A 72,089-nucleotide genomic window follows, 5' to 3' on the forward strand; every position below is an offset into this window, starting at 1 on the left:
TTTGAGACACAACTTTGCCACATGCTGCTCGAACCTATACCACGCAGTTTTTCCTCTAGATCGTATTTCTGCGGAGCTTAGGCGAAGCCCTGCCGGAGCAGATCATCACCACCACTGGCACGCCGTCAAGTTGCCAGAGAACTCTTCTACCTCTCTGCCCAATCTTGCTGGATCAAGAAGGTGGAGATCGTCATCGAGCTGTACGTGTGCTGAACGCGGAGGTGTCGTCCGTTGGCCACGAGATCGGAATGGATTGTGAGACGGATCTCGGGACGGTTCATGGGACGGATCACGGGACGGTTCGTGGGACGGTTCGCGGGGCGAATCGAGGGACGTGAAGACGTTCCACTACATCAACCGCATTTCTTAACGCTTCCTGTTGTGCGATCTACAAGGGTACATAGATCGGAAATCCCCTCTCGTAGATGCACCTCACCATGATAGGTCTTCGTGTGCGTAGGAATTTTTTTGTTTCCCATGCAACATTCGCCAACAGTGGCATCATGAGCCAAGTTCATGCGTAGATGTTATCTCGAGTAGAACACAAAGGGTTTATTGGACGGTGATGTTCGATTTGCTGCCCTCCTTAGTCTTTTCTCGATTCGGCGGTATTGTTGGATTGAAGCGGCCCGGACCGACATTATTCGTACGCTTACGAAAGACTGGTTTCATCGATTGACATGCAACCTCGTTGCATAAAGATGACTGGCGGGTATCGGTTTCTTCAAATTTAGTTGAATTGGTTTTGACCGAGGCGGTCCTTGGAGAGGTTAAATAGCAATTTGCACATCTCCGTTGTGGATTTTGTGTAAGTAAGATGCGATCTACTAGATACCCATAGCAGCCACGTAAAACATGCAACAACAATTAGAGGACGTCTAACTTGTTTTTGCAGGGTATGCTTGTGATATGATATGGCCAATGATGTGATGTGATATATTGAATGTTTGAGATGATCATGTTGTAATAGTTAATATCGACTTGCACGTCGATGGTACGGCAACAGGCGGGAGCCATAGGGTTGTCTTTAAACTAACGTTTGTGCTTGCACATGTGTTTACTATATTGCTAGGATGTAGCTTTAGTAGTAATAGCATGAGTAGCATGACAACCCCGATGGCGACACATTGATGGAGATCATGGTGTGGCGCTGGTGACAAGAAGATCGTGTCGGTGCTTTGGTGATGGAGATCAAGAAGCACATGATGATGGCCATATCATGTCACTTATGAATTGCATGTGATGTTAATCCTTTTATGCACCTTATTTTGCTTAGAACGACGGTAGCATTATGAGGTGATCTCTCACTAAAATTTCAAGACGAAATTGTGTGCTCCCCGACTGTGCATCGTTGCTACAGTTCATCGTTTTGAGACACCACGTGATGATCGGGTGTGATAGACTCAACGTTCACATACTACGGGTGCAAAACAGTTGCACACGCGGAACACTCAGGTTAAACTTGACGAGCCTAGCATGTGCAGACATGGCCTCGAAACACAAGAGACTGAATGGTCGAGCATGAATCGTATAGTTGATATGATTAGCATAGAGATGCTTACCACTGAAACTATTCTCGACTCACGTGATGATCGGACTTGAGATAGTGGATTTGGATCATGTACCACTCAAATGACTAGAGAGATGTACTTTTTGAGTGGGAGTTCTTAAGTAATATGATTAATTGAACTAATTATCATGAAGATAGTCTAATGGTCTTTGCGAAATAAGATGTAGCTTGCACTATAGCTCTACTATTTTTATATGTTCCTAGAGAAAATTTAGTTGAAAGTTAATAGTAGCAACTTTGCGGACTGAGTCCATAAAATTGAGGATTGTCCTCATTGCTGCACGGAAGGCTTATGTCATTAATGCACCACTTGGTGTGCTGCACCTCGGGCGTCGTGTGTGGATGTTGCGAACATCTGACATACACATCTTTGATGACTACATGATAGTTCAGTGCGCAATACTTAATGGCTTAGAAGCAAGGCGCCGAAGACGTTTTGAAAACGTCACAGAACATAAGAGATGTTCAAAGAGATGAAATTGAGATTTCATGCTCGTGCCCTTGTTGAGATATATAAGACCTCTGACAAGATTCTTTGCCTACAAAGTAAAGGAGAAAAGCTCAAACGTTGAGCATGTTCTCAGATTGTCTGAGTACAACAATCGCTTGAATCAAGTGGGAGTTAATCTTCCAGATGAGATAGTGATGGTTCTCCAAAGTCACTGCAACTAAGCTTCTAGAGCTTCGTGATGAACTATAAACAAATCAAGGATATATATGATGATCCTTAAGCGATTCGTGATGTTTGACACTGCGAAAGTAGAAATCAAGAAGGAGCATCAATAGTTGATGGTTAGTAAAACCACTAAGTCTCGAGAAAGGCAAGGGCTAGAAGGGATACTTCGTGAAACGGCAAAACAGTTGCTACACTAATGAAGAGACCCAAGATTAAACCCAAACCCGAGACTAAGTGCTTTCGTTATGAGGGGAACGGTCACTGAGGCGGAGCTACCCTGGATGCTTGGTAGATAAGAAGGCTGGCAAAGTCGAAAGTAGTATATTTGATATACATGATGTTGATGTGTACTTTACTAGTACTCCTGGTAGCACGAGGGTAATGGATACCGGTTCGGTTGCTAAGTGATTAGTAACACGAAATGAAAGCTACGGAATAAATGGAGACTAGCTAAAGGCGAGGTGACGATAAGTGTTGGAAGTGTTTCCAAGGTTGATGTGATCAAACGTCGCACGCTCCCTCTATCATCGGGATTGATGGTAAAACCTAAATAATTGTTATTTGGTGTTTTGCATTGAGCATGAACATGATTGGATCGTGTTTATTGCAATATGATTATGCATTTAAAAAGAATAATAGTTGTTCTATTTGCTTGAATAATTACCCTCAATGGTTTATTGAATCTCGATCGTAGTGTTACACATGTTCATAATAATAGTGCCAAAAGATATAAAGTAATAATGATAGTACCACTTAGTTGTGGCACTACCACTTGAGTCATGTTGGTATAAAATGCATGTAGAAGTTCCATGCTGATGGATCTTTGTACTCACTCATTTTTGAAACGATTGAGACATGCAAACCATACCTGTTGGTATAAATGCATGAAGAAACTCCATGAGAGATGGATCGTTTGGACTCACTTGATTTTGAATCACTTGAGACATGCAAAACATGCCACATGAAACAAAAGAGTAACTTGTTGGGAATAATACATTTTGGATGTGTGCAGTCCAATGAGTGCTAAGGCACGCAGTGGATATCGTTATGTTCTTACTTTAGTGACGATTTGAGTAGATACAGGAGTATTTACTTGATGAATCACAAAGTCTGAAATATGGAAAAGTTCAATTCTGTTTCAGAGTGAAGTTCGTCGTAACAAGAGGATAAATTGTCTAGATATGATCATAGAGATGAATATCTGAGTTGCGAGTTTTGGTACGCAGTTAAAACAATGTGGAAATTGTTTCGCAGTTCATGCCACGTGGAACACCATAGAGTGATGATGTGTCTGAACGTCATAGCCACACCCTATTTGATATGGTGCATACTATGATGTCTCTTATCGAATTACCACTATCGTTTATGGGTTATGCATTAGAGACAACCGCATTCACTTTAAATAGGGCACCGCGTATTTCCGTTGAGATGACACTGTATAGACTAAGGTTTAGAGAAATCTAAGTTGTCGCTTCTTGAAAGTTTGGGGCTGCGATGCTTATGTGAAAAAGGTTTCAGTCTGATAAGCTCGAACCCAAAGCGGATGAAAGCATCTTCATAGGATATCCAAAACATTTGGATACATCTCCTATCTCAGATCCGGAAACAAAGTGTTTGTTTCTAGAAATGGATCCTTTCTCGAGGAAAGGTTTCTCTTGAAATAATTGAGTGGGAGGGTGGTAGAACTTGATGAGGTTATTGAACCATCACTTCAACCAGTGTGTAGCAGGGCGCAGGAAGTTGTTCCTGTGGCGCCTACACTAATTAAAGTGGAAGCTGATGATGGTGATCATTAAGCATTGGATCAAGTTACTACAGACCTCGTAGGTCGACAAGGTCGCATACTACTACAGAGTGGTACAGTAACCCTGTCTTGGAGGACATGTTGTGGAACAACAATGAACCTACAAGTTATGGAGAAGCAATGGTGGGCCCGGATTCCGACAAATGACTGGAGGCCATGAAATCCGAGAGAGAATCCATATGTGAGAACAAAGTATAGACTTTGGAAGAACTTGATGGTCGTAGGACTATTAAGTAAAGATGGATCTTTATAAGAAAGACAGACGATGATGGTGAATCGTCACTATTAAGAAAAGCTCGACTTGTCGCAAAGATGTTTCCGACAAGATCAAATAGTTGACTATGATGAGACTTTCTCACTCGTAGCGATGCTAAACTCTGTTAGAATTATGTTAGTAGTTGCTGCATTATTTATGAAATATTGCACATAGGATGTCAAAACATTGTTTCCTCGACGGTTTCCTTGAGGGAAGATTGTATGTGATACAACCAGAAGGTTTTGTCGATCCTAAAGATACTAACAAGTATGCAAGCTCCAGCGATCCTTCAATGGACTGGTGCAAGCATCTCGGAGTTGGAATATACACTTTGATGAGATCATCAAAGATTTTGGGTTTGTACAAGGTTTATGAGAAACTTGTATTTCCAAATAAGTGAGTGGGAGCACTATAGAATTTCTGATAAGTATATGTGGTTGACATATTGTGGATCAGAAGTAATGTAGAATTTCTGTAAAGCATAAAAGGTTGTTTGAAAGGAGTTTTTCAAAGGAATACCTGGATTGAGCTACTTGAACGTTGAGCATCAAGATCTATGGAGATAGATCGAAACACTTAATAGAAGTTTCAACAAGATGCATGCCTTGACAAGTTTTTGAAGGAGTTCAAAATAGACCAGCAAAGAAGGAGTTCTTGACTGTGTTGTAAGGTATGAATTTGAGTAAGACTCAAACCCCGACCATGGCAGAATAAAGAGAATAGACGAAGGTCGTCTTCTATGCCTTAGCCGTAGACTCTAAAGTATGCCATGCTGAGTACCACACCTGATGTGTGCCTTGCCTCAAGTCTGTTAAGAGGTACAAAGAGTGATCCAGGATTGAATCACTAAACATCGGTCAAAGTTATCCTTAGTAACTAATGGACTAAGGAATTTTTCTTGATTATGGAGGTGGTTAAAAGAGTTCGTCGTAAAGGGTTACGTCGATGCAAGCTTTGACACTAATCCGAATAACTATGAGTAGTGAAACGGATTCGTATAGTAGAGTAGATATTTGGAGTATTTCCGAATAGCACGTAGTAGCAGCATCTATAAGATGACATAAAGATTTGTAAAGAACACACGGATCTGAAAGTTTTCAGAACCGCTGACTAAAACCTCTCTCATGAGCAAGACGTGATCACACGCCAGAACTATATGGGTGTTGGATTCGTTAGAATCACATGGTGATGTGAACTAGATTATTGACTCTAGTGCAAGTGGGAGACTGTTGGAAATATGCCCTAGAGGAAATTCCTCACTGATGACTAACTTATAGCGGAAACAGTAAAGGATCAGACATGCAAACGATCACAACAACAGTATTTCAGAGTGAAGAATGTGAAAACAGATTGCACAGTAAGCACGCACGCAGAATACAGATGATGATTAACTATCGTGAAGAATTTGGGGTTGAAGAAATTCAGAGAAAGTCTTCAGCAAATTCTTCAAACAGTTATAGTGAAAGTCATCAACACACAATACCAGAAAAGTAAAGAGTTGAGGAATTAGAACCCGTTTCTCAGTGAAGACTGTTGTTGATGACCCAGTTCCAACTGGTGTGACAGTTGTACATCTGGTTTGGAGCGGCTTGGTATTGAAACCAAAGGACACCCAGTCCCGGGACACACAGTCCCTACCGTATTCTCCTTGAGCTAAGGACACACATTCCTCGCCCAACACTCGTGGTAAGTCTTCAGGGCAGACTTCCAAACCCTCACAAACTTGGTCACCCGGCGACCCACAATTGACTGCTGGATTGCTCTAGACCATGACGCCTAACCGTCTGGAGGATGCACAATCCTCAAAGGTAAAAGGCTTCAGTCCCACACAGGAACAACTTCTTCAGTGATGCTCAATCACTAGGTTTGGTTTGTGGTTTCGGTGGGTGGTGTATTTCCTCACTGATGAATTACTCTCGAAAGCTCTGAGGAATTTGGGTTGCTCTTATGACAAGTGTCAGTTTCTAACGGAGCAGCCAACCAGCTAGTGGTTGTGGGGGTGGCTATTTATAGCCTGGGAGCATCCCGACATGATTTGACACTAATGCCCTTAAATAATATGACCGTTGGAGTGGATAAGACCAATGACTTGGCGTGGTTATCGAAACGGTCGGAACCCTCAACTATGAGAGTCTTCATGTCACTCATGTTCCTCACTTGAGGCTTTTGATAGGATTAGGCTTGGGTTGAGCATCATGAGGAAATTCATTCCATAGTGTAACTTCGATCCCTTTTAACAGTACGGTGTTCCTATTACTCAAATGCGAAGAAAGTAAAACAGAAAGTATAAATCTTCACGCTTCAAATTCTTCAGAATGATTTTCTTCAGGAACCACCGGACTTCTCAATATCAGAATCTTCATGAGGATTATCGATTTCATCGCAGATTCCTCACGATTCATTTCTTCAGCTTCAGACCAATTTCTTCAACTGAAGACATATATTTTTAGGGGTCGATATTCTTCAAATATCTCAAACTCCTCAATGACTTATAGATCATGTGTACACTCACAAACACATTAGATACTTAACCTATAAGTCTTCAAACCACCAAAATCACTAAGGGGCACTAGATCCACTTACAATCTCCCCCTTTTTGGTGGTTGATGACAATTAGGTTAAGTCTTCAACAAAGATTAAAAATATGAAGTAAGAATACTCATTTGAGGAATTTGAAAACAAGATTCAGAGAGACTCCCCCTGAAGATGTGTATATCTTGAGGATTTTGCTTTTCACAGCAAATGCACATTGATGATTTATATCATAGAGATATCCCCCTGAGTCTTGTAAATCATGCATACATATAACATATCATATGAGGAAAATGAAGATGCATGATGGCAAATGGTATCTGACGAATTCCAGCATGCGTGCATTAAAACTTGAGGAATAAGCATGTGAAGAAAAAACGTTCAAAAGCGTCAGAGTACCATCGGGCTTAAGTTACAACTCATTACATAAAAAACTTCAGAAGAGCCAAGAGTTTGTAACTTAAATATAGTTTATAAGCCCCAAAAATATCCCGCTTGAAGACTAACTCTCGAGTTTCTCCCCCTTTGTCATCAAGTGACAAAAAGGGACAAACTGAGGACTAACGCCCGTGAAGATTTCATTTCTTGGCGGTCGAGGAAGAGTCGTGATGCTTCTTGGGAGTAGTCTTCTTCCTAGGGCCGGTTGTAGTGTCGAGCTGTTCTTCGTCAGATTCAGCAGTGCGGAATGAAGAAAAGGAGCTGTCTTCAAGGTCTGGCACTAGAATGGGCGTGAACTTCTTCTTGGGAGGTCACGACCAGTCAAAGTCTCGCTCAAAGTCCATTTCTTCAAGCTCGGTCCGAGTCTTCAGATGTGCAAGTGTAGCCCAGGTGCGATGGAAAACCTCATGCAGATAGTGATGGTTAATCTTCACAGAGTTCTGTGTTTCAGTGAGGGTTTTCACAATGGCACCAAACTGGTGTTTGACCCATTTGTGGTTGTGATCCACCTTCTGGTGAAGACTGAGGAGGAGCTCTTTGGTATTCAGCACGCGAGGAGGAACTGGGCTTGCTGGACGAGTCTCGGTATCGTCCCATGAAGAATATGCTTCTCGCTCTCTGAACTGGCCATCAAGGGGCCTGCTGCCTTCTTCAATCACAGATTTTCCTTTTCCTTCAATGGGCTCGAAAGTCTTCTTGTTTACCCGAATAGGAGGCATATAACCAACATGGTTTTGACAATCAGCGTGAAAGTTGATGCCTGTCCTTGTCCTGATGAATCTCATGATCCACGGGGCATATATCTTGTGATCAAAGGGACACATGGCATTGTCGGCCAAAGGCCTCAAGAAGAAATCATGGATATTGATAGGAATACCGTGAATGATGTTGAATAGGATATTCTTCATGAGGCCTACAACATCTTCTTCATCGTCATGGCCTTTGATCGGTGCTAGTACACTGCAGAGGATTCTGTAAACAGACCGGGGTGTGTACTTGAGCTCGTGGACGAGGAAGGTTGTTCTTGAAGATTTGCCTGCAGCCAAAGGCTTCATGAGGACTTCCATCATTCCATTTGGCAGCTCACGCTCACCATAAAGCTTCACTGCCGCATCTGAGGGAATTGGTACGGGCAGTTCTCTGAGGAGTTCAGAAGCAGGAGCCTTGTAGTGAGTGTTTTGGGTCATCCAATCAAACACCCATGTGTTAATGTCTTCAGGGTTGCCAGATATGTGAAGAGTGGCATAGAACTGAAGAATAAGCTCGTTGTTCCAGTCTGATATGTCTGAGCACATTGGGAGCAAACCTGCATCGTGGAGTACACTGAGGACTGGCTCTAGGCAAGGTATTGCTTCAAGCTCAACATGAGGAATATGCCTGTGCTGGAAAATCTTGTTGCGTCCATAGAGCACAGAGGCATAGTAGTTCATCTGGGTCCTTGTCCAAAACTTCAGATGCCTCATTTGAGGCTTGTCATAAGGGTTCTCTCCGATGAAGTACATGCGTTCCTCAAAGAAATTTTCTTTCTGAAACTTTGGACGCTTGGAGAATGGCTGACGCTGAACTGGCTGAAGATTTTGCTGATGAATAGGGGGGAAACAACAATAGCAGTCTCTGGGTTGAGCACAACGAGTGCATTGTCTTGGGCGGGTGCATTTTCTTCAGCATTTTCCTCCAGGTGAGGAATTTCATCAGCTGGTACTTCATGCTGAGGAGATGGTGCTTTCTCTGACTGAGCTTCAGGTTGAGGAATTTCTGCTTCTTTCTCAGTTGGAGGAGTCTGATCAGCCTGTTCCTCATCTTGAGGATTTTGCTCAGAGTTTTGGATTTCTTCAGCTTGAGGATTTTCAACTTGTTTTTCCTCAGCTGGTTCTGTGGCAGAAGCAGTTTCATCAGCTGGTGCAGCTGATGCTTGAGCAGTTTCTGTCTGAGGAATATGAGGTTGAGGATTGTCGTCAATCTGAATTTCCTCATCAGTGTGTTCTTCAGGAGCGACATCCTTCATTTCGTCATCTGCCTTCGTAGATGGGTCATCAATGACGACAATCTCATAGGAAGGGGCGACATTGAGAGGCACTGGGTCTAGAGGAGCAGTTTCTTCAATTTCTTTGAGGCGCTTTGCCTCTGTTTCATCTACTGCTGAGGAGGCTTTTCTCTTCTTGGCTTCCTTTTCAGCAGCCCTTGTTTTCTTCACGTCTGATGCAGACGGAATTATCTTCTTCACCTTTGAAGCTTTTGGTGAAGGTGTTCTCTCTTCAGTTTCTTCAGCTGGTACTAAGGAACCAGCTGGAACAGAGTCATCAGCCTGCTTTGATGAAGCAGCTGGATCAGGAGCAGTCTCATCAGTGGCAGCAAGTTCATCAGTTGGAGTTTCCATGATGAGTTCTTCAATGGCCGGTTCATCAACACGGCACTTTTGGTGTACTTCCTCAGCTTGAGGAGTTTCCTCCTCCTGAGGAGATTCATCTGCTGGCTCCTCAACCAAGGGCTGAGGGGTTGGTGCTGGGGGTGCAGTTCTCTTGTTGTAGTCATCAACAACACTAGTGGCCAGTTTGATGAAATTGCTCTTGAGGCTTTTGCGATCTGACAGCTTGGTGTACTTGTCAGTCAATTTCTGTAGCTCTGCCTGTGTAGTCACCAGTGCATCAGGAGTCAGTTTGAGGAGATTCTGTCTGAGGAATTTCTCCTTTTTGATCTTTGCAACCTTTGCCTGCCTGGCCTGCTGTTCTTTCCACTTGGCTTCGTTTATGAAGGTGGCCACCATGTGGCTGATGCCAGGAGGAAGCTTCAAATCATCAATAGGAGTGTTTGGGTCCTCATACCAGATATTGATGTAGTCAAGGAGGACCTTGGGGTCCATGGCCAGAGGAATAGCACTGCCTGATGCTTGAGCTACTCTTTCTTGCTTGTTTCTGATGATGGCTTGCAGGGTTTCATCATCATATTCATCACTTCCCTCTGATGCAGAAGGGACTGCGATGATTTTGCTCGGGCTGGGCAGAGGTGCACGTTCAGCAGTTGCCAAAGTCTTCACGGGAGGTGTTGAAGATTTTGCCTCCGAGCTAGTTGCAGCTGGGAGTGAGGAGCTGGAGCTGGCGGTCGTAGGCTTCACGACATGCTTCGGTACTGGTTTCTCTTGAGGCTTTGGGGTTGGAGCTGAGGATTTTGATACTGAGGAGATTGGTGCTCAGGGCTTTGGCGCTGATGGTTTTGGTGTTGAAGGTTTTGGTAATGAGGGTTTTGGTGCTGAGGGTTTTGTGACAGAAGCCTGAGCAGACTTCTCTTGAGGCTTTGGAGCCTTTGGCTTTGATGGCGTAGACTGCATTTGAGGAATTTATGAGCCTGAGGTTTCTGCAGCTGAGGAATTAGCAGCACCGGAGGCAGCTGCTGAGGATTCATTGAATTTCCTCACTGCAGCTTCTGCTTGCCTCTTGAGCTTGGCCAGATGCTTTTCCTTTTCATCTGGATAGTCATCAATGGTCTTGAGGCTTGATGGATGTGCTACTTGATGATCCTCAAGTGGGGCCCTTCTGCCAGGAGGCTTCAAAGCGAATTTCTTCGCATATTAGGGAGTCACAAACCTGTACTCCTTCCATTCCTTCGCCCATCGGCGTTCAATCTTCTGCAGCCGTATCTTTCTCTTGGCCATTGTCTCATGTTCATCAGGCGTGCAATAGTCCAAGTAAATGTCCTCAGGGATATCAACAGATGTGTTTTGCTCAAGCTTCTTTCCTCCCTTCTGTTTTCTGTCTTCCTCCATTTTCTTCAGTTGAGGATTTTGCTGATGATTTTGAACTCTTGAGGATTCTGATGAGCCTTGAAGAGTTTCTTCCAGAAACACTGCAAATGAGTTAATGTGATGAGAACCGAGAGATTCATCAGCTGACATGTGTGTACCTGTGAACAGAGTATGGTTGCGAGGAATTTGGAGAGGTCATATGCGTTCTCAGATTTGAGGAAAATGAAAAAGTTTGACAGTTTGAGGAATATAACCAGTGGTTGAGGAATTTGCCTAAGCATACTGTTCTTGGGTTCCAGAGTTGTATAGATCCGAAAATTCGCACAATTGAGGAATCTCGTGATAATCTTAGATGCTTAGCATAGTTCATCAACGATTGTGGTGATATGTAGTGTTTGAGGAATCAAGTGCGCATCGTATCTTGAGGAGAAACAGATTTCACATAGAGGATGTAAAATTTTAGATCTAACTTGCTGTGAAAATGGGATATATTTACCCTGGAAGGTGCGCATGAAGAACATAGAAAGTTGTGTGTGGAGAGGCTCTTCGTTCGAGTGTCCAATGCACCCTAACTTGGCGACAGAGGACGTCTACGGCGGCGGCGGACGAAGATGATCCGACTCCGGCGTGGTTCTTGCGACGAAGAGGTCGAGGCAGTGAAGCTCTTCCTCACCGGCGACGAGACTACCAGCGGTGGCGCTAGGGTTCGGTGGAGTGTGCTGTGGCAGGAGAGCGATGAGGCGAAGAAGAGGATGCCGAGGGGGATAAGGACATATTTATAGCCCAAAAGTTACTGTTTGGCGCGAAAATGTCGGACCAAATAGCCCCTGCCTCTACGTCTCCGCAGGACACGTGTAGCTCCCGTACGATGCGGTGGAGATAGTGGAGATCGTGGTTATCCGATCATGGGAAGTGGGGGTTCAGTTACTGTGTCTTTAAAGAAACAATTTTTGAAGATTTGAGGATTATCGTTACAAAATCATCAGCTGACAAGAATGCAGTGAGAATTTTGAACAAAGTTTCAAGTAGAACGCGTATGAAGAATTGAATAGACTGGATAAGTGTAGCATAGAGGGAAAGTAGGGTCCGATCACATTCACTTAGCAGAAACATCAACTTGAAGAAATAGCAATAAGTGAATGTTGTTGAAGACTAGAAATCACAGTGTATCTAGTCAAATGAAAGTCATCAAGTGTTTTTGAAGATTTTGTAATAAATCATCACAATGAAGAACAGCTGTTTTGAAGAAAAACGCATTGTGAGGAAATTGATCATTTGAAGAAAATCAACTTGAGGAATTTCACATAGGGCAGTGGCATTACCCACCATATAAGAATGTTGATGAAAGACGCCGCGTACAATTGTCGTAGGGCCCTGAGAATCAATTTCTTCGTTAATTTCTTCACATTCAGAGTGACATTCTTCATCAGTTGAAGAAAATCGATTCATCATGTGTTGCACATCTAAGTCATCAACTTTGCATAAGTGTTAGGATGTGTGCATGTTTTTACAAAACATTTGAAGACTCTAAGATATTTAGCTCACACCGCAACTTGCAAAACCTTTTCTCATCCAAGGGCTTAGTGAAGATATCTGCCAGTTGATCATCAGTCTTTGTTGGGGAACGTCGCCTGGGAAATAAAAAATTTCCTACGCGCACGAAGACCTATCATGGTGATGTCCATCTACGAGAGGACATGAGTGATCTACGTACCCTTGTAGATCGTACAGCAGAAGCGTTAGTGAACGCGCTTGATGTAGTGGAACGTCCTCACGTCCCTCGATCCGCCCCACGAACAATCCCACGATCAGTCCCACGATCTAGTACCGAACGGACGGCACCTCCGCGTTCAACACACGTACAGCTCGACGATGATCTCGGCCTTCTTGATCCAGCAAGAGAGACGGAGAGGTAGAAGAGTTCTCCGGCAGCGTGACGGCGCTCCGGAGGTTGGTGATGACCTTGTCTCAGCAGGGCTCCGCCCGAGCTCCGCAGAAACGCGATCTAGAGGAAAAACCGTGGAGGTATGTGGTCGGGCTGCCGTGGAAAAGTCGTCTCAAATCAGCCCTAATACCTCAGTATATATAGGAGGGAGGGGGAGGCAAGAGGCAGCCTCAAACCCTCAAGGTTTGGCCGAAATTGGAGGTGGAGGAGTCCTACTCCAATCCTACTTGGAGTAGGATTCCACCTTCCCACTTGGAAACTCTTTCCACCTTGTGTTTTTTCCTTCTCAAACCTTATGGGCCTTAGTGGGAACTTATTCCAGCCCACTAGGGGCTGGTTTATCTCTTCCCATAGCCCATGAGACCCCTTGGGGCGTGACACCCCTCCCGGTGGTCCCCGGCACCCCTCCCGGCACTCCCGGTACACTACCGATGAGCCCGAAACTTTTCCGGTAATGCACGAAAACCTTCCGGTAACCAAATGAGGTCATCCTATATATCAATCTTCGTTTCCGGACCATTCCGGAAACCCTCGTGACGTCCGTGATCTCATCCGGGACTCCGAACAACATTCGGTAACCAACCATATAACTCAAATACGCATAAAACAACGTCGAACCTTAAGTGTGCAGACCCTGCGGGTTCGAGAACTATGTAGACATGACCCGAGAGACTCCTCGGTCAATATCCAATAGCGGGACCTGGATGCCCATATTGGATCCTACATATTCTATGAAGATCTTATCGTTTGAACCTTAGTGCCAAGGATTCATATAATCTCGTATGTCATTCCCTTTGTCCTTCGGTATGTTACTTGCCCGAGATTCGATCGTCAGTATCCTCATACTTATTTCAATCTCGTTTACCGGCAAGTCTCTTTACTCGTTCCGTAATACAAGATCCCGCAACTTACACTAAGTCACATTGCTTGCAAGGCTTGTGTGTGATGTTGTATTACCGAGTGGGCCCCGAGATATCTCTCCGTCACACGGAGTGACAAATCCCAGTCTTGATCCATACTAACTCAACTAACACCTTCGGAGATACCTGTAGAGCATCTTTATAGTCACCCAGTTACGTTGTGACGTTTGATACACACAAAGCATTCCTCCGGTGTCAGTGAGTTATATGATCTCATGGTCATAGGAATAAATACTTGACACGCAGAAAACAGTAGCAACAAAATGACACGATCAACATGCTACGTCTATTAGTTTGGGTCTAGTCCATCACATGATTCTCCTAATGATGTGATCCCGTTATCAAGTGACAACACTTGCCTATGGCCAGGAAACCTTGACCATCTTTGATCAACGAGCCAGTCAACTAGAGGCTTACTAGGGACAGTGTTTTGTCTATGTATCCACACAAGTATTGTGTTTCCAATCAATACAATTATAGCATGGATAATAAACGATTATCATGAACAAAGAAATATAATAATAACTAATTTATTATTGCCTCTAGGGCATATTTCCAACAGTCTTCACATGGTCGATGAGGATATTGCCCTTGAGGACATGGTCCCGAAGAAAATGATGACGAATCTGGATGTGCTTGGTCTTCGAGTGCTGTACTGGGTTGTATGCAATCTTGATAGCACTCTGATTGTCACAGTAGAGAGGTACATTCTTCATGTTGATGCCGTAGTCCTTGAGGGTTTGCTTCATCCATAGCAATTGAGCACAGTAAGAACCAGCAGCAATGTACTCAGCTTCAGCAGTGGAGAGTGATACGCAGTTCTGCTTCTTTGAGGGCCAGCAAACTAGTGATCTTCCGAGGAAATGGCATGTGCCAAAAGTTGACTTGCGATCCACACGGTCACCAGCATAGTCTGAATCAGAATACCCTACCAGATGAAGATTGGAGCCCTTGGGATACCATAATCCTAGTGTTGGTGTGTGAGCTAAGTATCGAAGAATATGTTTCACAGCCTTATGGTGTGATTCCTTCGGTTTTGCTTGAAAATGTGCACACATGCAAACACTAAGCATTATATCTGGCCTAGATGCACATAGATACAATAAGGAGCCAATCATAGAACGGTATACCTGCTGATCGAAATCTTTACCATTTTCATCAGTGCCGAGGTGGCCGTTGGTAGGCATTGGAGTCTTGACACCTTTGCATTCGTGCATGTCGAATTTCCTCAGAACATCCTTGAGGTATTTCTCCTGTGATATGAAGATTTCATTGCTTTGTTGACGAATTTGAAGACCTAAGAAGAATTTCAGCTCCCCCATCATGGACATCTGATATTCCTCACTCATCACGTAAGCAAATTCATCACTGTATCTTTTGTCAGTACAGCCAAATATAATATCAACGACATATATTTGACACACAAATAGCTCATTATCATAGGATTTAGTGAAAAGAGTTGGATCGAGTGAACCAGGTTTGAAGCCTTTCTTCATGAGGAATTCCTTCAATGTATCATACCATGCCCGAGGGGCTTGCTTGAGGCCATACAGAGCCTTTTTGACTCTGAAGACTTTATCTGGATTCTTTGGATCCTCAAAACCTGGGGGCTGAGCAACATATACTTCTTCCTCAAGCTTACCATTGAGGAATGCACTTTTCACATCCATTTGATATAAGGTGATGTTATGATGATTAGCATAAGCAAGTAATATTCGAATAGCTTCAAGTCTAGCAACAGGTGCAAAAGTTTCATCGAAATCTATTCCTTCAACCTGGGTGTAGCCTTGGGCTACAAGTCGTGCCTTGTTCCTCACCACTTGACCGTCCTCATCTTGCTTGTTTCGGAAAATCCACTTGGTACCGATGATGTTGTGCTTGCGAGGATCTGGTCGTTTGACGAGCTCCCATATGTCATTCAGCTAGAATTGAAGAAGTTCGTCTTGCATAGCTTGGATCCACTCCGGTTCCATAAAAGCATCGGCAACTTTTGAGGGTTCTGTGATGGATACAAAAGAAAAGTGCCCACAAAAGTTAACTAAGTGTGAAGCTTTTGAGCGAGTGAGAGGACCTGGCGCGTTGATGTCGTTGAGGATTTTGTCAAGTTCTACTTCGTTTGCAATCCTCGGATGAGCTGGTTGAGGATTTTGTCTGGGCTGAGGAAGTGGTGCTGATGCAATTTCCTCAGGAGCATTTTCTTGGTTTTTATCAGCGATGGGGATCGTTTCTTCATCAATTTCCTCAGATGGGACAATGTCTTCAGTAGGCTTGAGCTTTATTGCTTCCTCAGGAGATAGCTTATCTGGATCAGAAGGCAATTGCTCTCTTTGCGAGCCATTAGTTTCATCGAACCGCACATCTACAGTCTCAACAACTTTGTTGTGATAGTTGTTGAAGACTCTGTAAGTGTGCGAGTCCTTTCCATAACCGAGCATAAAACCTTCATGTACCTTAGATGCAAATTTTGAGCTATGGTGAGGATCTCTAATCCAACATTTTGCACCGAAGACTTTGAAATAACTTACATTGGGTTTCTTGTCAGTGAGGAGTTCATGTGAGGTTTTCTTGAGGAATTTGTGAAGATATACCCTATTGATGATATGTCATGCAGTGTTGATTGCTTCAAGCTAAAAGCGACGAGGAGTCTGATATTCTTCAAGCATGGTTCTCGCCATTTCAACCAGAGTCCTGTTCTTCCTTTCGACGACACCATTCTGCTGAGGAGTATAAGGAGCAGACAATTCGTGAGTAATACCAAGTTCATCAAGATAATCATCAAGACCAGTGTTTTTGAACTCGGTTCCATTATCACTCCTGATATGTTTGATCTTGATGCCAAAGTTCGTCGAGGCCCTTGAAGAAAATCGTTTGAAGATTTCCTGTACTTCAGTTTTATACACTATGATATGCACCCAAGTGTATCTGGAATAATCATCAACTATGATGAAGCCATATAGAGATGCTGCATTGGTTAGTGTGGCATAGTGAGTAGGTCCAAATAAGTCCATATGAAGCAATTCGAATGGACGTGTAGTGGTCATGATGGTTTTGGAGGGATGCTTGGATCGGGTCATTTTCCCAGATTCACAAGCACCGCAGAGATGATCCTTGAGGAATTTGACTGATTCGATGCCGATGACATGCTTCTTCTTCGCGAGCGTGTGCAAATTCCTCATGCCTGCATGACCTAGTCTTCGGTGCCACAGCCATCCTTCTGAGATTTTTGCTAGTAAGCAAGTGGCTGGTTGAGGACCTGTAGAGAAATCAACAATGTACAAATCCCCTCTTCTTACACCTTCGAAGACTTTGGATCTGTCAGATTCCATGATGACTACACATCTATATCTACCAAAGATAACAATCATATCAAGATCACAAAGCATTGAGACTGACATAAGGTTAAAACCAAGGGATTCAACAAGCATCACTTTGTCCATATGCCTATCCTTGGAAATAGCCACTTTGCCAAGTCCCAATACCTTGCTTTTACCTTTGTCAGCATATGTGATTTGCTTCAGAGGTGATGGAGTTAGTGGCATATTCATCAGTAAGCTTTTATCACCAGTCATGTGATGTGTGTAGCCACTATCAAGAACCCACTCAGTATTCTTGGGTTTGTCATCCTGCAGATGAATTAGTACTGCTTACCATCTCATATGCTTCAGTTTTGAAGAATATGATACTAATTTCATCAGATCAGTAATTTCATCATAACAGAAATGTAAGGGCGAGTGAAATATCTCTATTTCATCAATCATTAGCTTGCGTCCTATCAAACATTTCTTCAGGTCTCCAGCAAATTCTTCAGGTGATGATTTTCATCTAGAGACCTGACCTGCAGAAGTGATTAGTTTGATTTCTTCACCACCCACATCTGAAGGGGTGGCAAAGCGTTCATCATCCTGCGAGCACCATATGAGAAAGGTGGCATTGAAGCTAATGCACTTCTCTTAACAGTAGGGGGATTAAAGTACTCATATGAATATGCAGAGAACTGGTTTGAGGATTTATGAACATAATGATTTGAGGAGTAACACTCATATTCATATTCCTTGTAGTTTCCCTGCATGTTAGACGCATAAGCATGGGTACGAGCATAGTTTTGACCAGTTGAGGATTTTGATCCTCTTGAAGACTTTGGTCCTCCTGAGGAATTTGATCTGGGGTTCAGATTCTTCAGTGGTGGTGTCATGAGGACATTCACCTGAAGATTTTCGAGATAGCTTTTGGGAACCCAGATTTTCCTCAGAGGAGGGCCATTCCTGCAGTTAGTTCCAACATATCGAGCAAATACTTCACCAGATTGATTTTTGAACAGTTTATAGTTGGAATCAAGTGACTCATCAGAGGAATAGGATAGTTCACATGAAAAGCTAGTTAGATTAGATGGATCAAAAGGAGGCCCAGTAGCAGCAACCCATGAGGTTTTGGGATACTTCTCAGGTTTCCAATAAGATCCATCAGCATTTAATTTCCTCTCAAAGGCAATTCCTTCTTTCCTCGGGTTCATGTTCAAGATCTGCTTTTTGAGCACATCACAAAGGGTTTGATGTCCTTTGAGGCTTTTGTACATGCCTGTCACGTACAATTCCTTCAACCCTGCATTTTCATCAATAATATTTGTGTTTTCCTCAAGTGAGGAAATAGACACAACAGCTGTAGTTGAAGAATTTGTAGCAATGGTAGCATTTGATGATTCTGGTGAGGAATTAGCAGTTTCGCGTTCAATGCATTTAAGAGAAGGAGGAATAAATTCAACTTGACTTGCGCTGATCTGTTGAGCTAGTAATGAATCATTTTCCATACGAAGATCATCATGAGGCATCCTCGGCTTCTCAAGATCAAGCTTCCTTTGAAGAAATTCATAGGAAAGCTTCTCATGATCAGTGAGGAGTGTATCATAACGATCCTGAAGATTATCAAATCTAGACTGAAGACCTTTCATGTCATCAGTGAGGATTTGGCTAAGGTTCATTTCATCATTCAACGGATCATCACTTTTTTCTAGCAGTTTCTGAAGCTTTTCCAGAGCAGTTTGTTGTTTAGTGGCAATGATAGCAAGTTTACTGTAATTGGGTTTCTTATAATCATTAGGTTCACAGTCACTTGAATCAGAGGAGGAGGCATTATTTGATACCTTCGATCCTTTTGCCATGAAGCAATAGGTTGGAGCGAAGTCATCAGCATAGTCATCAGTATGGATGGTGCAATCATTTTCTTCAAGATTGAAGATTGACTTGCTGACGAAGGTGGTTGCCAGTGCAAGACTAGCCTGTCCGGATTCTGAGTCTTCATCAGAGCCCTCTTCTTCATCACATTCCTCTGATTCTGCCTCGGAGTCCATTTCCTTGCCAATAAGTGCCCGAGCCTTTCTAAAACTAGTCTTCTTGTGCGATGAGGACTTTGAGGATGAGGATTTTGAAGATTTCTTCTTCTTCTTCGAGTCATCAGAGCTGTCATCCTTGTATTTCTTCTTCTTTGATTCCTTTCCCCAACGGGGACAATCAGCAATGTAATGACCCGATTTCTTGCACTTGTGACAGGTTCGTTTCTTGTAGTCCTCAGATGAAGATTCTTATTTCCTCATGTCTCTTCTTGAAGATTTACCGAACTAACCACGTCGTGTAAGTCTCTGGAATTTCCTCACGAGCATTGCAAGCTCCTGTCCAAATTCTCCAGGGTCACAAATGCTGTCATCTGTGTCTTCGTCTTCAGATGAGGAAATTGCTCTAGCCTTCAGTGCACGTGGTCTGGAATAGCTTGGTCCATATAGATCTCTCTTTTCTTCTAGCTGGAATTCATGAGTATTTAGCCTTTCTAGTATATCAGCTGGATCAAGCATCTTGTAATCTGGTCTTTCTTGAATCATCAGAACTAAAGTATCAAATGAAGAATCCAAAGATCTCAGCAGTTTCTTCACAACTTCGTGATCAGTGATGTCTCGAGCTCCCAGTGCTTGCAGTTCATTTGATATGTCAGTGAGGCAATCAAAGGTGTCTTGGCAGCTTTCATTGTCATGTCTCTTGAAGCGATTGAAGAGATTGCGAAGAATATCAACACGAGAGTCACGCTGGGTTGATACTCCTTCATTTACTTTGCACAGTCTCTCCCATATTAGTGTTGCAGAGCCCAAAGCACTTACTCTTCCAAACTGGCCTGGGCTCAGATGGCCACAGATGATGTTCTTCGCTTGAGAATCGAGTTGCTTGAATTTCTTCACATCAGCTGCAGTGACACTGGCAGAGATAATGGGGACACCATTTTCCACAATATACCAGAGATCATTATCAATAGCTTGTAAATGCATTTGCATTTTGTTCTTCCAGAAGGGAAAGTTCTTTCCTTCGTAGGTAGGACATGCTGCACTCACTTTAAACATGCCTCCAGTCGACATAACTAAAACTCCAGGTGGTTAAACCAAAATCACACAGAACAAGGGAGTACCTTGCTCTGATACCAATTGAAAGTGCGTTATATCGACTAGAGGGGGGTGAATAGGAGATTTTTAGAATTTCATCACTGAGGAAATTCCTTTTGAGGAAATTCCTCACTGATGACTAACTTATAGTGAAAACAGTAAAGGACCAGACGTGCAAACGATCACAACAACAGTATTTCAGAGTGAAGAATGTGAAAGCAGATTGCACAGTAAGCAGGCACACAGAATACAGATGATGATTAACTATCATGAAGAATATGGGGTTGAAGAAATTCAGAGAAAGTCTTCAGCAAATTCTTCAAACAGTTACAGTGAAAGTCATCGACACACAATACTAGAAAAGTAAAGAGTTGGGGAATTAGAACCCGTTTCTCAGTGAAGACTGTTGTTGATGACCCAGTTCCAACTACTGTGACAGTTGTACATCTGGTTTGGAGCAGCTTGGTATTGAAACCAAAGGACACCCAGTCCCGGGACACACAGTCCCTACCGTATTCTCCTTGAGCTAAGGACACACAGTCCTCGCCCAACACTCGTGGTAAGTCTTCAGGGCAGACTTCCAAACCCTCACAAACTTGGTCACCCGACGATCCACAATTGACTGCTGGATTGCTCTAGACCATGACGCCTAACCGTCTGGAGGATGCACAGTCCTCAAAGTTAAAAGGCTTCAGTCCCACACAGGAACAACTTCTTTAGTGATGCTCAATCACTAGGTTTGGTTTGTGGTTTCGGTGGGTGGTGTATTTCCTCACTGATGAATTACTCTCGAAAGCTCTGAGGAATTTGGGTTGCTCTTATGACAAGTGTCAATTTCTAACGGAGCAGCCAACCAGCTAGTGGTTGTGGGGGGTGGCCATTTATAGCCTGGGAGCATCCCGACATGATTTGACACTAATGCCCTTAAATAATATGACCGTTGGAGTGGATAAGACCAATGACTTGGCGTGGTTATCGAAACGGTCGGAACCCTCAACTGTGAGAGTCCTCATGTCACTCATGTTCCTCACTTGAGGCTTTTGATAGGATTAGGCTTGGGTTGAGCATCATGAGGAAATTCATTCCATAGTGTAACTTCGACCCCCTTTAACAGTACGGTGTTCCTATTACTCAAATGCGAAGAAAGTAAAACAGAAAGTATAAATCTTCACGCTTCAAATTCTTCAGAATGATTTTCTTCAGGAACCACCGGACTTCTCAATATCAGAATCTTCATGAGGATTATCAATTTCATCGCAGATTCCTCACGATTCATTTCTTCAACTTCAGACCAATTTCTTCAGCTGAAGACATATATTTTTAGGGGTCGATATTCTTCAAATATCTCAAACTCCTCAATGACTTATAGATCATGTGTACACTCACAAACACATTAGATACTTAACCTATAAGTCTTCAAACCACCAAAATCACTAAGGGGCACTAGATCTACTTACATCCCCTCTCGTAGATGGACATCACCATGATAGGTCTTCGTGTGCGTACGAATTTTTTTGTTTCCCATGCAACGTTCCCCAACACTGCACACTCTCTACATGGATAGGTGTTGGCTCGAGTCACTAAGAGTAATTGTCGTCTCCAAGTAAGTTTTTAGGAACCAAGAGTGATTGTGGTTCGCAGAGTGACCAAGAGTAATTGTGGTCACCGAAGACTAAGTTTGTCGAAGGTTTGGATATCACCGAAAAGTATCAACCACGAGTGAAATCAATTGGAGTCTGATTAGCTTTGAGTTGATGCAGAATAGGGCGGAGAGAGTTTTGCTCCTCTGTTCAATCACAAGTACCTCCAACCAGATGTAGATCTTTTGCAGAAGAGTGAACTGGTCCACCGAATCATCTGTCGCCACTGAGCACCACTAGTCCACCTCTTCGCAATTTTACTTTGCTTTGTGTGACCATCTCTCTGCTCTATAGACCGAATAGCTTATATATGCTCGCTCTAGTTCATTTGACTCACGTTGTTTGATATCTATCTATCTATCTATCTGTTTTTTCTCTGCATTACTTTCGTGTTCACTTTCATCTGGTTAGTAGATTACATGTTAAGAATGTAATCAATATTTTCCTATTTGTTCACTATCTGTTGTCATACTATTTTGTTGTGTCACTATCTTGTATGTAAATGCTATCGTTCACTATGCTAATAGTGCAATCAAGATTTTCCTCAAAAGATTTTCTCAGCACCCCATCAAATTTATCACTCGCTTTTATAGCTTTCATGTTCTCTCTCACATTGCTACTTGCTCGTTTCTATCTGTTGTTGTGTATTGTGCTCATTCAAAGTTTCACAAGAAATTTTGAATCTACCATTTACCCCCTCTAGTCGATGTACTCTTGGTCCTTATAGGAAGGGTCTGGGTTGTCCATTTCCACGGGAGGGCCAGTCACCCGTGGCGGCGATGACACATGATGGAGGAGGCGCGAAGGCGGGAGAAAGAGGGCGCCACTTTTACTCAGTCGCACAAGCGGTGAGGATATTTAGGCGGGTTGGAGATTTTTTTGGCAATGGGGTAAAAATATGCTCCTCTATTCGATTTAGGGGATCGTCTAGGTGCGGCATAGAGGAGAAAGACTGAAGTTATCCTCCCTTATGGCCAGTTAGAGGATCAGTTAGAGTTGACCTTATAGCTTATGAAAGTCTACATGCAAACATAAAAAGTTGGTAAGGTGGGATGGTGTGCTGTACAACTTGACATGCATAAAGATTATGACATAGTTGAGTGGATTTTCTAGTAAGCAATTTTGCTAAAACTTGGCTTTCATATTGACTAAGTTAAGCCAATTATGCTTTGTGTTTCCTTAGTGGAGTATAGAGTGAGGCACAATTTAGTTGAGACAAAAACTTTTAAATCCTCTAGACGGTTACGAGAGGAGGATCCTTTGTCCCCGTATTTGTTTCTCCTATGCAAATAGGGATTGACGACCTTGTTATCTCATACTGAACAATGAACATAGTGGGAACTTGATGGGAGTAAAGGTTTGTCGAGATGCACCAGCATTCACAAATCTCCTTTTTGTTGATGATTCATTAGTTTTGGTGAAAGCTAATGTTCAAAATGCCGCCTTCTTGAAGTCAACCATGGACATGTAACGTGTTGCCTCTCGACAACTTGTTAGTGTGGACAAGTCTAGTATTGTTTTCTAGTCCAAGCACAAATGTGAATATGAAGGCCGAGGTTTGCTTCTCTTTCGCTACTATGATATGGAGTGATTTCTTGACAAATATTTGGGATTGCCAGCTACACTTGGACTTGATAAAAGTGACAAATTCCAATATTTGATTGAGCGGTTAGTGTCAAGACCTAATGGTTGGAAGGAAACATGTATGCCTTTATGATGCAAGGAGATCCTAATTAAATCAGCACGACAAGTGATACCAGCTTATGCGATGAATGTCTTCTAAAATTCTTGATTTTTTTACAAAGGAATCACAGACGCGAATCTTGTTTTTGGTCGGGCCATGATGCAACTCACAAGAGGATGCACTGGTTTGCATGATGGAAGATATGCACAACAAAGACGAAAAGCTACACGGGGTTTAGATATATACATTGCTTTAACCTTGCATTGTTGGCTAAACAAACTTGGCATCTCTTGCATTATTGGCTAAAGAAACTTGGCATCTCATCGGTAACCCAGATTCCATATGTGCATATATCTTGAAGGTGAACCATTACCCATATGGTGATCTTATGTGTGCAACTTTGAAAAAGAAAGCTTCATATACTTGGCAAAGTATTATGGTTGGTTTTGGAACCCTGAAACCTGGCATATACGAAGAGTTGGGATGGGCACAAAATCAATATTTGGGAGGGTGAGTGGATCCCACAGTCTCCATCAAGGAAGGTGATTACAACTCGAGGTAACAACTTCGTGACTCGTGTGAGTGATCTTATAGACCCCGCATCAGGCGATTGGGATGAACTACTAGCGAGGCAAACATTTTGGAGATGGATGCCCAATGGATCCTTGCAACACCCCATCCTTTGCATGAAATGAGAGATTTCCCGACATGCAGTTGTACAAAACCATGGATCTTTTATGGTGCACGTAGCATGTCATCTTGTATGGCAATCCTAGTTTGGCCACGAGTTACAAAATTTGGAGGGACCTTCTACCCAAAGTGATACATGGGACTCAGTTTGAAGCATTTCGTGTCCAACAAAGATAAAAAAATATATTTGGAGGGTGTTTCATAGCACGATCCCCTGCCAATCAGTACTAGCCAACAAGCATCTCAAAAATCAATCCATACTTTCCTACTTGCAAACTAGGTCCTCATACGATCAAGCATCTGTTGCTCGAGTGGAAGCTTGCGTCGAACGTGTGGAAGTTGCTTGGCATCGAGGATATTATCAAAAAGGTGATCGGCGTCGACAAGACTAGTGAGGCTATACTAGAGCACTTTTGTGTACGATGGATCATGAGATTCATATATTAGGTATGCTCAAGTTGAGAGAAACAGTGACGTCCCATTTGTAGTATGAGCGCAGAAAATTGGCCCATGAAGAAGAAACCCAAAGTACATCCCAAATAAATTTCGCGATGAAAGGATTTGCGGCAAATTTCTTATCTCATGCAGTCCGAAACCAATGCGGATAGTGTTTGGTTCGGTGAAGACAAGATACGATTATGTGAAACTAAACATTGATGCTGGGTTGGATATGGATACACTCGAGGGACCGGTTGGCGTAGTGCTCGAGAAATCACAATGGGAAGTTCATTGATGTTGCAAACACAAAATTTGATATATGATTTGATTCTTTCACGATAGAGGCTATATCGGTTTGGCATCAATCTTACGCGTAGAGCGGGATGCAACAAGGCTGAGATCAACTCTTAACATGGAGGTGGTTGAAGCTTTAAAAAACTTCTTCAGTTGTTAGTGCTATTTTTGATGATTGCCATTTCATGACCTTGGATATGTAATCTATAATCATTGTATAACCAGGTAGCTCAGCTAGGATAGCTAAGTTGTCTCCTCCTGAATTATTGACGCATTTTGCCCCTAGGTGCGTTCATCCCAATACTTGTGAAGATGTTATAGTATTCTAACGCATGAATAAAGCAGGAGATGATTGTCAAAAGAACAACAACAGCAGCCACACGGGATCCCTCACATGGCACCAGCAGACACAGCCGAGCCACAGAGAATCCCCTCCAATCTCTCCCCCCATCTTCCCCGACCCCAAGAACCCATCTCCCATCAGTCCACCATCACTCTTCTTCCTTCCCCTTCTTCATCCATGCCCCTGCCCCTGCCCACCCCCTACTCCCTCTCCGCCCTCCCCACCCCGCCCCCCTTCCCTCTCATGCTCCTGCGTCTGCCCCCCTGCCTCCACTCCTCCTCGTCCTGCTCCGCTCCTCGCCTCCTCGTCGCCATTCCTCACGATCCCAGCCCGCGCTCCTAGGCAACCAAGCCCGCGACCCCCGATCCGATCCGCCCTCCCTGCTACGCAGATCGCTGGATGTGCTAGTCTAGTGCGAGTCGGGATCCTGCCTGCTCGCCGCCGTGTCTGGGTTCGTTGCTCGCGCGCTTCTTCTCGCTCCGCCCGCCATGGACGGCGTCCGGAGCTTAGCACAGTCCCTGGGGGCTGACGACGGCGGCCGGAGCAACCTTTTCCGCACCCTTGGCCCGGCGCTCTTCATCTCGATTGGATACATCGACCTCGGCAAGTGGGTCACCACCGTGGACGCCGGCTCTCGCTTCGGCTATGATCTCGTGCTGCTCGTGCTGCTCTTCAACTTCTCCGCCGTCCTCTGCCAGTACCTCTCCATATGCATCGGCATGGTCACTACCCAGAATCTTGCCCAGGTAGCTACCACTCTCCTCACTTCCTTCTTCGTCTCGCTTTGCAAAGTTATTCAAACAGCTCTAGCAAGTTGCCATGGATGACCTAGATACGACTGACAGTCAAAGATACAATAGCTCCCATCTAATCAAAGTTCCTTTTGTTTTTTTAAGACAAAAGGTTCCATTTTCACTACCCGGCCATTCGAAGACACCAAGTTTCTTTACAAACTGAAAGATAAAGCTGGGGTTACCAGTGTATACATGAATAATCAGTGCCCCCCAAACCAGAGAAACACTATCCAGAACTGCATCTAGGCAGCAAACTTGAGCAAAATCACGCCCCCAAAGCCAAAAGGCATTACCCCACAGCTGCACGCAGGCAGCAACCAGCAATCATTTCCCCCCAAAGTTCCTTTTTTTTTTGTTCCCTTTTACCTTTAGAGAATTCAGTTCTTTCTAAATGTTGCCCTTTATTGTTCTGTATCATTCAGCTATACTCATCATAATCGTATTTGATTTTCTTTCTGCGGTACTTTTACATGAACATGAAGATATGCGTTCAGGAGTACAGTCAGCCAATATGCGTCGGCCTTGGTGTTCAGGCATTACTGTCCTTGTTAACTGCAGAGATTACCATGGTATGTCTAGGCACTTTACGCAAATCTATGTTCTGTCACTGCTTCATTCCGGAAATTTTGTTTGCCTGTGTGAGTTGTAGATTCAGATTCATAATCAGAGCATGCGATGTGACAGCTTCCCAGCTTCTGAAATTTTGATGGTCTGAAGGTGATGTTTGGTAATTTCAGATTTCAGGCATTGCAATGGGGTTCAACCTTGTATTCGAATATGATGACCTTGTCACAGGCATATGGTTCGCAAGTTTTGCAGTCAATCTACTACCATATGCGATTTCCCATCTGGTAATTTTAATAAAAACTTTATCTCATACAAGGAACCTTCTCAAATTCTTACGTGCACTTGGCTTCTGCTTCGCCCATTACAGGACAAGAAGATGGCTGGAATATTCAATGCCTGCATAGCAGGTCTCGCACTTGTTTGTTTCGTGCTTGGTTTATTGGTCAGTCAACCAAGAGTTCCTCTCGATATGGATGTGATGTTCCCCAAGTTGAGCGGTGAAAGCGCCTACTCGCTCATGGCACTTCTGGGTGGAAATGTAATAGCACACAACTTCTATGTTCATTCATCATTTGTACAGGTATGCACTTTCCGTGTTTCTTGGCTCTTAGTTTTTTTAAACCTTGTCTTTCAGTTCCACATCAAGTTTGTGTGACTGTTTTTAAGCTTACTAGTAAATTTGTACGTGCAATGCACGTTGATATTAGGTAAATATTAGGTATGATATTATTTGCGTATTAATTATGTGTTTAGCATTGGCATTGATATTTAGTATGATATTAACTGCACGCTAAACGTGTTGAGCACTCACCATTGGAGCAGCCAGAGTCGTTGGATTGATCTGATTTGACGGCCGGGATTTGTTGGATATGCCCCTTTGAGTCTTTCTATATTGATACAGATAGATTCAGAATGTGTCCTGTATGGCGTTTATGTCCTTCCATATTTTGTCAATCAAGTTATGCCACCTTTTTCTTGAGATGAATCAACTTATACCACTGACACTACTAAATACATCATACATGATACAAAATGGGCTGGTTCATCACCAGAAAAAGGACAAACTTTTGGAATTTTCAGCGTGCTGGTTTCACGTCCACAACACCTTATCTTTCATTGGAAGTTTTTAGGTGTAGTTGTCTGTAGGCCCGTTTGGCCTAGTGTAAGGCTTCCCCTTCCAATAATTTGATAAGGCGCCTTCACACATTCTCAGTCAACGATCTTCAGTATTTGCTGTATGAACTTCAAGACTTTTAAGTTACAGACTTCTTCACCGGCTCACTTCTCATAATGGATACCAACATACGGAGTAGCTTTCATACTTCCGTACCCTAAAACTTGGTGGCTCAGATCTTGTACACATGTGTATTGGCCTGTTAGTCTAGGTTGGCCCATGCAAGGCTTGTATATACCCCTTTTCCCGTAATGTTACGTTGCATGGATAGTTGGATACGTGATACATGATACGGGGATACGCCCGATACGCCAAATTTCTAAAAACTAGGATACGGGGATACGTTTATATATATGTTAATTATTAAAAATATGAAAAAAATATAAGGAGCTTCCATGTCAAAGCATGCCTCTATAGGTTTACCCTTCCTTTTTTTCTTGCACTTGGTCCACTTCCATCAGTTGGCTGTGGGATTTCCCTAGGTTTGATGCTCTCAATCGGTGCATCGGCTCTCTCCTGCTTACCTTTCAGAATCACCTTTTGACATGAATTCACCTCAATGTTGGGAATCTTCAAAAAGTGCGCCCTTGCTCTTGAGGGGATTTCACGTCGAACGAGGGGTTTCACGTCTCCAAAATGTATCGCAACAGTACCCCAGGAGTATCAAATAATATATACTCCCTCCGTCCCAAAATTCTTGTCTTAGATTTGTTTAGATATGAATGTATCTAGTCAAGTTTTAGTATTTAGATACATCCATTTCTAAACAAAGTTAAGACAAGAATTTTGGGACGGAGGGAGTATATTTTAATAAAAAATCCAGTGATACGTACGGGATACTTATCGGGCTGTGTCGGGGCAGTATCCGATTAGATACACGTGCTTTCTGAAGTATCCGCGCAATGTGTAGGCATATGCTTGCGAATAGCACACTTCCCCTCCCTTTCAGCAGAGTTATCATACAGTCTTAACTAAGCAGTATATCCATGTTGCATTTTGTTAGATACGAATCATAAGATCAATCTTAGTCTGTAAACACTCCACTTAGCCATATAAGTTTAGATCCCGAGTCCTTATTATCAGTGATGACTTTTGTGGTATGATACTGGTGTGGTTTGTTAACCCCTAAAAGAATTGTGTGCGATTGTGTGAGTGCATGATAGAAAATATATAATTTATGTTCTTGCTTTCTCACAAAAGAAAAAAAACAAATATGTTCTTGCTACCTTACATGAAATGTGATGAAAAACTCGACTGCAAAGATTCTTGATTTATGGAAAATCAGTTTCTCAGTAAACAAAATGATTGCTAAAACACCAGCATTCTGCAGCCTGTCCCTTTGTATGGTTACGGCTTTGACTTATGAGGTTTGGGAACTTACATCATGTTTTTGGTGTTTACAAACAATTATATAACACATCAAGTACTCCCTCCGTCTCAAAATAAGTGTCTTAACTTTGTACTAGCTCTAGTATAAAATTGTACTAAGCTTGAGACACTTATTTTGGGACAGAGGGAGTACATTTCATTTGTTGATTCGATAAACAAGTTTATCTTGCTTAATTTGCTCTCTGCATACTGTACTCGCTTTACTTTGTTTATGTTAATTTGAATATCATGTGTGCAGGCTCAAAGAAGATCCCCTGTTACACTCGGGGCCTTATTTCATGACCACCTTGTTTCGATCTTATTTATTTTTTCTGGGGTTTTTCTCGTGAACTATGTTCTTATAAGCTCAGCAGCAGTTGGATCCGGTGATACACTGCTCCTGACCTTTCAAGATGTTGTAGAGCTAATGAACCAGGTCTGTGTCTTCCTTTCTGTAGTTCCTACTTACCTTTTAACTTTTGTATTTGACATGTCTCCCCTATCTTATGTATTCAACTATTTGCGACATTGCCTTTGGATTTCAGTCACGCATTAAGTTATATTCTGAGTTTCTCTGAATCTTTGTCTTCTGCAGATATTCATGAATCCTGCAGCGCCGCTTGTTTTCTTAATGGTTCTTCTCCTTTCGAGCCACATCATCTCACTGTCATCTATTATTGGTAGCCATGCAATTGTAGAGAATTTCTTTGGTATAAACCTTTCTCTTTCGGCGCATCATCTGCTACTCAAGCTTTTTGCCATGATTCCTACAATCTACTATGCAAAGGTTGCGGGTTCAGAAGCGATATATCAGTTGATTATCATCTGTCCAGTTATCCAGGCTATGCTCCTTCCTGCGTCTGTTATACCTGTTTTCCGTGTTGCTTCGTCAAGATCAATAATGGGCAACCACAGAATATCTTCATCTGTTGAAATATTGGCCTTTCTCGCGTTTCTTCTCATGCTATTTACGAATATCATTTTCAAGGCAGAAATCCTGTTTGGTGATAGCACCTGGACAAACAGCATGAAAGGGAACACCGGGAGCCCTGTTGTACTTCCATATACTCTTATAGTCCTAATTTCATGTTCATGTCTTCTGTTTACACTGTTCCTGGCTGTTACTCCACTGAAGTCTGCAAGTAATGAAGCTGAAACTCCGGAGTTCTCTATGCACTCTCAGAGAGAACCATTGTGCAGTACTCACCATACAGAAGATGTTTCTCTGGAAGATGTTACCCATGAAGAAGTTCAAAGGTCTTCTACTGATGCTATTCTCAGGGATCCAATGGAAAGTCATCAGAAATCAGCTTTGGAACATACTGAAAGTTCTGACACCACTGTAGAGTCTGATCCTGACAGTCAACAATCAACTGCTTATACAGCGAGTACTCCTAAAGCTCAACCCTCACCACCTGTCTACCATGAAGAGCCAGAACCAGTTTGTGCGGCTGACTGGACAGAGTCGGTACCAAAGGTTTCGACAGCCATTGAAGTAGAACATATTCATTCAGAGAACATCAAAGGGAAGAGCGCAACTGAAAAAGATGTTGAAGTAGTAGCAGAAGTTTGCACGGACAAGGATAGTGTTGCCTCGCATAATTTGGAACATGAGAAGTCTGCTGGAGGCAGAGCACCTTCCTATCCGGATGGTCCACCATCTCTTACTTTCAGCAGGGGAAAAGGCTCCGATGTTGGCAGTGGCAGCCTCTCGACACAGTCTGGTTTGGGCCGTGCTGCAAGGAAGCAGTTAGCAGCACTTCTTGACGAGTTCTGGGGGCATCTTTTTGATTATCATGGTAAGCTTACACAAGATGCTAATGAAAAAAGGTATAACTTTTTGCTTGGATTGGACTTGGGAGCAGCTAATTCTGCTGTGAGGGCTGATAACAAAACCATTGAAGCTTCAAAGAGCCCCTTGATGAGAGACGCGCTGCGAGCATCAGCTACCTCACTGAACTCGTGGGACTCGATGTCCCGTGATAAGGATATCCGTAGTCTAGACTGGAGTTCTGGGCATCAGATGGGTCCAATGGGTTCATCCAACTGGTCCCAGAGCATGAATTCACCATATACAGACATTTCGAGTTCAAGCAGCAGCTTACTTGAGCAAAATGCAAAATACTATTCAAATTTCAACATGCCATCTTACTCTGATAATCAGTTCTATCAGCCTGCTACTATTCATGGATATCAGCTGGCATCTATTTTGAAAGGGATGAATGCAAGTAGAAATCAGCACTCTAACATCCCCCTGGACCCAAGACGGGTTCCTAGGTCGTCTGAATATTCTTTTTCTAACTATGCTGATCCTGTTATGCATGCCCGCAACCAAAATTTACGGGGTTCACTGGGACCTAACTCTCCACAAAGCCCAGCAATGAATCGCTTCAATGCAACGGTCGAGAGACCTTATTATGATTCTACCTCTGTTGATGAAAGTGAAAGTGTTGGCTCACCTGGATACTCAAAGAAGTATCACAGTTCACCTGACATATCTGCACTAATTGCTGCAAACAGAAGGGCTTTGTTGAACGAACCAAATTTAGGTGGCGCTGCCGGAAATCAATCATACCTAAGTAAGCTGGCATCTGAGAGATCGCAATATGTGGACTCGGCAGCCAGGTCCAAAGCTCAAATTGCATTTAATGAGCGGTCACAGCATAATCTCCAAAGAGATGTCCTTTCTATGCAGTTGGGTATGAACCCCAACAATAAATCCCTTTGGGCCCAACAACCGTTTGAACAGCTGTTTGGTATGTCAAGTGCAGAACTGAATAAGAGTGAGGTGAACACTGGCCAGAGATCAAGTGGCATGACAAAGGATGATTACTCTTACACTGGGTGTGAGGCAGAGCTTCTTCAATCACTTAGGCTTTGCATAATGAATATCTTGAAACTGGAAGGATCAGGAGGGCTCTTTAGGCATAATGGTGGTTGTGATGAAAATTTAATTCATCAAGTTGCAGCAGCTGAGAGACTTTCACAAGAAACAACTGAGCGCATGCGCGGTCTACCCAACTGTGGTGAAACCTGTGTTTGGCAGGCTACCCTGATTGTTAGTTTTGGTGTCTGGTGTATCTGCCGGGTACTGGACCTTTCCCTTGTGGAAAGTAGACCAGAACTTTGGGGGAAGTACACATATGTTCTGAACCGTCTTCAGGTGATTCTTTTGTCTTTTGTACTTTTACCATTAAAATGTGGCTACCCCCTGAAAGAAGGATCCAGGTATTGGTAACTCATCCATCTAGCGAAGGTTATAAGCATCCTGACTGCATTAGTTCTGAAAATTAACCTCACCTTGCATTAAGTTACTTTAAATGCATATTTATTTGAGCATAGCAAGTTGGGTACATATCAATTTGCTATGCTGTCGGGAGTATTTCATGATGCAAATGAAGTGACCCGGTACTATATATGGCATTTGCATAGATTGGAGTCTAACTTATAGTTGTATATAATCCACAAGTGAAACAGACGTATCTTAATTCTCAACTAGGCCTCTCCCCCCCCTTCGTTCTCTTTGAGCAAAAGACAAACATGAATAGGCTTTGCATGCTCATTTGTATTGGTCTGTTAGAGTGTGCTGTTGTGAGAATGCAGAGGCAAAACGCCTACTCTTACTGGGTTCATTTCCTTGCAGTTTTTGCTAATGTTATATATGTACCTTATGCAGGGAATCATTGAACCCGCCTTTTCCATGCCCCGGAAACCTCTCACTGGGTGTGCATGCCTTCAGATAGCAGGCCCGGTTGCCAGGCCCATTTCTGGTACCTTCACTACTTCAGCTGAGATCCTGGAGACGATCAGAGACGTGGAAATAGCCATCTCAGGACGCAAGGGTCGAAGCGGAACAGCAGCAGGAGACGTAGCTTTTCCTAAAGGGAAGGAAAACCTGGCTTCAGTTCTCAAGCGGTACAAGCGTAGGCTGTCGAGCAAGCCCTCTGTTGGGCAATAGTGGCATCTTTTTGCTTGTTTTGTAGGGTTTCTGGCGCTGTCCTAGTGGCAGGTCGCCCTTTCCTGCTTCTCAAGCCCTAGTGGTTTTTTCGTTGCGACGTTTCTAAGGGGGTGCCTGGGAGCTCCTTGACCTTTTTGGGCCCTTTGGTTTTTGCATGTGATGCTTGACAGGGCCCAAGGATTATGCAGGGTAAACCATGTTTGCTGCCAAGCGCGGCGTGTAAGAGAAAGTGCCATGTGCTGAATCAGTGGTGTAAAGTCCACTGCAGCTCAACCTGACTGTTTTTTGGGCCTTCTGTGCCTGTGCCCCATGCGACTTTGTAGAGATTAAAAGTAATGTTAATGGGATGTTCTTTTGACATGTGCATGGTTAATCTGGTGCTTGTGGGCATGAATGAGATGCAATGCAGTGACCGCCTTGTGCTATATGTCGTTCGGTTGTTGTTTGGTGACGAGTTTTCTTGACCTAAAACATGATATTCTGTTCATGTCTTAATTTATATTGGGGTGTTTGGGTTCATATGTGTAAGGTTCAGGGCGAGTGCTGTGATGATGCTTAAAACTTACATGAGGTTTTGAACAACATTTCATGTTCCGGACCATTGCAGCCAAATAATTACTCCCTAATAAAACATACTAAAACATGACTACATATAAGGAGCAAAATGAATGAATCTACATTCTAAAATATGTCTACATTTGAATATAGTCCGTATTGAGATATTTAAAAAGCATTATATTTAAAAACTGAGGGAGTGAATATTTTATAACGGTGAACGGAACATGACCCTGTTGTGATCCAGCATGGAGCGATTTTTTTTTCCTTTGAGGAAAATTGCCCCAGGTCAGTTACAAACAGAAAGACGGCCAAAGGCATCTTATAACTGACTGAATATTATCAAGGAAAATAGACAGTACAACTGGAAGATAACAAGACACAAAACCATCAAAAAAGAAAAAAAGTACATCAAAAATTATATTGACTATCTTCTTCCTTTGATTGGTAGGCTGACGGCCAGAGCTTGAAATTTGGCAGTAATATGAACTGTCCAAATCTCGAGTCAAGATCCGCTTTTAACAGTTAACCCATGAAATATTGATACGAGCAACACATACACGTGAATATAGCCGTCTAAGAATTTAGTTCCAGGTAATTTAGCAACAAAGTGGATATTGCACATTGCTTTCAAAGAAAGCCTGGACAATGACCTCATTCACTTACATACCAAACATAGGCTAAAGAGACGGTGCGACCAGCTCTACACGCAAATGCACCATGAGGATGGATAGTAAGCAGAAGGACCAAAACAGATTCTTGGTGCCAGCCACCTGCCAATGTCAACATTATACAGGTAGTTTCTACTTTGGAGGAAGTAGACCAAGATGTGACCGCCTCTGAACTAGATGATGTTTATGTATAAACTTATCCGCATGGGATGGATAGGCCCCTTTGATGTACGCCCGGAGACACTTGCGGTATGAGAAATCCGCCCAAGCGCCATTTGTTCTAACCACATACAGGCATCTGGACATCTTGAAATCAGGATGCTTGTTAACCTACAAACACGATGAGCATGCCACAGATTAGGAGATGTCCACAAAATTTACGTATCCTTAGGTTCGCAGTGCAAAGATTACTTTCACAAGGTACCAGTACATGTTCAGAGCAATGTGAACTTGCACATTATCAAGATTGAGCCTCAACAGATATTCATGTCAAATAATAAGATTTCTAGACAAATAAACAGGAGAATGGTTGAGACTCGAGACTGAAGTTCTATTCTTATGCTCATGGAGGTCCTCCTAAGGAATTAAATGTACTGCACAAACTAAGGTTTTGAGATATTCCAACAAGCACGTGATAAATATCTGAAGAAAATATATTTAATAATACAAGCATGACAATGAAGAAACAAAGCAAGGAAAAATTAGATTTGTTCTAGGGTCTCATGTCTATCTTAGTAAAGAGAACTGATCATGCTAACTCACCATAATAGCATGAAGTCCACAACCAATCTTGTCTTCCGATCGGGGGTGGTGAGCAAGAACCTTTTCTACCACAACCTTTTCATCCTCCGGATTTAAAAATGCACCATTTCCATATCTGTTATAACAGAATGCTATCAGAAAGGAGATATATGATCATAGGCACACAACAGCCTATCCTTGCAAATTGCAAGTTTCATAGTACAACAACACATATTAGGTAAGTGTGCTTTTCATCAGCTGCAAGCCTGCACCATTTTTGAAAGATTTCCTGCATTGGATTAAAACAAGGTGGGGCGAAAGGACTTCACAGTTATAGCATACCCATAGGATGAAACATTACACGGAACTGGGAATTACAACATTCATGCCCCAAGGCAAACACATGGACATAAAAAACACACCCCACAAGGCAAACTCATGAACATCCAACAACACAAGGCACACGCCAAACTCATGGACATACGTCACACACGCTACAAGGCAAACTCAACACACAAGACACACATCTATCTACGGGAGGACAAAGCTGTACGCCGCTGAATGAACAGCCACCGCTCCCTGTCTCAGGGCATGTGATTGTCAAACAAAAATAGAACAAGCAACTCAACCCGGCCATATGGTCATATCACCTTATGCAATCAACCAAAGCAACCTTCTTGGATACCCCAATCCCCTTCGTTAATAAACGAGTAAATTCCGGTTTTTACCCCTTATTTTGACATTTTTTACACTAATTACCCCATTTAAAGTGATTTCATCTGTTTTACCCCATTTAGCAAAGTGTTGTCACAATTTACCCTGTTTAATATTTTGTGATCATTCCGACCGGCAGGTCCAACTGCGTTGTCCCAATTTACCATGTTTAATATTTTTGGAGTTGATGGTATTCTCATATTATTTATAAAACAAATCATTCTCCTATTATTTGCAACAGATCATGGAAATACAATGCGAAAAAATTGTGTTATGACAACTATTTTGCCTATTTGTTCCCTGGGTATGCCAATTCATCTCCTGATTCATGGATCATGTTGTCAAATTATCTATCTTTTGTCAAACATACTGCATTTATGCTCACACTACTGTCAAAACTGATTAATACAGGCTACAGATTGCTTTGGATTCACATGTTCAAAACAGATTGAATAATGCTTCTCATTTGTAGATAGCACCAGGACCTTACAATACAGAATAACATCACACATATAGATAGCTTCACCAATTCACAACTACACAAGCTACAGAATACACCAAACAGTAGCAGTGGCAATGACAAGCTGCACAGGATGTTGTGCATTGGACACAACGCGAGCGACCTCCAGCGGGCCGGTCCCGGTCGGCAGAAGCAGCAAGGACCGGTTCAACAGGGAGAAAAATAGTCAGGAAAAAACCGTCGATGTGGCATGCCAGTAGGACCTAACAATTGGGATTTGCCGGTCTAAACGCACACAAAATTTTAAACAGGGTAAATTGTGGCAGAAGTTTTACTAAATGGGGTAAAACGGATGAAATCTCGCTAAATGGAGTAATTAGTGTCCAAAATGTCAAAATAAGGGGTAAAAACTAGAATTTACTCTTAATAAACAGAGTTGAACACTATCAAAGCGTCATTCCAGTATTCTAGTTATTTAACTGGATGATCCAATAATACATTTTTCATCATATAGCTCTTTGATGGTGCTGCATATTGCAGTTGTTTAACAAGAAGCTTCCTAGTATTCTAGTTGTTGAAACATAACCACAGTGATATAGGAAATGGAAAATTGCATCTTACGGAAATATTCACACACAGTTATCTTCATTGCACTCCTTGCTGCAAATGATATGCATGTGTATTTCTCTTTAGAAAAATGTTATCCAGTTTGACAATTTCCCAGGAAATCCTGATTACCTAGCTCACATTCTTTTACAACGTTCTCTTCTTTTTCTCGAACCATTATGGCATGAAAATCTTATGAGTCAAATGCGCACAGCACTGAAAAATCCGTGAGCCTGCGACCTGAGCCTCCTATTCATTGCAACGAGAGAAGAAACGAACAACTGACCTCCTGGAATGGAGGATGTCTTTGACAAGTTCCACGACGGGCCCAACTTTGAGGAGGATCTCCGCCTCAGCCGCTTCCCACGGCTCCTCCTCGCCCCCCGGAGCGGAGGGCTCGTTGCCTGCAGGGAGGTTGCAGAACAGGCGGCTGCGGGTGTAGAGTGCAGCAGAAGTGGCGTGCAGCGGGAAGCCGCCGTGGAGGATGCGCGTGGCCGCTCGGGCGAGGGCGGCGGCCAACGCCATGGCTTCTTCAGCTACGGCGAGAAAGGGTTTCCTGTTTGGGGTTTCAACAGAACGGTGGTATGGGCCTAGGCTTTTTCTCTCGATACTCAGGGCATTCATCTCTAGCACATCCCTGTAGAAGGCCGAATCCGTATAATTCCAACGAGTATACGGGTTCAATTTTCTTTTGTTAGAGCAGACACCGTATTTTGGGTCCGTTTATTTTTTTTACCGTCGTTTGGAAAAGACCCTTTTCATCATTATTTATTCGGTTTCATCGTTCGGATACGGGTCAAACCCTATCCACCTCCGCCGCGATTCCTCGCCCACTCCGCCCCAATTTCTTGCCGCTGACGAGCCTAAAAAACCCCTAACGACTCAGTCCCGACTCATGGACGGCTATGAAAATGGTGGGGATGACGCGGAGTGCCGCCGCCGCCGCACACAAGTGCGGGGCGCGGAGGTGGCTCAACTACGGGAGCTGGCTGCCGTCGGCTTTCGAACGTCGCGAGGTCGATGAGTACGAGCGCGAGCTCGCCGTCCGCCGCATCGCCTCCTCTAGTTCCTCTGTCGCTGGGAGCTCGTCCGCGGGCGCCTCAAGCTCACGGATCACTCCGGTCAAGAGAGATCCGGAGGAGCTCGGGCCACTCGCCGTCAAACTCGAGGCCAACGCGGACCCGCCGTGTCGAGGCGTCATCGGCCCCGGAGACTACCTTCCCCCGGGGCAGGAGGACCACCTCGAGCGAGTCATCATGGAGCGCTCGGTGAGCGAGGCGAAGGAGGCCGACGCGCGCATCCGCCCCGAGCTTGAGATCGAGGATATCTTCCTCGAGCAGGGCGTCGCGGCGTCGCACGCGCACGCGTCCAAGGAGGTGGACCTACGCGTCATGAAGGCCGAGCATGCCAAGGTGTGGATCAACCTCGACTCCGACGAGGACTGATCTCATCCGGCTCCTCCGCCGCGTCGTCATCGTTGCACCCGTCTTTTTTGGTAGCTTAGGTTCGGGTACGCTGCACGGCCCACAGATCCTCCCTGTGTAGTACTATGATGTAGTTTGATGAACAACTATATATGATGTATATGATGATCAACTATGTATGATGAATGTCATTGCAAGTTTCTCCGTGAATGTTTTTTTTCAAATTTTACAGTTTCATATGCGGGGTCTGATCTACAGCGCACAAATTCGCCCTGCAAATCTGATCTGCAGCAAACTGTAAATGTATTTTGCGGGTCGATATTATACAGAGTCTGTTAGAGAAGTTCTTAGACATCTTCCAATGCATCAGTGCTTAGATGAGGTGTTAAGTACATTAAAACCCTTAGCAACCAGTATCTCCAATACATATGTGCTTAGCTTTTGTTGCTAAACTTTTCTCATGGATTTTTTAATAATTAAACTTCTCCATGCATTGATTGGTAGTCATTTTACATAGGTTCATGCGCTTAGCACCGTTTCTTCCTGGAGTCACTATAATGCTCTCTCTCCTCTTTAATTGATTTGCCACATCACTTTTTTTGCCTATGTGACACCCTTAGCACTGGTGCAATGGGAAGGGCCTTAGAGCATCAACAGATCGATGGTCTGGGCCTAGGATTTTTCTCTTGAGATTCAGAGTATCTTAGAGCATCTACATCCAGACATAACAAATATGACCCCCTAAACGCCCCTAGACGCGCCTAGTGAGTGACCTGGTGATACGTCTCCAACGTATCTATAATTTTTGATGGTTCCATGCTATTATCTTGTCAAACTTTGGATGTTTTGTATGCCTTTTATATCTTTTTTGGGACTAACTTATTAACTTAGTGCCAAGTGCCAGTTCCTGTTTTTTCCGTGTTTTTTACCCTTTTCAGAGGAGGATTTTAAACGGTGTCCAAACGGAATAAAACTTCCGAAAAGATTTTTTCCGGAACAGAAGATACGCACGGACGTGAGATACAAGGCAGGGGCCATCAAGGGACCCCACAAGCCCCTAGGCGCGGCCAGGGGGGCCCGCGCCTAGCAGGCTTGTGGGCCCCCTGTGGCTCGTCTGCCCTACTGTCACGCCCAAGATGCGACCCTATCCTCAATTTGGCACGAGGGCCTCGTCAGGGATAGAAGCGCATCTCGTCGTGTCGCAAGAATGGATATCATTACAAGTACATGTACTGACAAGAAGAGGTATATATATAGAATTGGCTTACACTCGCCAGAAGCTACATCAGAGTCACATCAGTACATTACATAGACATCAAGAGTAAGAGCAGGGTCCGACTACAAACGAAAAACAAACGAGAAACGAAGAACGACGTCCATCCTTGCTATCCCAGGCTGCCGGCCTGGAACCCATCCTAGATCGATGAAGAAGAAGAAGAAGAAGAAGCAACTCCAAATGAACAATCAACGCGCTCACGTCAAGTAACCTTTACCTGTACCTGCAACTGGTGTTGTAGTAATCTGTGAGCCACAGGGGACTCAACAATCTCATTTCCAAAGGTATCAAGACTAGCAAAACTTATTGGGTGAGGCATGGTTAAGTGGTGAGGTTGCAGCAACAGCTAAGCATATATTTGGTGGCTAAACTTACGAGTACGAGAAATAAGAGGGGGATGATCTACGCATAACGGACGTGAACTACTGATGATCAAATGAATGATCCTGAACACCTACCTACGTCAGACATAACCCCACCGTGTCCTCGATCGGAGAAAGAACTCAGGAAAGAGACAGTCATGGTTACACACAGTTGGCATATTTAATTAAGTTAACTTCAAGTTATCTAGAACCAGTGTTAAACAAAGTTTCCACGTTGCCACATAACCGCGGGCACGGCTTTCCGAAAGATTTAACCCTGCATGGGTGCTCCAACTAGTCCATCACAAATTACCACAAGCCGCATAGAAATCCTCGATCACGACACACACGATCTCGTCGGATTCCTTAGTGGAGAACCTCAACTCTGAGATTACCCAAAGCATCACCGGAATCCCGATGCACAAGATATCTCGTCAAAGGTAAAACTAATCCAGCAAGGCCGCCCCGACGTGTCGACGATCCCGATAGGAGCCGCATATCTCGTTCTCAGCACACGACGGATGAGCGATGGTTACCATGCCAAATGCCGAGTTGCCCCGGGTAGCGTTAATAAGTTGCTCTGTTTTGGACCAACACTCATGAGGAGCACTGGCCCGGGGGTTGATTAAATTATCCTCGGGGTCCGGAAAGTCCCTTTGCAATTTTATTAGGTGATTAGGCAAATGTAGTACCAAAGTTGGGCCTTGCCAGACCAGCTTTAATCTAAAACGAATTATCAAGGGGGTCCCCATAACAACCCCGATCGTGTTAGGAGCGCTCAATTATGGAACATAACACCGGTAGCCAAAAAACTAAGGGGGCAAAGGTGGAACAAAACACCAGGCTAGAAAGGCCAAGCCTTCCACCTTTTACCAAGTATATAGGTGCATTAAAATAAATAGCATTAATAGGGTGATATAACAAGGAACCCATGTTTTCACATGGCAGCAATGCACCTGCAACTAGCAACGCTAACACAGGGTTAAGCAAGCGGTAACATAGCCAATCAATGGTTTGCTAGGTTGAACAGGTTGAAGGTTTTCATGGCATTGTTGAGAGGCTGATATTTAACATGTGGTAGGCAATGAGACATAATCGATAGAAACGGTAAAACTAGCATGGCAATGATAGTGATGGTATCTGGGGAAATGGTCATCTTGCCTGAGATCCCGCTTGGAAGAAGAATGACTCCGTGAAGCAGACGAACCGACGTAGTCGAACGGGTCCTCACAATCGGACACGCTTGCAGAACTCTATCAAGACGAAGCAAACCGGAAACAAGAATCAACACACGATATACACCACACGATGCACAACACAAATGATGCATGATCAGCTATATCCATGCAAGTCACGGCATGACAATTCACACAAACAAACACTACACCTTAAGTGAAGTTCAATATGCAACGAGTTGCATATTGACGAAACTCCACGTTTATTTATTTAGTTCTATCCCGATTAGGTACACGGCAATATTAAATGTGGTTACACATGGCAAGAGGTGAAGCATAATTAAACTACCTATCTAGGCATTTTAAATGAGGTCGGAAATGACATATATCATCTCCGAAACGACCTCACATGTTAATTTACAATTCTATCCAGATCTGAACTAACACATTTAACTTAGTTGTTAAACAACAAAAAAAATAGGTTCACGTGATTCCACGCGTCGTTACAAGCAATTTACACGTAGAGGTCATCTCCAACGGAGCTACGGTTCAAAAGATACAAGCACCGCAAGATACGATGGCATGAATGCAATATGTGTGCAACGACGGTCACGAGCACTTCAAAACATACAACCAGCAAGAGAAAATGAAACTACACGAGATTCTAAGCAAGTTCCATGTAGGACACGATCTAAATGGAGCTACGGATCAACAACTACGAGCAAAACAAGGAATCACTACAATCCGCCCAAAACAACCACATAGCATTTTCTACACCCCGCAACTACGAGCTACACAACTCAAATATAATCAACCAAGGCATGTCACGAAAGAGGGCAAGAAGCACTACAACAAACAACTAACAACAACTAGCATGCAACATGGAACCCTAGGAAAAGAAGTCACAAAATGGCTTCTGACACACAGTTTTAGACTTAGTGAAAATTACACTTCATGAAAGTGCAGTTTTCGATCTGAATCCATATTGACAGCAGCAAAACCAGAAGCTACAGGACTCCAAATGCCATGAAAATTCATAGCATGCTAGAGAAACGCAAAGTCTACAACTAACTCCATTGGACCAACCTCAAAAGAGCTACAGATCACAAGGTAGAAGCAAGACAAGACAACAACAAAATATAACAGACTCCAGACTTAGAAATATTTCAGCATCTCTAAAACATCACTATTTCTAGCAACTTGAGAGCAAGGAAACCACACCTAAACATGCATTTCTATTGCAAGCAAAAATACCAGGGGCTAGACTAAACATCAAAGAACAACTCTCTAGTTGACAAATTAATCAAACGAAGCACGGAACAAATCCTACGAAAATGACAAGAGGGCAAAATGGAAAAAATATCGTGCGAACTAACTTACTCAAAAGCTAAAACTAATTGCACAGAAAAATCCTACCCCGAAAACATATAAAACATGTCGGGTTGCACAACAATAATTTCACCACACGTAAATGCGAGATAATAACATATACATGGAAAAATAAACTAGCGGCAAATCCCTACACGCAAAAATATTAATGACCGCTCTAAAATACGTGGCAAAGGTGTTCCTAAAACATGGACATTTCTATTACGGCATACGAGCAATTCGGGCACGCACGAAAATTAGCTACGGGCAATAAACCTATCGAGACAGCACGCAAAACTAGGCATTAGGCATGCTAAACTAAATCAAACAAATATGCTAGTTGCACCAACGTAATGTATGCACAAAACTACACAAAAACCATATCTAATTCATCGCGATCCGAACTACGGATAATAATCTACGGACGATCTAATATTCATCTATTTTCTGGAATTTATTAATTCCGAAAATAACCTAATATACTAATGGGCCGAACAACATCCGCAACATAATAAAAATGCGCTCGGGGTGGGGAATAGCCTCACCTAGGCCTTGGCCGGCCTGGAGGGACAACCGGGCCGAAGGGGCGCTGGGGAAGGCCGAACTGGGCCTGGTCCGGCCTGGTGGGAAGCGGAGCCGGACCGTGGGAGCTGTTGGGCCGTGGGGCGCTTGAGGCCCAGGCGGCTGTCGCGCTCGGGAGGTCACGCGGGGGCTTCGTCCTCCCGACCAGGGACGGCTGGCGGCGGCGGCAGGCAAAGCTCCGGCAGGGACTGCGAGCTCCGGCCGGCGGGACTGCGGGAACGGGCAGCTCCGGCCTGCCCGCACCGGATCCATGCGTCGGCGACGTGAAATGGGCGCGGGGCGGCGCGCGTCTTCGCCGGATCTGGCAGCAGCGGCTGCTGCTGCAGGAGGCGGCCATGGCCGGCGGGCTGCTGCTGGCTGCACGGCTCGGCCTGGCCAGAGGGCGGCGCGGGGTAGACAGGGCGGCGGGAGTTGCTCGGGGCACCTCGGCGAGGGGCTGGTGGGGTTGCCCCGACGAGGCAGCTCTAGGAGGAGCTCGGACATGGGAGGAAAATGGGGGCGGCGGCCGGATGGGCTTCGGGCGGGCCCGGCGGCTGGGGGAGGAGAGAGGTGGAGGAGGCAGTGTGTGGGGGGCACGGAAATCGAGGCAGGGTCTAGGGTTTGCCTAGAAAAATAGGAGGGGGGGGTCTATATATAGAGGAAAGGGGGGCTAGGTTAACGGGAAATTCGTTCCGGATCCAACCGTGGGGTCGGATTTTAATGATTCTGCACGTGCGAACGGGTACGTGGCTGTGAAGAGTGGTTTACCGGAGACGAGAGGGAAAACGGGCGGCGCGGCAACGAGTTTTAAAACACTGACACATGTCCGACGGTAGACCGAATACGGTGCTGCTACGGTCGACCGTTCGGGTACCAGACGAACTCCGATCGCGATGAAATTCGACAAGCGGCGTAGCTATAACTAATCACGACCGCATGCCAAGTTTCACCTCGATCAGAGAAAGTTTTCAACACACTTTTAAAACAGGGTTTTGACGATGCCACGGGCGCGTGCGTGTGCGGTCGGGCTCAGAACGGACAACGACGAGAACCGGCAACTAACAACGGATGCAAGTTTTGAAAACTGGCGGCAACGAGATGCCGATGCAATGCTGATGATGCGCATGATGCGATGATGGTGCGACAAAAGAAAATAGACACACGACGAAAACGGAATAGAAGGGGAATCTTCTGGAACGTCGGCATCGGGCTGTCACAACTCTCCTACACTACAAGAGGATCTCGCCCCGAGATCCAAGAATGAAAGGGGGAGAGGATGAGAAAGAACAAGAGGTAAAAAACTTAGTCGCTTCTTTGACAAACGAGTGAAACAAACGATCCTTGAAGGTTGCAAAGAGATGAGAATGATATGAGAAAGAGGCAAGAATTCACAGAAAATTTCGGCAGCACTTCGGTAGGAAAATGGGACAAAAAATTCGATAAGATGGAAGAAATAGACAAAATTCATAACAAACAACTAAATAGAACAAGGGAACACCATGATCTTAACAGAACAAGAAGCTAGACCCAAAAGATCAACATCACAATGCCTCCGGAACAATAGAATAGGAACTAGCTCATACGGAAGAAGAGAATGAAGAAAAGAATGACAACTACTATCTCAAATGAACTTGGCAAGCATCCTTGCAAGAAGAATTGGACGGAGTTGTTGGAAAAACAACAACGAAAAGAACAAGATAGTATTGGGCTTATGGAAACCTTTTCAAACTAATGAAATGACAACCAGCCACTAAGAGAAACAAGGGTTGATTGGGAGAAACAAGATATGAACAATTTCTTACACCAAGAGGATACATTGAGAACTTGGATTAATGACAAGCACCATGATAGCAACAATCCATAGGAAAAGCTTTAGGTGAAATCCAAACCAAGATAGCTCAATTAAGAAATCATGGGTTGAAAATATCTCATGATCATAGAATTGGTGGGTTTAATTATCTCATTCTTGAAAGGAAATCTCTTCGAGGCTCCTACACTAACAAGAATGCTATAATACCACCTCAAAGGATAAAGGAAGAACAATTGCACATATAAATGCAAGAGAAAGGATCCTTTAGGTTCTCCAACAATAATCTTGAAGAACACTTGAGAATGGATTGAAACCTTGATGAACCACCATGAAGGACCTCCGTATACAAATGAATGATGCAACGATAAGAAGGTAGAAAAGAATAAGATTATGACCTTGCCAAGATTTAGATGAAGCCTCACAAAGAGATACTTAGAAGAACGTGGAACTCCGGAAAAGAAAGATAGGCACTGGAGAAAAGAATTGATATCATGAGCCACTCTGGAAGAAGAATTTAGATTACTATGAACAAGAATAAGAATTATGTTACGCTTGTCCTTCATCAAGTTTAATTGATGACAAGCAGCGGATTTAGCATACCACTTATTCTTCTAGAAATGAATCTTGGAGAAACAGAGAGAAAAACACCACTTGAAGCATAATTGAAGGAAGCACCAGTAAGAATTCACAATTGAATGGGAAAAAACAAGAATTAATGGAGATACAAGAGAATGAAGAGATCATAAGCCACCTGAGAGAACACTAGAACAAGGCACCAAATAATCGAGAAATGAACGAAGATACAACAATTGAGGATGAAAGCTGAAATTTTAGAACGAAGAATCTTCTGAAATGATGGCTTCAGATGATCGAGAATGAAAACAACTCAGAGAAGCACCGGATAGCACGAAAGGGATTACTCATGATTGGAACAATTAAGATGATGGCACCAAGCTGAAATGATGAATCTCCAAGAGAATGAACCAAGATTTGAGAGAAACATCACTTCTGTCTTCAAAGCTGAAATGATGAGGAGAACACCACCAAGAATAACTGCGGCACTCCGGAATAATGAAGAATGAAAGGTTGAGCCAAATATGAGAATTAATTCGAATAGATCTTGGAGACAGAATATGACTGATGAAATTCATACTTACGTCATAGGTGAAAACAATTAAAGATCTCTGGAAGATTACAAGAACTATATAAGATCCTGGGAAAAACCTGTGGGTTATGGGCCCACTCAAAGGAACCACCGTTGAAAAGATTGCTAGAAAGAGATATATTGCACCAGTATGAAGAGAACTAGATGGGGTTGAGCACCTCGAAATAATTGAAAGATTGAAAACCAGAACTTCTGAGACAACTTCAACACTCCGGATAGACTAGAGAGAAATGAATAACAAGATAGGCTAATAAGAATTTCCAACACAGGAAAGAATTACAAGAATGAATAGGATATGATGAACACGGACAACTGAATTAAATTCACCGGTACGGATGACAAGAATGAACAAATATGACACGAATCTCCTAAGAATCTTCACAATGAATCACCGGGTAAGAGAGAAAAGACCAGACAGCGGAAGCACAATGAAAAGAAAAATCTTGGATGAAAATTGAATGACTGAAGAAAAGGGTGGGAGGGCGGGGAAAAACAAAGACAACTGGGGACAGATGAGATGAACTCCGGAAGAAACGAGAGATTGATCTTGCAAAAAAATAGGAGAGGATGGAATTCAGTTGCAGAGAAGCACACCGGTTGGAAAAGAATTAACATGATGACTCCGGTTGACAAGAATTGACATAAAAATCTGATTTGAGCAAAAGGATTAGTACTCCCATAAAAATATGAGAACACCACTTACGAAAGATCTGAAATCACAACTTGACATCGAAGCAACTTGAATTACAATATTCAACAAAACAAAGGATGAGGCTTATGAAACAAGCTAGAACAAACTCATGAGAAATATTTCGTCCGATATTTTCGTGGACAGGATCGCACGGGCTCGAACCTTATAGTAGCCATCAAGTGCAAGGCAGTGCACCCGACATACGAAGCGTCCCCGAGTCGTAGCAAGCTAAAAGGACTCTTTAAGACACAACGAGAACCGCTGTAAGTCGACCGTGAACAAACGAATCCACTAGATGTCGAACCCCAACCTAACATCATGCATTTGTTGGAAGATTGTCCTATAAGCAACTACTTGAATTCCCACCTAAGAATTCCCGAAATATCTGGTCATGCAATCTGGTACACGGATACAAGGAGTAATAATCACACAACTCCTATACTAACCCGTCACCTGTATCACATCCGTCAACACACAACCAGAATCTCGGACCTTCATCTACAACAGACACTCGTGATCACAACGATACAAAGTATGGCAGTACTCCCGAACAATCTGCACCAGTACTGGGGACATCGGGGTTATCTCGCCACTACTAGTATTCAAGCAATTACGAACATCCTTCGTTCTGAGATACTAAGAAATCTGAATGATAACGATGTGCTCAAGAATCCCCTGGAGCTCAACTCCCCGGAAGAAAATCAAGTCACACAGGAGGCACCAAGACAGAACTCCGTCACATCGGCATCATATAGATTCCAAAAATATCCGCGTGATCCTAAATTTTTTTTGAGTGAGAAGAGGAGTAGAATAAATTATCACGTCAAGATTCCTCACGAGAGCATAGAAGAGGAGAAAAAAGAATCCTACTCTCCGATATATAACTAAGACTCAAATAGTTTTTCACTAGACTCGACTCGGCCAAGTTCGATCAATCAAAGGGGCTCCTAGGTCGGTACTGCTCTGATACCAACTTGTCACGCCCAAGATGCGACCCTATCCTCAATTTGGCACGAGGGCCTCGTCAGGGATAGAAGCGCATCTCATCGTGTCGCAAGAATGGATATTGTTACAAGTACATGTACTGAAAAGAAGAGGTACATATATAGAATTAGTTTACACTCGCCACAAGCTACATCAGAGTCACATCAGTACATTACATAAACATCAAGAGTAAGAGCAGGGTCCGGCTACGGACGAAAAACAAACGAGAAACGAAAAACGACGTCCATCCTTGCTATCCCAGGCTGCCGGCCTGGAACCCATCCTAGATCGATGAAGAAGAAGAAGAAGAAGCAACTCCAAATGAACAATCAACGCACTCGCTCAAGTAACCTTTACCTATACCTACAACTGGTGTTGTAGTAATCTGTGAGCCACAGGGGACTCAGCAATCTCATTTCCAAAGGTATCAAGATTAGCAAAGCTTATTAGGTGAGGCATGGTTAAGTGGTGAGGTTGCAGCAGCGGCTAAACATATATTTGGTGGCTAAACTTATGAGTACAAGAAATAAGAGGGGGATGGTCTACGCATAACGGAGTGAACTACTGATGATCAAATGAATGATCCTGAACACCTACCTACGTCACACATAACCCCACCATGTCCTCGATCGGAGAAGGAACTCACGAAAGAGACAGTCACGGTTACACACACAGTTGACATATTTTAATTAAGTTAACTTCAAGTTATCTAGAACCAGTGTTAAACAAAGTTTCCACGTTGCCACATAACCGTGGGCACGGCTTTCCGAAAGATTTAACCATGCAGGGCTGCTCCAACTAGTCCATCACAAATTACACAAGCCGCATAGAAATCCTCGATCACGACACTCGCGATCTCGTTGGATTCCTTAGTGGAAAACCTCAACTCTGAGATTACCCAAAGCAGCACCGGAATCCCGATGCACAAGATATCTCGTCAAAGGTAAAACTAATCTAGCAAGGTCGCCCGACGTGTCGACGATCCCGATAGGAGCCGCGTATCTCATTTTCAGGACACGACGGATGAGAGATGGTTACCACGCCAAACGCCGAGTTTCCCCGGGTAGCGTTAATAAGCTGCTCTGTTTTGGACCAACACTCATGAGGAGCACTGGCCCGGGGGTTGATTAAATTATCCTCGGGGTCCGGAAAGTCCCTATGCAATTTTATTAGGTGATTAGGCAAATGTAGTACCAAAGTTGGGCCTTGCCATTCCATCTTTAATCCAAAACGAATTATCAAGGGGGTCCCCATAACAACCCCAATCGTGTTAGGAGTGCTCAATTATGGAACATAACACCGGTAGCCGAAAAACTAAGGGGGCAAAGGTGGAACAAAACACCAGGCTAGAAAGGCCGAGCACCTTTTACCAAGTATATAGGTGCATTAAAATAAATAGCATTAATAGGGTGATATAACAAGGAACCCATGTTTTCACATGGAAGCAATGCACCTGCAACTAGCAACGCTAACACAGGGTTAAGCAAGCGGTAACATAGCCAATAAGTGGTTTGCTAGGTTGAACAGGTTGAAGGTTTTCATGGCATTGTTGAGAGGCTGATATTTAACATGTAGTAGGCAACGAGACATAATCGATAGAAACGGTAAAACTAGCATGGCAATGATAGTAATGGTATATGGGGAAATGGTCATCTTGCCTGAGATCCTGCTTGGAAGAAGAATGACTCCGTGAAGCAGACGAACCGACGTAGTCGAACGGGTCCTCACAATCGGACACGCTTGCGGAACTCTATCAAGACGAAGCAAACTGGAAACAAGAATCAACACACGATATACACCACACGATGCACAACACAAATGATGCATGAGCAGCAGTATACATGCAAGTCACGTGATGACAATTCACACAAACAAACACTACACCTTAAGTGAAGTTCAATATGCAACGAGTTGCATATTGACGAAACTCCACGTTTATTTATTTAGTTCTATCCCGATTAGGTACACGGCAATATTAAATATGGTTACACATGGCAAGAGGTGAAGCATAATTAAACTACCTACCTAGGCATTTTAAATGAGGTCGGAAATGACATATATCATCTCCGAAACGACCTCACATGTTAATTTACAATTCTGTCCAGATCTGAACTAACACATTTAACTAATTGTTAGACAGCAAAACAAATAGGTTCACGTGATTCTACGCGTCGTTACAAGCAATTTAAATGTAGAGATCATCTCCAACGGAGCTACGGTTCAAAAGATACAAGCACCGCAAGATACGATGGCATGAATGCAATATGTGTGCAACGACGGTCACGAGCACTTCAAAACATACAACCAGCAAGAGAAAATGAAACTACACGAGATTCTAAGCAAGTTCCATGTAGTACACGATCAAAACGGAGCTACGGATCAACAACTACGAGCAAAACAAGGAATCACTACAATCTGCCCAAAACAACCACATAACATTTTCTACACCCCACAACTACGAGCTACACAACTCAAATATAATCAACCAATTTATGTCACTAAAGAGGGCAAGAAGCACTACAACAAACAACTAACAACAACTAGCATGGCATCATGGAACACTAGGAAAAGAAGTCACGAAATGGCTTCTGACACACAGTTTCAGACTTGGTGAAAAATACACTTCATGAAAGTGCAGTTTTCGATCTGAAGCCATATTGACAGCAGCAAAACCATAAGCTACAGGACTCCAAATGGCATGAAAATTCATAACATGCTAGAGAAACACAAAGGCTACAACTAACTCAATTGGACCAACCTCAAAAGAGCTACAGATCACAAGGTAGAAGCAAGACAAGACAACAACAAAATATAACAGATTCGAGACTTAGAAATATTTCAGCATCTCTAAAACATCACTATTTCTAGCAACTTGAGAGCAAGGAAACCACACCTAAACATGCATTTCTATTGCAACCAAAAATACCAGGGGCTAGACTAAACATCAAAGAACAACTCTCTAGTTGACAAATTAATCAAACGAAGCACAGAACAAATCCTACGAAAATGACAAGAGGGCAACATAGAAAAAATATCGCGCGAACTAACTTACTCAAAAGCTAAAACTAATTGCACAGAAAATTCCTATGAATTTTTCTACCCCGAAAACATATAGAACATGTCGGGTTGTACAACAACAATTTCACCACACGTAAATGCGAGATAATAACCTATACACGGAAAAATAAACTAACGGCAAATCCCTACATGCAAAAATATCAATGACCGCTCTAAAATACGTGGCAAAGGTGTTCCTAAAACATGGAGATTTCTATTACGGCATACGAGCAATTCGGGCATGCACGAAAATTAACTACGGGCAATAAACCTATCGAGACAGCACGCAAAACTAGGCATTAGGCACGCTAAACTAAATCAAACAAATATGCAAGTTGCACCAACGTAATCTACGCGCAAAACTTCACGAAAACCATGTGTAATTCATCGTTAGCCGAACTACGGATAATAATCTACGGACGATCTAATATTCATCTATTTTCTGGAATTTATTAATTCCGAAAATAACCTAATATACTAATGGCCCGAACAGCATCCGCAACATAATAAAAATGTGCTGGGGCGGGGAATAGCCCCACCTGGGCCTTGGCCGCGTGGAGGGACAACCGGGCCGAAGGGGGCGCTGGGGGAAGGCCAAACTGGGCCTGGTCCGGCCTGGTGGGAAGCGGAGCCGGACCGCGGGAGCTGTTGGGCCATGGGGCGCTCGAGGCACAGGCGGCTGTCGCGCTCGGGAGGTCACGCGGGGGCTTCGTCCTCCCGACCAGGGAGGCTGGCGGCGGCGGCAGGCAAAGCTCCGGCAGGGACTGCGAGCTCCTTCCGGTGGGACTGCGGGAACGGGCAGCTCCGGCCTGCCCGCACCGGATCCATGCGACGGCGACACGAAATGGGCGCGGGGTGGCACGCGGCTTCGCCGGATCTGGCAGAGCGGCTGCTGCAGCAGGAGGCGGCCATGGCCGGCGGTCTTCTGTTGGTTGCACGGCTCGGCCTGGACAGAGGGCGGCGCGGGGTAGACAGGGCGGCGGGAGGTGCTCGGGGCACCTCGGCGAGGGGCTGGTGGGGTTGCCCCGACGAGGCAGCTCCAGGAGGAGCTCGGCCATGGGAGGAAAACCGGGGCGGCGGCCGAATGGGCTTCGGGCGGGCCCGACAGCTGGGGGAGGAGAGAGAGGTGGAGGAGGCAGTGTGGGGGGGGGGGCACGGAAATCGAGGCAGGCTCTAGGCTTTGCCTAAAAAATAGGAGGGGGTCTATATATAGAGAAAAGTGGGGCTAGGTTAACGGGAAATTCGTTCCGGATCCAACCGTGGGGTCGGATTCGAACGATTCCGCACGCGGGAACGGGTACGTGGCTGTGAAGAGTGGTTTACCGGAGACGAGAGGGAAAAACGGGCGGCGCGGCAACGAGTTTTAAAACACCGGCACACGTCCGATGGTAGACCGAATGCGGTGCCGCTACGGTCGACCATTCAGGTACCAGACGGACTCCGATCGCGACGTAATTCGACAGGTAGCCTAGCTATAACTAATCACGACCACATGCCAAGTTTCACCTCGATCAGAGAAAGTTTTCAACACACTTTTAAAACATGGTTTTGACGATGTCGAGGGCGCGTGCGTGTGCGGTCGGGCTCAGAACGGACAACGAGGAGAACCGACAACTAACAACGGATGCAAGTTTTGAAAACTGGCCGCAACGAGATGCCGATGCAATGCTGATGATGCGCATGATGCGATGATGGTGCGACAAAAGAAAATAGACACACGACGAAAACGGAATAGAAGGGGAATCTTCAGGAACGTCGGCATCGGGCTGTCACACCTACCTCTTCCGCCTATAAATTCCTAAAAATTCCAAAACTGCGTGAGAGACCCACGAAAATACTTTTCCGCCGCCGCAAGCTTCTGTCTCCGCAAGAACCCATCTGGGGCACGTTCTGGTGCCCTGCCAGAGGGGAGATTCGGATACGGATGGTTTCTTCATCAACACCATGACCTCTCCGATGATGCGTGAGTAGTTCACCATAGACATTCAGGTCCATAGCTAGTAGCTAGATGGCTTCTTCTCTCTCTTGGATCTTCAATACAAAGTTCTCCATGATCTTAATGGAGATCTATCCGATGTAATCTTATTTTGCGGTGTGTTTGTCGAGATCCAATGAATTGTGGATTTATGATCAGATTATCTATGAATCTTATTTGAGTTTCTTCTGATCTCTTATATGCATGATTTCATATCCTTGTAATTCTCTTTGAGTTGTGGGTTTTGTTTGGCCAACTTGATCTATGATTCTTGCAATGGGAGAAGTGCTTGGTTTTGGGTTCATACCGTGCGGTGACCTCACCCAGTGACAGAAGGTGTAGCGAGACACGCATCGTGTTGCTGTCATCAAGGGTAAAAATACGGGGTTTTCATCATTGGTTTGAGTTTATCCCTCTACATCATGTCATCTTGCTTAAGGCGTTACTCTGTTTGTCATGAACTCAATACACTAGATGCATGCTGGATAGCGGTCGATGTGTGGAGTAATAGTAGTAGATGCAGAAAGTATCGATCTACTTGTCTCGGACGTGATACCTATATGTATGATCATTACCTTAGATATTGTCATGACTTTGCGCGGTTCTATCAATTGCTCGACAGTAATTTGTTCACCCATCGTATTATTTGCTATTTTGAGAGAAGCCTCTAGTGAACACTATGGCCCCCGGGTCTACTTCACACCATATTTTCAGCCTTACACTTTTACTTCGTTGCACCTTCCGCCTTCACATCTCACTTTGCAATCAATCTTGAAGGGATTGACAACCCCTTTACAGCGTTGGGTGCAAGCTCTTTTGTGTTTGCGCAGGTACTTTGGACTTGACCTCGATTCTCCTACTGGATTGATACCTTGGTTCTCAAACTGAGGGAAATACTTACTGCTCCTGTTCTGCATCACCCTTTCCTCTTCAAGGGAAAAACCAACACAAGCTCAAGAGGCAGCAGAAGGATTTCTGGCGCCGTTGCCGGGGATTTCTGGTGCCGTAGCAGAAGGATTTCTGGCGCCGTTGCTGGGGAGGATCAAGTAAAGAACTCATCCAAGTAAGTATCGCAAACTCATCTCTTGCATTTTCTTTTTTGCCTCTCGTTTTCCTCTCCCCCACTTCTGAAAAAACAAAAATTTACAAAAATATTTGCCTTTTTCGTTTGCCTTTCCTTTGCTTGTGTGCTATGTGCCTTCAATATGCTTGCATCTTCGCTTGCTGAAAATCTAGTGGTATGGATCCTCACCCACTTGCTAATCTCTTTAAGAGATCCACTTATGTGGAACCAATTGCTAGTGAGTTGAGTGCACTTGACTTTCTCTATGGAGTTTTGCTTGAGATGCGTGAATCTGAAAATCGTGATGAAGAAATTTATGAAATGATTCACGAGGGCTCCTTGAATGAAAAGCATGATTGCAATGATTTGATTATAAATTCTATTAATGACAATCATGCTAAAAATATGCAAAACCCTAAGCTTGGGGATGCTAGTTTTGCTATGTCCACTACTTGTTGCAATGGTCATGATTGGGGTAATGATTTTTCTTATGATCTTGAAAACTTGTTTAAGCCTCATGATGATTATGATATTTGCAATAATATTGAAAGTGGGATTGGAGAAGGCATGACTTTATTTGATGATAATCCCACTATTTTTTATGAGCGTCAACTTTGCATGCATGTGGATCATGAAAAGAATATCCTTTGTGATAGCTATATTGTTTAATTTGATTATGATCCCACATGTAATTGCTATGAGAGAGGAAAATATTTTGGTAGAAACTTTCATGTTACCAAATTACCTCTCGTTATGTTGAGATTGCTATTGTCTCTTTCTTCTTCCTTGCATTTGGTAACTATTGGTTGTCTTGCCAATTTGTTTTCCTATAAAATGCCTATGCATAGAAAGTATGTTAGACTTATATGTGATTTTCACATCCTTTATGATGCTCTCGTTGTGCTTCAATTCTTGTCTTTTGTGTGAGCATCACTCAATTATCAATGCCTAGCTAAGGGCGTTAAACAATAGCGCTTGTTGGGAGGCAACCCAATGAATTTATATTTTTCTTTCTATTTTGTTGCGTCCACACCATCATAATTCTGTTATGATTGTGTTTTTTGTGTTTGAGCCAAGCAAAACCTTTATGACTAGTTTTGGTGATGGTTGTTTGATCCTGCTGGAAAAAAACAGAAACTTTTCGCTCACGAGATTATTTTTCATTTTTATTCAGAAAGAGATTTTGAGTTGATTATTTTTGCTACTGGTTGATATGCCTTTTGCCCAGACAGTCGTAATTTTTCAGAATTTTTGAGGTACCAGAAGTATACGAAGTATACAGATTGCTACAGACTGGTCTGTTTTTAACATATTCTGTTTTTGTTGAGTTGGTTGCTTGTTTCGATGAAACTATGGATAGTATCGGGGGGTACTAGCCATGGAAAAGTGAGAATACAGTAATCTAACACCAATATAAATAGAAATCAAGATTGCTACAATACCAAAAGAGGTGGTAGTTTGTTTTCTTGTGCTAATGATATCACGAGTTTCTGTTTAAGTTTTGTGTTGTGAAGTTTTCAAGTTCTGGGTGATGTTCTCATGGACAAAGGGATAAAGAGTGGAAATAGCTCAAGCTTGGGATGCCCAAGGCACCCCAAGCCAAATTCAAGGATACCAAAAAGCCTAATCTTGGGGATGCCCCGGGAAGGCATCCCCTCTTTCGTCTTCAATCCATCGGTAACATTAGTTGGAGCTATATTTTTATTCACCACATGATATGTGTTTTGCTTGGAGCGTCTTGTATCATCGGAGTCTTTTCTTTTTGTTGTGTCACAATCATCCTTGCTGCACACCTTTTGAGAGAGACATGCACTCATCGTGAATTTGCTAGAATGCTCATTGTGCTTCACTTATATCTTTTGAGCTAGACCATTTTGCTCTATGTAGAGCACGGCGGTGCGTAACTTGGTAGTTTGCTTATGCTATGAAAGTAGTACCAAAGGTGATAGGTACCCAAAGAGGATACGAAAACTTCCATCTTCATGGGCATTGAGTAGAAAGAGAAATTTGATTCCTCTCAATTAGTTTTGAGACGTGGATTCGGTAATATTAAGAGATATGTTAGTCGGGTGTTGTGAATCTAGAAATACTTGTGTTGGAGTTAGTGATTCCCGTAACATGTGTTGGAATTATGCCCTAGAGGCAATAATAAATATAGTTATTATTATAATTCCTGTATCAAGATAATAGTTTATTATCCATGCTATAATTGTATTGAATGAAGACTCATTTACATGTGTGGATACATAGACAAAACACCGTCCCTAGCATGCCTCTAGTTGGCTAGCCAGTTGATCAATGATAGTCAGTGTCTTCTGATTATGAACAAGGTGTTGTTGCTTGATAACTGGATCACGTCATTGGGAGAATCACGTGATGGACTAGACCCAAACTAATAGACGTAGCATGTTGATCGTGTCATTTTGTTGCTACTGTTTTCTGCGTGTCAAGTATTTATTCCTATGACCATGAGATCATATAACTCACTGACACCGGAGGAATGCTTTGTGTGTATCAAACGTCGCAACGTAACTGGGTGACTATAAAGATGCTCTACAGGTATCTCCGAAGGTGTTCGTTGAGTTAGTATGGATCAAGACTGGGATTTGTCACTCCGTGTGACGGAGAGGTATCTCGGGACCCACTCGGTAATACAACATCACACACAAGCCTTGCAAGCAATGTAACTTAGTGTAAGTTGCGGGATCTTGTATTACAGAACGAGTAAAGAGACTTGCCGATAAACGAGATTGAAATAGGTATGCGGATACTGACGATCGAATCTCGGGCAAGTAACATACCGAAGGACAAAGGGAATGACATACGGGATTATACGAATCCTTGGCACTGAGGTTCAAACGATAAGATCTTCGTAGAATATGTAGGATCCAATATGGGCATCCAGGTCCCGCTATTGGATATTGACCGAGGAGTCTCTCGGGTCATGTCTACATAGTTCTCGAACCCGCAGGGTCTGCACACTTAAGGTTCGACGTTGTTTTATGCGTATTTGAGTTATATGGTTGGTTACCGAATGTTGTTCGGAGTCCCGGATGAGATCTCGGACGTCACGAGGGTTTCCGGAATGGTCTGGAAACGAAGATTGATATATAGGATGACCTCATTTGATTACCGGAAGGTTTTCGGAGTTACCGGGAATGTACCGGGAATGACGAATGGGTTCCGGGAGTTCACCGGGGGGGGGGGGGGCAACCCACCCCGGGGAATCCCATAGGCCTTGGGGGAGACACACCAGCCCTTAGTGGGCTGGTGGGACAGCCCACAAGTGCCCTATGCGCCAAGGAGAAGAAAATCAAGAGAGAAAGAAAAAAAAGGAGGAGGTGGGAAGGAAGGGGGACTCCCTCCCACCAAACCTAGTCCAACTCGGTTTGGGGGGGGGAGAGTCCTCCCCCTTGGCTCGGCCGACCCCCTTGAGGGTCCTTGGACCCCAAGGCAAGGCCCCCCTCCCTCCCACCTATATATACAGAGGTTTTAGGGCTGATTTGAGACGACTTTCCACGGCAGCCCGACCACATACCTCCACGGTTTTTCCTCTAGATCGCGTTTCTGCGGAGCTTGGGCGGAGCCCTGCTGAGACAAGGTCATCACCAACCTCCGGAGCGCCATCACGCTGCCGGATAACTCTTCTACCTCTCCGTCTCTCTTGCTGGATCAAGAAGGCCGAGATCATCGTCGAGCTGTACGTGTGCTGAACGCGGAGGTGCCGTCCGTTCGGTACTAGATCGTGGGACTGATCGCGGGATTGTTCGCGGGGCGGATCGAGGGACGTGAGGACGTTCCACTACATCAATCGCGTTCTCTAACGCTTCTGCTGTACGGTCTACAAGGGTACGTAGATCACTCATCCCCTCTCGTAGATGGACATCACCATGATAGGTCTTCGTGCGCGTAGGAAATTTTTTGTTTCCCATGCGACGTTACCCAACAACATGCACATATGGTGAACCGCTATGTTAGGAAGTCGGAGCATAATTGATCTATTGATTGTCGTCCTTTGTGTTGCGGTCGGGATCACGCGATGGTTAACACCTACCAACCCTTCCCCTAGGAGTATGCGTTTAGCACTTTGTTTCGATTACTAATAAGAACTTTCGCAATAAGTATGTGAGTTCTTCATGACTAATGTGAGTCCATGGTATAGATACAATTTCAACTTCCTCCATTGCTAGCCTCTCTAATACCGCGCAATTTTCGCTGGTGCACAAACCTACCATATGCCTTCCTCAAAACAGCCACCATACCTACCTACTATGGCATTTTCATAGCCATTCCGAGATATATTGCCATGCAACTCCCACCGTTCCGTCTCATGACTTGTGTTGTAACTCTCATATTGCCATTGCATGATCGTAAGATAGCTAGCGAGATGTCTTCAATGTCATACGCCAAGCTAGATCGTTGCACATCCCGGTACACTGCCAGAGGCATTTCCTATAGAGTCATCATCGTTCTGAGCTTTGAGCTGTGAGTAAATAAAAGTGTGATGATCATCATTATTAGAGCATTGTCCCATGTGAGGAAATAATAATAAAAAATAGGCCAAAGTTGCCCACAATAAAATAAAAAAGAGAGAGAAAAAGAGGCCCAAGAGCCCAAACAAAAAAAGAAAAAGAGAGAAGGGACAATGCTACTATCTTTTCCACACTTGTGCTTCATGATAGCATCATGTTCTTCATGATTGAGAGCCTCTTGTTTTGTCACCACCATATGCTAGTGGGAATTTTCATTATATAACTTGGCTTGTATATTCCAATGATGGGCTTCCTCAAAATTGCCCTAGGTCTTCGTGAGCAAGCAAGTTGGATGCACACCCACTAGTTCTCCTTTTGAGCATTCACACACTTATAGCTCTAGTGCATCCTTTGTATGGCAATCCCTACTCATTCACATTGATATCTATTAATGGGCATCTCCATAGCCCTTTGATATGCCGAGACAATGTGACCATCTCCTCCTTTTTGTCTCACAACCACCACCACACTGTATTCCACCATAGTGCTATATCCATGGCTCACGCTCATGTATTGCGTGAGAGTTGAAAAAAGTTTGAGAAAGTAAGAGTGCGAAAACAATTACTTGGCCAATACCGGGGTTGTGCATGATTTAAATTAGTTGTGTGAGGATGATGGAGCATAGCCAGACTATATGATTTTGTAGGGAGAACTTTCTTTGGCCTTGTTATTTCAAAAGTTCATGATTTCCTTGCTAGTTTGCTTGAAGTATTATTGTTTTCATGTCAATAGCAAAATATTGTTTTGAATCTTATGGATCTGAACATTCATGTCACATGAAAGAAATTGCAAAGGAAAACTATGCTAGGTAGCATTCCACATCAAAAATTCAGTCTTTATCACTTCCCTACTCGAGGACGAGCAGGAGTTAAGCTTGGGGATGCTTGATACGTCTCCAACGTATCTATAATTTTTGATGATTCCATGCTATTATCTTGTCAAACTTTGGATGTTTTGTATGCCTTTTATATATTTTTTGGGACTAACTTATTAACTCAGTGCCAAGTGCCAGTTCTTGTTTTTTCATGTTTTTCACCCTTTTCAGAGGAGGATTTTAAACGATGTCCAAACGGAATAAAACTTCCGAAAAGATTTTTTCCGGAACAGAAGATACGCACGGGACGTGAGAACCAAGGCAGGGGCCATCAGGGGACCCCCACAAGCCCCCTATGCACGGCCAGGGGGCCCGCGCCTAGCATGCTTGTGGCCCCTTGTGGCTCGTCTGCCCTACCTCTTCCGCCTATAAATTCCTGAAAATTCCAGAACTGCGTGAGAGATCCACGAAAATACTTTTCCGCCGCCGCAATCTTCTATCTTCGCAAGATCCCATCTGGGGCACGTTCTGGTGCCCTGCCGGAGGGGAGATTCGTATACGAAGGGCTTCTTCATCAACACCATGACCTCTCCGATGATGCGTTAGTAGTTCACCATAGACCTTCGGGTCCATAGCTAGTAGCTAGATTGCTTCTTCTCTCTCTTGGATCTTCAATACAAAGTTCTCCATGATCTTCATGGAGATCTATCTCATGTAATCTTTTTTGCGGTGTGTTTGTCGAGATTCGATGAATTGTGGATTTATGATCAGATTATCTATGAATCTTATTTGAGTTTCTTCTGATCTCTTATATGCATGATTTCATATCCTTGTAATTATCTTCGAGTTGTGGGTTTGTTTGGCCAACTTGATCTATGATTCTTGCAGTGGGAGAAGTGCTTGGTTTTGGGTTCATACCGTGCGGTGACCTCACCCAGTGATAGAAGGGGTAGCGAGGCACGCATCATGTTGCTGCCATCAAGGATAAAAAGATGGGGTTTTCATCATTGGTTTGAGTTTATCCCTCTACATCATGTCATCTTGCTTAAGGCGTTACTCTGTTGGTCATGCACTCAATACACTAGATGCATGCTGGATAGCGGTCGATGTGTGGAGTAATAGTAGTAGATGCAGAAAGTATCGGTCTACTTGCCTCGGACGTGATGCCTATATGTATGATCATTGCCTTAGATATCGTCATGACTTTGCGCGGTTCTATCAATTGCTCGACAGTAATTTGTTCACCCACCCTATTATTTGCTATTTTGAGAGAAGCCTCTAGTGAACACTATGGCCCCCGGGTCTACTTCACACCATATTTCCAGCCTTACACTTTATTTTGTTGCACTTTCCACCTTGAGATCTCACTTTGCAATCAATCTTGAAGGGATTGACAACCCCTTTATAGCGTTGGGTGCAAGCTCTTTTGTGTTTGCGCAGGTACTTTGGACTTGACCTCGATTCTCCTACTAGATTGATACCTTGGTTCTCAAACTGAGGAAAATACTTATTGCTCCTGTGTTGCATCACCCTTTCCTCTTCAAGGGAAAAACCAACGCAAGCTCAAGAGGCAGCAGAAGGATTTCTGGCGCCGTTGCCGGGGATTTCTCGTGCCATAGCACTTGGCGTGTTCCCTATTTGTCCGTTCGCACAGCCACACTCCTCATTTTCTTCCTTATATGTCCGGTCACTTGCACGTGATTGGTGAAGAGGAAGAGAGAGAAAGAAAAGAATGAATAAAGAAAAGAAAAAAGTGGTCCGAGGTGGGGTTGCGTCCTACGTGGCGGACTGCTCGGGCACGCCCGCGAGCCCTTATATCCTCCCTATATTTGAGATGGATATGAGGGTTCGCGCATAGCCCGGGCGTATAGGGACGATACGAGGGGTCTGGTTTGGTCATTTGTTTTCTTTCTCTCTCATGTCTGGTCACTGGCTGGGCGCGTCCGCGGGCGTAGGAGGGGTCGTTTGAGGCATCCGGATGTAGATGCTCTTAGAGCATCTACAACGGACTTGTCAAATCTGGCACTTGTACGCCCGCTGGTGTGTTCGGACAACACCAGCCGATCCCATATATACCGCGTCACACATCTGCATACCTCAAATTCAATCATCAAATCCATGGATCCATGCACATCGATCATCCGATACAAATTGTACGAATTCAACGGTTTAAAACGAAAGCAATTAAAACCATAGTTCAACAAATCGAACATGCCAAAAGGAAATCAATGTCTGAGCGACAAGGGGTTCTTATCAGATCACTGTCTAGACGAGTTAATCCATGTGTCCTGCTCGTCCAGCTTGTCCTGCTCCGCCTGGGCAGCCATCTCCACCTGCATCTAGGCTGCCCGATTCGCTTGCAACCTGGCCACCTGACCCGCTGCCACAACCGCCCTCACCGCCTCCAGTGTCCTAAGGTTGTTGATCTCCTTATTCTTCTCCACAAGCCATTTCTTGGCATGCTCATACAAGACGGTTTCGCTTGCCAACATGATCTTCGCACCCTCCGCGTCCCGTGCGAGTTGCAACCTCTCCTTCTTGAATTCAATCTCTCCAAATGCATTGGCCTTCTCGAGTTCCCATTTGATCGCCACCTCTTGCTTCTCCAAATCAATATTTTCTCTCTTAATTTCAAGCCTCCTCTGTGCCCTCATCCGGTCCCACTACATCCTCTCCTTTTGTGCATCCAACATGAGCTTGCACCTCTCTTATTTCTTGTTCTCCCATGAACATACTCCTTTCATTCATGACAATCCTTCCAAATCCTCTCCCAATATGTGTTCCCCTTTTTCTCGGTGCCGCTTATTGGATCCAATGTTGTGTCCAACCAAGATTTGACCGACAAAATGTCCTCAAATCATGGGAAAGTCGGACATCTTGACTTAGTCATCTTGCTCTTCTTCTTCTTCTTGCTCGGATTGGGATCAGATGTTGTCCCAACTAAAATGCGATGGTCTCCTCCAATTCATAATCCCTTTTGATCGGATCTTCATTGTTATTGACCATGCTTGCCAAGTACGCCTCCTAGATGATCATGGTTTGCAAGCATTATCATGTGCGAACTAGTGATATATGCAAAACACTGAACATTTGATCGGACATGAGAAAACAAAACATATCCAATCTTGTTTTGTCATTCCATCGAACATGTGGAGTGCAGCCCGGGCGGTAGCGGTGCCCGTGCTCATCCGCTCCTGAACGAGCGGCGGTGACTCACATTCGTCGACTACCGGCTTCTGCGTAGGCGAAAAGCTGTCCGGAATGGCCCAACCAACCGTTGCATCCTCCTCCATCCCAAGGGCGCCGAACGACATAATCTGTGTCGACGGCTGGATGCATGGGTTGCAGTGAGCGGGGCGTGGCGGGGGAGGCATCTCCTCGACCATGTACGCACCTACCTGCGCTGCCGCCACCGCCTCCCTCTCTCGCTGCTGGCGACACTGCATCTTCTGGGCTATGTTCTCAGGCTTGCAAGACAAAGTGAAGGAAGGGGCACCCACGAATGAGGCGTACTGCGTCGTCGTCGTGGTGGTCAGGGACATGCTGGAAGACATCACGATGATAGATCGAGACCGGTGGTGAGGATGGGGAGCAAGGGTGTCGTCCGGTGAGGGCTCGCATGCGAGAAATGTTGGAGGGCTGCAGGAGGAGGAGGAAGGGTTTGGAGAATTTGGGGTAATTTGCGATAGGGTGAGGCCGTCGGGTCCGATGTGGCGGGCATGCCCGGGTTCCCTCATATCCGCCTCATATTTGGTGTGGATATGAGGGGTGCCGGTCAGCCCGTGTAATAGCCTGAGACTGACTCTCCAGAGGCCTTCCATTTATTTCAAGTTTTGTCATGTGATTCATTTGTTTGTCACGTTCTTCATCACATCATTCGCATTGCATCTACACTCCGTTGCCGTCATTTTTTTTACAAAACTTGCATCCGTCCTTAGTTTCCGGTTCTCTCTGTTCTTGACGTTGATGGTTTCATGACCAAACACACTCGCACACACCCGCGACATCTCTAAAATATTGTTTTCAAAAGTGTGTATAAAATTTTCTCAGAATGGGTTGAAAGCTGGCATGCAGTCATAATATTGTAGGTAGACCGCGTGCCAAGTTTCATCACATTCAAAGTCTGTTTGCTACATGAACCGTTAAACATATAGCGGCACTATAGCCGATTTAATTCACAAATGTTTCGGTTTACAAAAACTCTGTCACGGGCCCCACCTGCCTCTCTTATAAGTCCGACACCATCTACGCATCCCACCTAGCCCAGCCTAGCCCCCCTTCGATCGAAGCCATCGGATCACGATCCTACAATCCGAATTCGGGTAAAACAACTAACCCTAGCCCCCCTTGCTATATATGGAATTCCCCTTGTCCAAATCCAAGAAAAAACTAACCCTAAACCTACCATAGCCTCCTCCCACCTCGTAGCTACCCTCCTCCCTCGTTTTCAGTGTTGACGACCCACTCACCGCAACTTGGCACCAAGTCACAGGGCGCGCCGCCACCATCAGCTTCTCCTAGCCACTCAGAGGCTGCCACTTGGCCTCCTAGGCGCCCCCAGCCACGGCGGCCCTGCAGAGCCCGTAGTAGGCCCGCCTTGGGCCCGATCCAGGCTGAGGCCAGCCTGAAGCGCCACTCGGCCCCCCGCATGAACTGTCATTTGTGCCCGCCGTCGCGCCTCTCGTGCCTTGCCCTGTTGCCCATGTAGCCCCACTCCTGCTTCGCCAAGCGTCGACACCCTCCACTGGAGTCCGTGTCGCCGGCTCGCCTCCCTATCTCTTGCATCTCCCTTGCCTCACCCGACCTCTCTCTTCCTCCTGCAGCTCGTCGTCGCCATGGAACTGTTGGGGAACGTCGCATGGGAAACAAAAAAAATTCTTACGCGCATGAAGACCTATCATGGTGATGTCCATCTACGAGAGGGGATGAGTGATCTACGTACCCTTGTAGACCGTACAGCAGAAGCGTTAGTGAACGCGGTTGATGTAGTGGAAACGTCCTCACGTCCCTCGATCCGCCCCGCGAACTATCCCGCGATCAGTCCCACGATCTAGTGCCGAACGGACGACACCTCCGCGTTCAGCACACGTACAGCTCGACGATGATCTCGGCCTTCTTGATCCAGCAAGAGAGACGGAGAGGTAGAAGAGTTCTCTGGCAGCGTGACGGCGCTCCGGAGGTTGGTGATGATCTCGTCTCAGCAGGGCACCGCACGAGCTCCGCAGAAAAGCGATCTAGAGGAAAAACCGTGGAGGTATGTGGTCGGGCTGCCGTGGAAAAGTCGTCTCAAATCAGCACTAAAACCTCTGTATATATAGGTGGGAGAGGGGGGACCTTGCCTTGGGGCTCAAGGAGACCCAAGGGGGTCGGCCGAGCCAAAGGGGGGAAGGACTCCCCCCCAAACCGAGTCCTACTTGGTTTGGTGGGTGGAGTCCTTCTTTCCTTTCCCACCTCCTCCTTTTTTTTCTTTTCTCTTTGATTTTTCTTCCAATGCGCATAGGGCCCTTTTGGGCTGTCCCACCAGCCCACTAAGGGCTGGTGCGCCACCCTCAAGGCCTATGGGCTTCCCCGGGGTGGGTTGCCCCCCCCGGTGAACTCCCGGAACCCATTCGTCATTCCCGGTACATTCCCGGTAACTCCGAAAACCTTCCGGTAATCAAATGAGGTCATCCTATATATCAATCTTCGTTTCCGGACCATTCCGTAAACCATCGTGACGTCCGTGGTCTCATCCGGGACTCCGAACAACATTCGATAACCAACCATATAACTCAAATACGCATAAAACAACGTCGAACCTTAAGTGTGCAGACCCTGCGGGTTCGAGAACTATGTAGACATGACCCGAGAGACTCCGCGGTCAATATCCAATAGCGGGACCTGGATTCCCATATTGGATCCTACATATTCTACGAAGATCTTATCGTTTGAACCTCAGTGCCAAGGATTCATATAATCCCGTATGCCATTCCCTTTGTCCTTCGGTATGTTACTTGCCCGAGATTCGATCGTCAGTATCCGCATACCTATTTCAATCTCGTTCACCGGCAAGTCTCTTTACTCGTTCCGTAATACAAGATCCCGCAACTTACACTAAGTTACATTGCTTGCAAGGCTTGTGTGTGATGTTGTATTACCGAGTGGGCCCCGAGATACCTCTCCGTCACACGGAGTGACAAATCCCAGTCTTGATCCATACTAACTCAACGAACACCTTCGGAGATACCTGTAGAGCATCTTTATAGTCACCCAGTTACGTTGCGACGTTTGATACACACAAAGTATTCCTCCGGTGTTAGTGAGTTATATGATCTCATGGTCATAGGAACAAATACTTGACACACAGAAAACAGTAGCAACAAAATGACACGATCAACATGCTACGTCTATTAGTTTGGTCTAGTCCATCACGTGATTCTCCTAATGACGTGATCTAGTTATCAAGCAACAACACCTTGTTCATAATCAGAAGACACTGACTATCTTTGATCAACTGGCTAGCCAACTAGAGGCTTTCTAGGGACAGTGTTTTGTCTATGTATCCACACATGTAAATGAGTCTTCATTCAATACAATTATAGCATGGATAATAAACGATTATCTTGCTACAGGAATTATAATAATAACTATATTTATTATTGCCTCTAGGGCATAATTCCAACAGGAACACTACCGCTACCGCTGCTCCGGCCAGATTCGTCCTCGTCGGAGCTCTCCCTCCCCGTGCTCACCGCCCTTCGCCGGACGCCTCGCCCCTCCCTCATCGGAAGCCAGCGCACTACCGTCACTTTGCTCGAGATCGAACATGAGGGTGTTTGACCCGTCGTCCCTCGCGTTGGCCCTGTTGGGCGTGCATGAGCTAGGCCCAACCACTGGCCCAGCTGCTAGCTTGCTGCCTCCAGCCCTCCCGACCCATTTGGCCCATGGGTGAGCCATTCCCCCCATTAGACAAATATCACTAAGTCATTTTTCATGTGATTCACATCATATAGATGTTTTGTGATGCTTCTAACTTGAAATCAACGCATCCGATAAAAACATGTTAAATATGATAAATCATCTACACAACATGCTCTGCATGATATCATCATTTCCATGCATATTAGGAAACATTTACATTCTCAAATATGCATTGCAAAAGTGCATCTCGTTGTAATCTACAAACTGTTATTTTATTCAATCTTGTGAGGATGATTACATCTAAACCATATCTCCTATGCATTTGTTTCCTTCATGGAATTTGCTCTATGTTATGTATATGTTGATGCCATGCCACTGCCTTCCATGTAAAACATCATTAGCATGTCCATTTCTTTCTCCCAAGTGGCCTTCGTGTTAAATCTGCTAATATGTTAACAATAAGTTTCATTTTGCGAAGTTCATATTAAGTAATCCATGCCTCTGGATTTGTGTTAATGGAGTAAATTGAAGCATGCCATGTCTACTTGATGGTAGTATGCTTGCCATGCCATGAAGTCCATGTTTAGACATTTATATCTTGTTGTGAACATGCTTACTCAATGCTACTGTTTAGAGATGTGAAAATAATTCTAAGTGTGAAACTGTTATATTTTGTTGTTGGTTTTCGATGTGAATTGCCATTTATCTACAACTCCTCTGGTGTTGCTCACATGGAGTGTTTTGTAAAGCATATTATGGACTATCGTTCTGTGCCATTAGTTTCCATGTATAGTATTTGCATCATAGATATTTCTGATGTCAAACATGCCAATCTATTACAAACTACTTGTCATGCACCCTATTATTTTCACTAAGTCTGAGAGTGTGCTTATTTTAGATTGCCTTATTGTGTTGATGTTAGCAATGTTTTGTGCATATTTAAGCCTTGGTCAAGTTGAATGAAATGGAGTGCAACATGTCCACTATCATGCTGTAAATTTTCATGCCATTAGATCTCATGTATCATTTATATTTCTTGCCACAAACATGCCTTCATGTTAAATCTATTTGTTAAAAACTGTTATTTTCACTAAGTCCCTAGATGCTATGTTGTATCGTCATATTGTGAGCTTCCTACCATGTGATCCATGACTCTTTTGTGTATGATTTCTTTTGATGAAATGAAGTATATGTTACATGCTACTGCCCCGTTCTTAGTTTGTGCATTTTAGATTCCTGTAGCATGTGATTTGATGTGTGGAAATGCTATGTTGCTGTTTTGGGCAAATTATCACTATAACTTGTGTTGGTTGTAGTTGTTGCACCGTTGGTCCGTTTTGAATATGTTGTACACAAAACTTGCTTAGAATATCATGTAGTTTCATAATATCTTATTGCATCCATGATTTAAAATGTTTGTGGGTGTTGTTTGTGTTCATTTTGCATCCATGATGCATTCATCTTGTGTTTGTCATATATTTTAGGCCGTAGCTCCGTTTTAAATGATCTATATATGTAAATCGCCTAGAATGACGAGTAGAATCACATGGTGCATTTTATTTTCATGTTTAATAAATATAAAACATGGCTACTTAGATCTGGACCAATTTCAAAATTAACATATGGGGTCATTTCGGAAATACTATAAGTTGTTTCCGACCTCATTTAAAACGCCCAGATAGTGTAGTTTCATTATGCTTGACCTCTTGCCATGTTTAACAACATTTAAACTTGCCGTGTAAAAAAACGTGAGTGAACTAAATGATTCGAACGTGGAGTTTCGTTAATATGCAACTCGTTGCATATCGAACTTCACTTAATATGTAGTACTTGATTGTTGTGCTTTGTCATGTCATGCATAGTTAAATGGGCATTTATCATATTTTTGTGTGCATCATGTCATGAATATGATATGGTGTTTACCCTATGTCATTTGTTTGTTTCCGGATTTGCTTCTTCTCGATAGAGTTCCGAAAGCGTTTCAGAGTATGAGGATTCGTTCGACTACGTTCTGTTTTTCTACTTCATGGATATGTTCTTCTTCCAAGCAGGATCTTAGGCAAGACGATCATTTTCCTGGATACCACTACTATCATTGCTATGCTAGTTGTCTCATTCCTATCACTATGTCTTGATACCCACCACTTGTTTGCCAAGCCTCCCAAAATGCCATGATAAGCCTCTAACCCTCCACATCCTAAAAACCCGTTGTTTAACTATGTTACCGCTTGCTCAACCCTTCTTATAGCGTCGCTAGTTGCAAGTGCATGTTGTTTCCATGTGACAACATGGATATCTTGGGATATCACAATATTATTGCTATTTAATTTAGTGTACATATATACTTCGTAAAATGTGGAAGGCTTGGCCTTTTGCTCGGTGTTGTTTGTTCCACCTTTGCCGCCCAAGTTACTTGTGTACTCGTGTTATGTTCCATATGAGCGCTCCTAACATGCTTGGGGTTGTTATGGGGACCCCCTTGATTTTTGTTTTGGAATAAGACTCTTCCTGCAAGGCCAAACATTGGTTTTACCATTTGCCAACCTAATAAAACTTGCATGGGGACTTTTCCGACCCCGTGGATAATTAATCAACAAACGGGTCAGTGCTCCTCATGAGTGTTGGTCCACCTGCCTAGCAGTCGGCAGTGCCACCTCGAGGCAACTCGGCGCATTTTCTTGGCTATTGTCCACTTTGCATAGATGGATTATGCCCGTAGATAGAGAGCGCACGGCTCTAGATGCAGATCTAGCTCATCAGGAGGCCTTGCTAGACTTGTTTTACCTTTTACAAATGTCTTGTGCACCGGGATTCTGAGTATACTTTGGGGTATTTTGAGGTTCAGGTTTTCCATCGCAGCTTGTGGCTAGTTTGTGATCGATGAGTTGGAGCACCCCTGCAGGGTTAAATATTTTCGAGATTCGTTCCCGCGGTTATGTGGCAACTTGGATTTTTTTAACATCCGGTTATAGCAAACTAGAAGTAAACTCAATTAACATACACTAACCGTGTGCATAACTATGAGCATCTTTTCTTGTGAGGTTTGAACCAAGGAGGGAACACAATGGGGTTATAATTGACTTACAAGTATGTGTTCGAGATCACTTCTTGATCATTGCTAGTTCACGTTCGTTTATGCATACATCACTCTTCCTATTCTTGTACTCCTAAGTTAGCTACTCAAATAAATGCTTAGTGCTTGTTGCGGCCTCACCACTTAACCATACCTCACTCATTAAGCTTTGCTAGTCTTGATACCCTTGGAAATGAGATTGCTGAGTCTCTGTGGCTCACAGATTACTACAAGAATAGTTGCATGTACAGGTAATGCGATGCTTTGATGTGAGCATGATGCTTGTTTTATTTGTAGTTCTTCTTCTTCTTCTTCTTCATCAATCATAGGATGGGTTCCAGGCCGGCAGCCTGGGATTAGAAAGATGGATGTCGTCTTCATCGTTTGATTTCATCCGTAGTTGGACCCTGTTTTATGTATGATGATTGCTACAAATGTTATTGGAGATATGCCCTTGAGGCAATCATGTGATGATTTCATTTCCTATGTATTCTTGAGTATTTTGTATTGTCCTTGAACATCATCAATGATATGTATCAATAAGTATGTGACTTATTTGTGAGACTATGTATTGTATGATGATTGTTCTAATAGTCCCTAGTTGTTAAGGTTATGCGGACACATATCCTTTACTAGTATACGATTCAGTTGATAATTATGTTTCACAAGTCATGTGCATAGAGATGTTAAACTGATAGTATGGACTCGGGGATTGAGATCACCGAGTTGAACGAACCAACTTTGAGATACATCGAGATATTGTCATCTGTTAGTCTCAAGTACAATGTATATGCCATGTAGACCTAAGGTCCTCGCATGTTCTCGGGATGAGGATTGTCGTGGGAATAACCCTGCAATATTACCTAGAGGTACGAAAAAAGGGGCGAAGTCTAACTAGGCACAGCGGATACACTCGAATGCACGAGTTCAGGCCCCACTCGGAAGTGGTAACAACCCTACGTCTCGAGCCTTGAGGCTGATGTTTTCTTATGGGGTATGAAAGATTACAAGGTGTTGAACCCTTGTGATGGAGCCCTAGAGTGGCTTATATAGTTGCTGCCACGATCGTCCGAGCTTCATTACAAGGTAATTAATGCTAATAAACAGGAAAGTTACTAGAGACGACAACTATCACTCTTGGCTTTACTCGTAACGCGGGCCTTCACTGCAATTCATGTGATGGATTTAGTCCTTAGCCATTGCAACCTCTTCGGTGCCTTCACCTTACTGTGGTCTGTGTGCCAGGATGCCTCCGACTGATAGAAGGTGATCCGAGTGACTCTAGGCAGGCCGAGTGATGGTTGCTGAACCGAGTGAGGCCGAGGCTACAACAGTGACTTTAAGGACACTGATGTCCAAAAGGGGTCCTAGGTGGGCCTAGGGAAGCAGGTCCGTAGGCCTACCCCTAATGTACAACCCCATCAGTAGCCCCCAAATCGGTTGAGGTTTTGCAGACCGAGTGAATGACTTCCTTCGATGTCTCCATTGTTTTGGAGATTCTTGGGTTGTAGCTCGGGGTTGCGTCATTTGGACTCTCGGCAAACCTCCACGGATTCAAGAGTGAAGAATTCCGACTGCCTGGTCATACGAGTATGCCCACAACCGGTAGTGATCGACTATCTTTCGAGAAGATAGATTCCACAAGTTGAGCGAACGATAGTTTTGAACTCTGCTCCTCAATCAACGAGTTGAGACGAATCCCTACTTGCATTGAGGCAAGGACGATCAGGTCATCCTCACTGATTTCCCGAATGATTGGGGTCCCATGGGGGACGAGCGAAAAGAACATTGGGCCCACCTTGTCTCACGCCGTGGATACAAAATCCATTCGGAAAATGAGGTGGGACGGGTTTTTTCGCAGCTATTGAATTGAGGGAGTGCGCGCACGGGCGGCGGTTTCGGCGGAGACACACGTAGTGGAAGTAGTGGGTTGACGCCGCGATTTCCGTGCCTATGATGTTGCTATCATGCTACAGTGTGCGCCATCCTTGGGATACTGCAGATCTTCCTTGGGCCAGCGATTTACTCGATGGGGATCTTGCTGTTGGGTATTTAAGACATGAGGTGGAAGATGGAGGACACCGCGCTCGAGAATCGGTTCTTTCCATCTCCGCTTCCTCCTCTCGCCGCCAAAAATAAGTACCACCAACTACCTCCGTCGATTCCCGCGAGGATCCTCCTCGAGCGTTGGAGTGCTCCCGCGAGGATGCATCCAGGGTGACTCGATGTTGTTGGAAATATTCCCTAGAGGCAATAATAAAATGGTTATTATCATCTTTCCTTGTTCATGATAATCGTCTATTGTTCATGCTATAATTGTATTAACAGGAAACAGTAATACATGTGTGAATAAATAGATCACAATGTGTCCCTAGCAATCCTCTAGTTGGCTAGCTCGTTGATCAATAGATGATCATGGTTTCCTGATCATGGACATTAGATGTTATTGATAACGGGATCACATCATTGGGAGAATGATGTGATGGACAAGACCCAATCCTAAGCATAGCATTAGATCGTGTTGTTCGTATGCTAAAGCTTTCCTAATGTCAAGTGTCTTTTCCTTCGACCGTGAGATTGTGCAACTCCCGGATACCGTAGGAGTGCTTTGGGTGTATCAAACGTCACAACATAACTGGGTGACTATAAAGGTGCACTACGGGTACCTCCGAAAGTGTCTGTTGGGTTGATACGAATCGAGATCGGGATTTGTCACTCCGTGTGACGGAGAGGTATCTCTGGGCCCAATCGGTAGAACATCATCATGAGCTCAATGTGACTAAGGAGTTAGTCACAGGATGACGTGCTATGGAACGAGTAAAGAGACTTACCGGTAACGAGATTGAACAAGGTATAGGTATACC

General features: G+C 44.1%; 2 protein-coding genes across 2 annotated transcripts; one reads left to right on the plus strand and one right to left on the minus strand.

Moving 5' to 3' along the window:
* Positions 1–25,625: 25,625 nt before the first annotated feature.
* On the plus strand, positions 25,626–33,608 carry LOC123396066 (protein ETHYLENE-INSENSITIVE 2). The gene is made up of 7 exons (XM_045091097.1): positions 25,626–26,133; positions 26,664–26,750; positions 26,919–27,032; positions 27,116–27,328; positions 29,550–29,726; positions 29,886–32,453; positions 32,967–33,608. The coding sequence occupies exons 1-7, from the start codon at positions 25,876–25,878 to the stop codon at positions 33,246–33,248; spliced, it is 3,699 nt and encodes a 1,232-aa protein (XP_044947032.1). The 5' UTR covers positions 25,626–25,875; the 3' UTR covers positions 33,249–33,608.
* A 613-nt stretch (positions 33,609–34,221) lies between these two features.
* On the minus strand, positions 34,222–37,591 carry LOC123396067 (protein DCL homolog, chloroplastic-like). Its single transcript, XM_045091098.1, has 3 exons — positions 37,282–37,591; positions 35,237–35,351; positions 34,222–34,804 (listed from the first exon to the last, which is right to left on the minus strand). Exons 1-3 carry the CDS (start codon positions 37,518–37,520, stop codon positions 34,607–34,609), a joined length of 552 nt encoding a protein of 183 aa, XP_044947033.1. The 5' UTR covers positions 37,521–37,591; the 3' UTR covers positions 34,222–34,606.
* Positions 37,592–72,089: the final 34,498 nt, after the last annotated feature.

This window comes from Hordeum vulgare, chromosome 5H (genome assembly GCF_904849725.1).
Source record: "Hordeum vulgare subsp. vulgare chromosome 5H, MorexV3_pseudomolecules_assembly, whole genome shotgun sequence".
Taxonomy (NCBI): Eukaryota; Viridiplantae; Streptophyta; class Magnoliopsida; order Poales; family Poaceae; genus Hordeum; species Hordeum vulgare.

Bases quoted from the DNA above. Each gene is read 5' to 3' on its own strand.
- LOC123396066 (XM_045091097.1), top strand. From the start codon at position 25,876: ATGGACGGCGTCCGGAGCTTAGCACAGTCCCTGGGGGCTGACGACGGC. The intron at 27,329-29,549 runs GTATGCACTTTC...TCATGTGTGCAG, and splicing joins TTCATTCATCATTTGTACAG to GCTCAAAGAAGATCCCCTGT. The intron at 32,454-32,966 runs GTGATTCTTTTG...TACCTTATGCAG, and splicing joins ATGTTCTGAACCGTCTTCAG to GGAATCATTGAACCCGCCTT.
- LOC123396067 (XM_045091098.1), bottom strand. From the start codon at position 37,520: ATGGCGTTGGCCGCCGCCCTCGCCCGAGCGGCCACGCGCATCCTCCAC. The intron at 35,352-37,281 runs GTCAGTTGTTCG...CTGTTATAACAG, and splicing joins GACATCCTCCATTCCAGGAG to ATATGGAAATGGTGCATTTT. The intron at 34,805-35,236 runs GTGAGTTAGCAT...TCGTGTTTGTAG, and splicing joins GTGGACTTCATGCTATTATG to GTTAACAAGCATCCTGATTT.